The following is a 70,162-nucleotide window of genomic DNA, read 5'->3' on the forward strand; positions in this document are numbered from 1 at the left end:
GTGTTATCAGGGTGTAAGGACAGATAGGGTTCCAGAGCTGTGTCCATGTGGCTGGATTCTCGGGGTACATGGCTGAGGGCGATTCACCCTATTTACCAAAGGGACCTTCAAGTAAAAGAAATGCACAGAAAGAATCCAGTACGAGTCCAGTACGAGTCCAGTACGAGTGGAAATGCTGTAGTATCACGTGGCTGCTAGGCAATATATAAAGCACGCGGAGATGTCCAGTAGGTTTAGTTATTGGAAGACGTTTGATCTAGGTGACCTTGGCCATGGTATGATTGCTGGTGCCAGATGTGGTGGTTCCATCTAGCGAGAGGAAGTTCTGTGGCCTAAAACACCTTGGTAGTGATAGAGGTCAGAGGGGAACGGCTGGACTCCTTCAAGATGACAGAAAGGCGACAAATAACTACCTCATCTTTCTCCAATGAACTCCCTTTATCTGCAGACCTGGAGGCGGCCATTGCTGTCAGTCATGTGATATTTTGGGTGACTTTCCCACCTCAAACACCTTTGCCCCATGATATTATGGGGCAAAAAATAAAACAGGACAATATTTTTGAATATGTGTTTTAACCGGATGCTAGTAGTAAAATAATGCTGGAAATTCCTCGTTAAAGGAACAGTCAGGGTTTTATGTGGCCTCCTGCCTGCTGTGTATTTCAGCCACACCGGGCGAAAAATGCCTTCTTTGATGGGCCGGTTAGTGAAAGAACGCGATTCCAACAATGATCTCTACAGAAAGCAACTTGAACTGACCTTAATTCCTACCCAGAATGCTCTGCTGTGAGAGGGGGCAATGGGGCAGGAGACAGGGGAGAGGGAGGTAGGGTAAGGGGGGTGAAGAAAGATAAACAAGCAAAAAGGGAATGATCCCTAAGAAATTAGTGAAATACGCAGGATGGTAAGGAATTCACCAGCAGTGAAGAATTATTAGAACATGATGTCATAAACTAGTTTATTTTAATGAGAGGATGGTAGATAAGTGGAACAGCCTCCCAGCAGAAGTGGTAGATGTTAACACAGTGAGGGAATTTAAACATGCATGGGATAGGGATATGGATCCTGAGTCTATGATGACTGATTAAGGTTTGAGTCTTTATAGGAGAAACAGGCAGACTAGGTGGGCCGACGGGGTCTGATCTGTGATCAAATTCTATGTTTAAATCTACGCATTGAATCAGAGAAAGTGGATCCATGGCACTCCTATCATCCTCAGCAAGCCATGGACGGCTGAGCATGACAGATAAATGGATGAGTGTGATGGGAGTGAACACGGTGAGAGTTGGCGCTCAGTGCTATGTATGGCGGTGGCTTGTAAGGGAAGATATTACATTTTATTTATTAAGCACCAGCAAATTCCAAATAGATGAGGGAAGGAGAGATGAGGAGCGGGGCGGGGGGGGGGGAGCGGCAGCATTCATATGTAAACTTTGTCATGAAAAGCTTTCTAAAGGAGCTATGGAAACCTCTCCTCCATCAATGAGTCACTATCCTTTATCTAACCCGGGACCCCCCTCCCTGGGATATTGCCCCCCACACACACTAAAAGGTCTCCAGCTTCACAAAAGGGACCGGGCTGGGATCACAGCCACACTTTGGGGGCAGGGGTTAACCCCTGCACTGCCACAGCTCCAAACGTATCTAAGACAAAATATGAACTTCAGTCGGCCCCCGGTATCATATTTGAGTTCACCCCTATTATCATGAGAAATGGTTAAAGCCGGGGTATTAGGGGTAAAACCCTGGGGGGCTTCTACCCCTTACACACATCTATTAACAGTTGGAATATTAACCTTCATACTTTCTATAGCTTTATGTTCTAATTAACGATATACAGCTACAGTGATAATAATTAAATATTGGCCGTGATCCTCCTCTTTATATAATGTATATAATAAATAGTTTATTATATATTTATACGGGTGGCCTGATAATTTATCTCCTTGTGTAAGAGGTGAGAAGGATGGAAGAATGTTTTTTTAGTCCATCTGCTGCCAAGATGGTAAATCCAGCACTGAGGGGCCCCTCTCGCTCCTGCGCTAATGTAAACAATCCATATATACATCCAGGGACCCCAGACGCCGGGCCGTAAACGTTTTATCTCCTATTCAGACAGGTTACCTAAAGTAAACCCTCCAACATACACAGTGAGACTGTCAGTGGAACATCTAACATCAACTGCCAACAGTCCTAAAGTTGCCAGGACAGTCCCAAACACTTAAGTTGAGCGCTGCGCTAAGTGCACTAAACACTTTAGGACCCTTGAAGCACTTTTTATTTTTGAATGCACTAGCCACAGCCTTTTCGGCTCGGTGTATATATCCAATTTTATCACACCAGCCTAAAGGGCCGCGGCTTCTTCTGCGAATACTTTTTGTATATAGATTCAGCATGATTTTGCACAGTTTTTTTGTACCATGCACATGTTCCTTTTCAATTTCAGTGACTTGTTTTGTAATGTACTGCGACACGGCACAGGGCACAGACATACAGGACTGACCGGACGCATGCTGAGAATGCCATGGTGGAGCCGGGTCCCCTAAAAGGTCTCGGCTTTTCTGGTTGAAGGAGAGCTAGGGAGCTTGTAGTTACCGCCAAAAGCTCCAGTGCCCCCTCCAACCCCCCCATGTTTTAATAACCCTACCTATAACTCCGCCTATTACGCCATATAACCCCTCCTTATAACTCCTCCTATTACTCCATATAACCCCTCCTTATAACTCCTCCTACTACTCCATATAACCCCTCCTTATAACTCCTCCTATTACTCCATATAACCCAACATATAATGCCGCTTATTACTTCATATAACCCAACATATAACGCCTCTTATTACTTCATATAAACCAACAAATAACGCCTCTCATTACTCCATAAACTCCTCCTTTTACTCCATATAACCCAACATTTAATGCCTATTATAACTCTATACAACTCCTCCCATTATTCCATATAACTCCTCCCATTCCTCCGTATAACCCAACATTATTCCATATTATTCCATGTAACTTCCCCCATTCCTCCGTATAACCCAACATATAACTCCTCCCATTCCTCCGTATAACCCAACATATAACTCCTCCCATTCCTCCGTATAACCCAACATGTTACTCCTCTATTGCTCCATAAACATCTCCTATTACTCCATGTAACCCAACATATAACGCCTCTTATTACCCCATCTAACCCTACATATAACACTTCGTGTTACTCCATATAACCCTACATATAACGCCTATTATAACTCCATTTGACTGTTGCTGACCCTGAATGTTTCCTAAAGAGTTGAATATTTCCTCCCCGGCCCCTGCGTCCTGCGCACATAGGAGCGGGGGGGTGGGGGTAGTCAGCACACACCTAATCCGTTAATTAAACACGCATGATCTGTGAAGCGCAGAGAGGATCTTTGCTTTTGTCCTGGGATGACACGCATTGTGCCCTCCCGGCACACAGCCCTGTGCAGACCCCACACACAGCACTATCTGCGTATCGATCATTACTTTACAATAACAGAGATACTCGGCAGCGTTCTAAACCGCCGCATACGTTCAAAGTAAGAGTCCAGATCCTTCCGGTGACAGGTCTGTGATGGAGAACAGATCAAAGCTCTCCTTTCCAGAACACACAGCAGGCGCCCTGATCCAGGACTTTATATGGTGCTTAAATGTCTCAAGGTGTATTTATCTCCTGGGCCTTTACTCTAATGGCTGCCTCAGTCCTCGGCGTTCTTGACTTCTAAGTCTAACTCCAGAGCTCAGGCCTATAAATACTTCAGTCGACATTTTCCCAGGACCTAAAATTAACTCAGTGACATAGAGCTGCGACCACGGCCTGCAGTCCTCCGTGACCCAATCCGCCCAGGGACCCGAGCGCCAAGAAAGTAAATGTCACGTCCCAGCCGCCTGTTTCCGGGGTAACCAGACTGGGGTTAAAGACGTAGCCCCCTCCTGTCTGTGTCACCTCGCGGTGGGAGGGACAGACTCCGTGCCCCATAGCTCCCTCCTGTCTGTGTCGCCCTGCGGTGGGAGGGATAGACTCCGTGCCCCATAGCCCCCTCCTGTCTGTCACCCTGCGGTGGGAGGGGCAGACTCCGTGCCCCATAGCCCCCTCCTGTCTGTGTTGCCCCGCTGCGGGAGAGACAGACTCCGTGTCAGCCTGTTGCATTACACAAATAATATCACATATCTTTAAATCCTAGGAGGAAGCCATTTTGGTTTTCATCCCATTTGTCTCTTCTGGGGTTACCATGATCCTCATTCTAATTAAACAGCTAAAATGATCTTCATGGTCTCAATTATTCTCGTTACTGATCCAACCATTCCATTAATCAGTTATATTCTGAAGAATTGCGGTTTTCCATGGATGAGCTATGAGAGTCGGTGGCATATTGTGGCCTAGGCTGACTATGTGTAAGGCAGCAGGGGCAGAGGGGCTTCGTCACTGGGGCAGAAAACCCTATTGGGTGAGGGGATTTCTGGTGCTCTGCTTACTCAATGGGCCAATAGATGGGTGATCAGTAGATCCCTCGTGTGCTCTTACTTGCTATATGTTGATTGGGACTCTCATTCTGTAGGCGTGAGGGGAGGGCAGCTGGCGGAACCCAGGGCTAGGCTTAGGGCAGCGACCCCCATAAATACACCATTGATGTAAACGTGGAGGTCTGTAGCTCAGGAGGAGTAAGCGTGTAACTTGGAGCGAGCTCGTATCTCTTGGCGAGTAACCGTGTGCGTGCGACACTCACAGATTTGTGATTTGCATAGAGGGGACAGTAGGTCAGGTTCTCAGGGACTGCGTGTCTGGCTTCTCCATACAAATCAAAATGTTTCAAAAGACAAACAATGCTGATTAATCTTCCAGCAGCCCCTGGGGTCAGGAACACGATAACACACGCTATTTTATGTTTTGGAATATAGACCAAGGGAGTAGATTGTAAAACCTTCTTATAAACGTCGGCATAAATATCATCCATCTCTAGAAATGATGTAGCGTCTAGGCGGAGAATGTTCTCTGCGTATGAATGTATCGCGGTGTTCTACAGCCATAAACGTTACCTTTCCCTTTTTATGTTGCTGATTGGTGTTGATTGGCTCCGGCAGCCTTTGTAACGGTAAGGATGGGGAGCAGGAGGAGAATTTCATTACATGATTTTGCCATCGTGAATGTATTGAGGTGCACTTTAAATTACCAGTAACGAGAACAAAAATCTATAGGTAGTGCTTAAATAAATAAAATAATGAATTCATTTAGTTGTGCTGAAAGATGAGTGATGTTGACATTTTCCCTGTAAGTATTTTTTGTCGTATTGTATGTGGTTGGTGTGGCGCTGTAGACAGACAAAGCATTATTAGGTGGCTGACATTTGCGTGTTGGTGTCACATGGCATTTTGAGACGGTAATTTCCCACATGTAGATTCTAGCAGAATGTAAGTCCTGTGCGTGCCTCTTATACCTGCCTATAATCAGCCATTCACACTCCTCCGATGTACTAACAAGTCAGAGAAGAACTAGCACAGTCCACAATTCCTTTAAAGAGACACTCCATCCATCATATGCACTTTAATGCATACCCCAGCTGAGAGGTCCCTTTAAATTTTCATTTATGCATTTACCCCAGCGATCTTGCATGCAGGGGACGTGTTTGGCCGTACACATCTGACACGTGATATACTTGCTGGCCCGTGAACCTGTACAGAAAGCACTTCCATTGATTTCAGTGGGAGCACTTTCTTGCCACTGATTGGCTGCTTGATACAACACTTCATAAGGTAATTAATGTAATTATTTTTTTACAGCATTGATGAATGCACAACGTACGGCTGGAACACCGGTGTGTCACTTTAAGAACAAATTTTAGGGGAACATAGGCCACGTCAATCCTCATTTTTACTACACGTTCAAATGGAAATGAAACCAAACTTCAATTTGGGTAGTACATCTGTGATGTCATAAAAATCTTGTTGCATCACCTGGAAGCTCTCATTCTATTATTATTATTATTATTATCTTTTCTACTGCTCCCTAGGACGCTGGTTAATCAGAAGAAGGAAAAAAGGGGAGAAAACATTCTTCTTGACTTAAGGAGACTCCCAGTGGGTGTGGAGTGGGCAGGATTGGGGCAGGAAGTGGGCAGGGCCAAATGCCCCGAGAACTTATACAATGAGCAGGAGGCTCAGTAATCACCTCTGATTTCCAGAGCCTCCAGGCTGAATCTGGCGGGTTCCCGCACACACGCAACAGAATGCAGAGAATAGAACCCCATGTACTAAGCTGCATTGTGTTAGAATTGTGTCGATACATCTAAACTAAACATAATGTGCGTTACCAAAAAAAAAAGTCTTCTTTTCAAACACAATCTAAAATATTAATTGGTCACAAATATCCTTCATGCACAAGAAATACAGGTTTTTATTCTGTCGGGCACCAGAGATTATCACCCTGCCCTCCCACATCAAAGAAACCTCATTAAGGGCATTTATATCGTCTCATGTCATGTACATGGGGTGAAGCTAACCCAATTTCCTCTTTCATCTACGGTGAGAGCGTTTTTCGTATATTAATCCTCTATGAGTGGGTGGGGGGACTTTAAAGGCACAAGTGATAACCACAATTATATCACCCAACGCAGTTAAATACAAGCAAGCTCATCTATACAGAACAAACCTATGTGGGTATGAGGGGAGCAGCCATCTTTGCATCTTGTTCTCGGGATCTGCATGGTTATTGCTCCCTATTAAGTGTTCTCTTCCCTATAATTACAGGGATACTGCAGCCATGATATGGATTTTGCCCCCCCTCGAGATGTGAGACCCCCATGTGCATGCGCAGAAAATGATCCAATTGGTTTCAATGGGAGAGCTTTCCTGAAACTGTGGTGAGAATCATCGAACCACGAAGGAGAAGGGAAGAGCATTATTCAGACTTAATCATGTTTTAAATAATATTAAAGAATGTATAATAAAATACTCAAAGTACTTTAAGATACATTCTTTTTTTTGGGACATGAAACGATCCCTTTAAGTTGCGGCATGTTGGGGTCTTGATGACAGCAGATTGAATAGGGAGCTTAATGTTGATTGATTGGTTGATTTTAATATGAACTCCGTGGTTTCAAAGAAGGATTGGACACTTTGTCAGACCTCTTAATGGTGGTTAATAGAGCCTGAATGCCCCTGGACACTCAGTAGTTGCCCGATAGCAATTTTTCAAGTCAAGAAGAATTTTTTCCCCCATTTTCCTTCTTCTGGTTAGCTAGCCTCAAACAGAGCATGTCAGAAACTATACAGTTTTGCGGTTTAGAAACCTCTATTATTGTTCTTTTATCGTTATTGTCTTTTTGTAGCGTTATACGTTCTTTCGAGTGGCTGGCGGGACTGCTTGGACTTCTGTTCCCCCAGATACAAAGTCAGCGATTCATCTTCTTGCCCTGTCTGTGATGGTCCATGAGTCACAGCGCTGGGAGGCTCAGTCTGTCAATCCGCTTTTTTCAGCCCGTTTTTGCCAGATCTGGTGTATCTCTATGTTTAATATCATTGGCCTCTGTTTTGCTCAGTTCTGCCAGACACCTCTCAGGATCCCTAGATGCGTTTTTTTTTAGTAACCGTTATCTCTGCATGAATAGTCCTGAGTTATTTTTCAGTTCAGCCTGACTTTTGATTTCAGGAAAGGTTGTGCGAGTTTTACAAGAGTTTTTTTTTAACGTTAAACCATTTCCATGAGTGGGAGAGCTCAGACTAGCTTTTTAACTCGTGTTTTAGAGAGTTGGCCCATTATACAAAAATGTTGACAAGTCTACATTATTGATCAACCTTGATAATCTCCTAATAGGTTCATTCAACCCCCCCCATCTGCTCTGTTTTGTCTCATAATGATCTTATCACCATCCTGACTTCCATTATTATTTTTATATTGAGAAGCCCCGTCCTTTCAGTTACCTCTTCTCAACTTCTTCTTGTTGATCCAGTAAGAAACCACATCGTTAGGTGTTATTTTGGAGCCATAAAGAAGCAGAAATGGAAATTCCTTTAATGTGGTTTTTTTTTTAGCCTTCTTCTGGGTCAACAGTTGGGTTGAACTTGTGTTTTTTTTTTTAACCTTAATTATTATTACTATGTAATGTCTCCTAATTAGCACCAAACCAACTTCAGTGAACCCCTTTCTTGCCTCACATCCCTCTTATATACATCAGTGTATCAGGCACCATTCTGCCCATATATCTGCCCGTTTTTACTGATGAAAAGACTCTTGGTCTAGTCTTATATTCAGAATAGCATATGCCTATATACCCTTTCCCCACCTCTCAACTAGCCCCCATTCCACAATAGACCATTTCCCCACCCTTCATCCATCACTAGACCCTTTTCCACATTCTCCTAGTAATGAACCCATTTTTGCACCACTTATCCTGCGTTCTTCTACATGTAGACCCTTCCTCCACTTTCCACCCATCCTGCTTCCATGAATGGACCCTTTTCCACCTCTCATCACCCTTCATCTGTCAACGGGTCTTATTATCCAACTCTCACTCTACTCTCCCTATCCTTACTCTATTTTCTATCCAACTCTCGCTTCTTCTGTCACCACCATTGACTTTATCTTCCTGTCCACAATACCCCAGTAATAAGGATCCTACATAAGAGCCGCGTTCCTTCCATTACTCAGACTTAGCAGCCGCCCCAAACAATGGATCCAACCTCTCTACCAAGCCCTCAGAATGTAAAACAAACCACTGAAATCAAATATTTTCGTGCTCGTTTGACTGTGGTTGTTCTGTTAGTCGCTATATCTATCCCTTCCAACATTAAGACATTACGTGGTTTTTAACCCAACTTATTGCCGTTTTTGGTATCCAATGTTGCTTCCTCTTCAAGAAAATGAATCCATTTGACATAAAAGAACGCTGGTGGCTTAAAAGTAAATGCTTCCCTTAATTATATTACCGTACCAAATGAAACGTGTATCAATAAAGGATAAAAAAAAGTCTATTGCTTAACAAACCTTAAAACTTACAGTAAATCTCTATTTTAGAGAACTGAAATCTTATGTTTTGGGCTGAGTTGGACCTTGAATCAAATCAGACCAAATCGAATCAGTAGGTTCTGTTCTGAGACCCATCGGACGCATGCAAATCATAGTCAATGGAGCCATGGTCATGAGCCACATGGCATACTATAATCATGATTTACATTAAATGGTAAACAAGATCAGAAGAATACTATGAATGGGATCATATTTTATACTGTTCCATAGTTACTAAGCAACCTTATTCTAGAATCTGTGCATCCATACGAAACGCGAAGTCATAACGTGGTCTTTCCATCAAGAGTTTCATGCATGAAGGAGTTTCCTTAAACGCTAATAAACCATCTGGAGCTCACCAGATATCATATTTACCGGGAACAACATTCCAACGGTAACCTTCACTGAAAGGTAAATGTCCCTTTCTTTGAAGCAGTAAATAATTCAGCCCTTGAGCGGCTAAGCCAACAACATAATGAGGACCATCTGTAGATAGATCCAACCAAATATCTCGTAATGTATTCCACCTGCCAGGGAGTCGTTCTAATAAATATATCAAGATATGACCATAAACCCCAAGCTTATAATTAGATTCTTGAATAGGGCTGGACAAAAGTTCAAGAAGCGATCCCACGGGAATTAATGCGGAACAATCGCTTTTTCTCTGCTTCTATTCCAACTCCCACAGGAGCCTCGGTGGGCGCAAAAGCGAGTGTAAAAATGACACATCGCGTGCGTCGTGATGTCACAAGCAATACATATGTCACTGGGAAGAGCAGCAGATGGAGACCACGAGGGTCAATCAATTGAAGAGTCAACCTAGACCAGGGCCGTCCAATGGTGCTGCTGCAGGACTACATCTCCTATAATGCTCTTTCAGCTAAGGGGCTGGCTGAGGAGTATGGGGGATGTAGTCCGGCAGCAGCTGGAGGGCCGCACGTTGGACGCCCCTGACCTAGACTCTTCAAGACAAAACATAAGCATGTGACAGCCACGGTAATAATTATCAGCTGGGCCTGACTAGGGGTGGAGAGCAGCCTTGGCACTTTAAGGCCAGTGGTTGCTATACGTCGGTCATGTGGCCACCAACTGGAGTATCGCATTAACCTGGCCCCCTCGTCTCTCTCTTTTCTCTGTTTGCTTCTAAGTCTTCTAACTTTTATACTTTTTAATGCCAATATTGTCTTGAGTCCCAAATTTTGTCTGACCCTCACCCCGAAGCCTGAGGTTAATCTAGTTGTATCCTCAGTCTTCTCTTGCATGCCCTCCTCCTCGCGTTGTCATTATCTCTGTCCCCACCGTCCCATCTCCTATGTTCCTTCTTCACATGATGTGTTCTTCCTGTCATTCTTTTCCTTTCGTCGTCGTCCCTGTTATTATTTCTCGGCTAATCCCCGTTTTCATCCCGGAGGCTTAGCCCGCGTACACATGTCCTTCTACAGATCACGCTCGTGTTTAGACTCAACAATAGGCAAGTTCTCATTGAGAAGTTTTATTATCACACATCAATAGTTCAGGAATTAGTTCGTACGAAGCCTCGTTTTTCATGTTTCTTTCTTTCAAAAGAAATTACAGGCTTGATAAAAAGCTCTCAGGCCGGACCTCACCAAGTCGCCTTTGATACACAAGTGTTTAGAATTCAAACATAACATCCCTTTAAACCTCTTGTTCTTTGTCTTCTGCACCTCATTCATGTACCGAGCCTTTGAAAACATGTAAACATCACTTTCATGGGGCTGCCGGTGAACTTTTACTCGTATTAAGTGGGATTTCGAAATGTTATTTTAACCCCTTCAGCATGTCGCTGTCAGAAGGTCACTGTGTTCAGGGCGGGCTTTATGGTGGGGGTAAAAGGGGCAGCTGTTCCGGGTAACAAGTGACGTGTTCTAGATCATAGATCTCACCAAAGTAGGCCTACTCTGTGGGGGCATCTGGCACCCTAGGCAATTGTATGCCTCCCAACTGTCCCGCTTTGTGCGTGATAGTCACGATTTTGCTACTTTATCCTGCTGTCCCACCGAGCTCTACCTCCGTCCCGGGTTTTCTAGTCCGTGAAGCAAGTTACTGTCTTTAGGGCCGCTGTGCTACACAGTGGGACTGACCCTTTAATCCACTAAGCATGTCACTGTCATTAGGCCACTTTGCTTTTCCACGGAACGTCCTGTTGGATTATTTGGACATGTCACAGCTGTCATTGAGTCACTTTGCTGCTACGTGACACGGATCCTTCGGCCCGTTGCACGCGTCACTATCATTAGGTCGGCGCAGGACTTTGTTATCAGTCGGGAAGTAGAAGGGTCTGACATGGTCCGACCGCATCCTGGAATTGTTAAGGGAATGGGCTGTGTCGGCTTCCTAAACCCAAACAAACCCAGGGACCCTTAGAAGGATGAAGACACGCTATTAGGATTAACCCTGTACAGCCTGCAGGCTGATACAGATACTAACTGACGTCCTAACATCATACCCCCCCCCCAACATTAGGTGCTGAAATTGGGACAGGGGGGGATCAAAGCAGAACGGTGGGGCAGCAGCGGAAAATCAGGACTGTTGGGAGGTGTGTAAGATGCACAATGGTGCTTGCTACAAGACATAGAAAGGAGAGGGACTCCTGGCCTGCAGAGCTAACACTCTACTTTACAAAAGCAACGCATAAAATGCAGAGATGAATGCGCGATACAAAGTGGCTCTGAGTTCCAGATACGACAGGCAGAGATAACATGCGTCTATCTGCTTGTTTGAGGGTCCTGGATCTGGGCATCTGGAATGATATCGCCGGAGCCTCGTTTGGCTCCCATCAGGTTATCTGCTGCTGGTGAATGGGGCTTATTGTGCTCTCCCGTGTTCTGTTTAAATCATCCCTTTCAAAGGGTCTGGAAGAAGAAGGAAGCTGTGGGCTTTTGGGGGTGATAATATATATACAGTATATAATATATAATATATATATATATACCGATGATACATCTGCATTCGGCACATTAGGCTGTCATTTGCTCAGCCCTGTTTCCTTGCGCAGTTACATATAGGAAGGGTGTGTAGGTGTTGCAACCATATGAGATTCATCTGGTTATTAAACGTATTATTATAACCCATCTCGGTCTGCGGTGCCTTCGTTACACATTGAAAGGGCGAAATAAACTTATCACAACGTATCACGACTGGCATTCGATTTCGTTCTTTAAAGTATCACTATGTATGGGATTTCTAAGGGTTTGGATAATTCAATCAATCGCTTGCGCCTTTAAAGAGTTCCTGGCCAAGGTACCAATGAGAATGATGAAAAGCCCCCAAAAATATACAATACTAAAATTCAATTTTTATTACAATCCGAGCAAAACAATATTGAGGGTTTCATTTTTTCCATTCAAGTATTTGGAAGTTTTTCTAAAAAAAAAATTGGTAAATGTGTGGCAGTCACCATGGCAACCAATGCCCCACGCGTACCAGTTTGCACCATAATTGGACTTCATGCCAAGTTCTTGGTTGGTCGCTTATATTATTATAGTACTAGGTCACTCAGTATAAACGTGTCTCTTGGGCTAGATATGGAAAGGGGAAATAGAGACACGCTATACTCCCTATAAACTTCCCCTGGATACCATTGTGAGTTTATGTACATAATCCGGATTACATATATATATATATAAAAAATGATTCTGGTGCAAAACTTGAAAGCCGGGTCCTGCTGATTGGCCGGTCACTTGGTTTCTATGGTGATAAGACCATGTCTCCGCTTTGCACTAAATGTATTCTTCTACGTGTTCTCCGTATACAGAGCGTAAATGCGGAAGTCCTTTTGACCTTTGCAGCACACACCCAGGGTCCTCTTACAATTATGGAAGTTAAGTGGAAATAATGACAATATTGCACAAAACCTTCAAGACACACTTGTGCAGAAAGATGAATATTGTCAGATAATACGCTGATAACACAAATATGGCGCTACAGCCACAACTCCTAATACAGTTAAATCCTAATTCTAATTAAAACGGGAATTCTTAATTGCCATGTGATCTAGAAACGTGAACTGATAGGCTGCTGCCATGGAAACTGAAACAGTCTCTGTGTGTTGATTTTATGTGAATATATAAAAATAAAATAAAACAGATATTTATGTTTTTTGTTACTTCATATGGTTCAAGATATATTACACAATTTGATCTAGCGTGTTACAGTATTGCATGTAATACAAGATCAATATCCATTTAGCCGTTTGGGGGGGGGGAATTATTTTTGTGTAACGCAATTCTCCATTTTTAGAACATAAAAGCAGTTTGCGTATAAAAAGGAATTAATTAATTGCTAAATGAGTGTATTATTGGGATGGCGTATGAAATTCCACTTTGCTAATGTCCGTCTTACAATTAAATAATACTACTCATACTAATAATTTTAATAATAATACTACAAATAATAATAATACTACTAACAATAATAATAACACTAATGCTACTACTACTAATAATAATATACAAAAAATACACCAAGTAAAAAGTGATTTTCATTTTAAAAAAATGGTCGCTTTAGCAGTTCCTGGAATACGTTGATTAACATTCCACTGGTTGCTATGGCAATAAGACCGAGCTTCAAAATACGCACCAGAATCACTTTTTTAAAATAAAGCATTTAGCTCCTAGTAAAATAAGTGTAAAAAAAAGAAATAATACTGAGTGTGTGTTTGAAACGTAACAAAATGTTTCCTTTTTGCCCTAAACTATGTAAATGATGCTTGCATGTTATATGTATTATACGTAGAAGTAACGTACAGAGAGGGTGGTAGATAAATGGAACCGCCTCCGATCAGAAGTGGCATTTAAACATGTATAGGACAGGCACATGGCTCTTGAATCTAAGGAATCTTTCAATCTCTTTTATAAGCGGAATAGGAGATGTGGCACACGTGACAGAAGATCTCAAGCTGCAGACATGAACGGCGGACGCCGGGAGCAAGAAATGCCATGTAAAATATTATCACACGGCAACACTACGGCTACTGCACTCCCGAGGGTATTTAGACATACCACAACTACCCCACCCTGTGTGCAAAAACAGATGCAGATGATCGGCACGTGGCTCAGGAGCCGAGGGGTTATATTTAAATCCCCCTGCCTTAAAAATAACACCGGAATGTGAATATTTAACCTATAAGAATATATTTATTATATATATTTATTATATATATATATTGCATGTGAGATCCCCGTATAGTTTTTTCTAGAGCCTATTGTCACATCGGTCACAAAGGCTAACGATTCATTGTGAAATATTCCCAGAATGCCTCGGGTTGTGAATTCCCAGCTGTGACTGTCAGCTGTCCGGGACAACTTCTTATCCCGGGACAGATATACTGCGCTGACAGGTCTACCCGCTGCTTTCGGCTTTAGAAGTCCCCCCCCCCAAAAAAAAATAACCCAACCTTATTGTAGGGACAGCTGGCGCTGACCATGGCTTTCAAGAGATAAAGGCGCGGAAATGATTGGCATGCGGCCGGTAAAATAAACAATACCATGAAAGCTGGAGTTCAAGGCAAGAATTCAGTGATATTATTTCCATTAAATTCCTAAGAGGGATCAATTTACTAAAGGGTGAGATAACTATTGCTGGTTGGATCACTGTACAAACAGAAGGGTTTTTAAGCACCTATGAGCTGACCTCAAGTTCAGAGGTTCCATCACCAGCAGTCAAAATTCTATGACCCGCCAATATGGTCAGAAGATGCGAGGCTAGATGTCCATAGGGCCAGGCCTAGACTCGGTAGAATCGACTTGGTTGTGGGGTACAATGTGGGAAGCTGGGCGATGAGTCGGTTCCTCAAGAGTTTGAAGAACATCAGATGTAGTGATCAATACAAAGAGCAGCTTTTGGTCCAAAGGCTTCTTCTGCCGGAGGCTTCTAGTTCACCATCATGGAACCTTTGGCTTATGTCTGCTCTGGCATCGACCTTGCAAAACTGGGCATAAGCCTGAAGCAGCAACCATCTACCCCCCAAAACGCGCCAGCTTGAAACTAGAGGTGGTCATTTCGGTATAGATTTAACTTTGGACATCTAAGGTTTAAGCGAGTCTCTACACGACGTACCCGGATTCCTTCATACCTGTGGAACATTCAATGGGTTTAGGGATAGGAATCGGTTCTTGGTGGTAATTTAATGTTGGATCCCAATAATTAGGATTAGGAGATTGGAAAATTCCGTCAACTGTTCGTTGGCATTTGCCCAAGGTGCTTAAAGGCAGTCTTAAGCACGTAGATACTTTCCATGTTCTTTAATGTGAACCTTCAACCAGGTCCATCGCCATAAGGTACTGGGCCAGGCCTCGCCTTCACCCAGTTCTTCTACCTTGAGTGAAAGATATGCATCAGGATATGGATCTGCTGTTCCATTTACAATAATCGTTACAAAAAAGGGATGAAACTGCCCAACTGCTGATTTCTTTTTTAGGAATAACAGTTTTAGACGGGATTATAGAGGTTTGGCTGCGTCCGCACTGTCTTGTCTTGCAGGGATCGATGGGGAATCCAAAGATTCTTGTAAGCAAGAGAACTACCGTGTCCTTTCAAGGTCTTTGAAGATCCGCGTGATATATTTGTTCAGCTTTCCATCTCGCTGGCGGATTTAATTTATTTCTCAATATTCCCTATTCTTTCCCTGACCTTATAAGGACCATTTTTTTAAATTTTGTGTAAATAACAAAAAAAACCCAATACAAATCACAGGGAAGGTGAAGGCGTTGACTCTGCAAGGAAGCAGGAAAAGATCTGGCATGACAGGGGGGCTAACAAGGACAGATCCACCCCAAAAAGGGTTAATTTACTCCTTAAGACAATAGCTTTGTGGGGGGTTCCTTACAAATTGCTGGGGGGCATGTAATTCCAGTGCAAATCAATTTGTGGGAGAAAGAGATCACAATGGATAACAATTGCTAGGGGACGGAAAAACCGCTATGAATGGGTAATTCAGTCTCATGCGTTTTGGGTTTATTTTGAATACACGACACAGACCCCTGGCTGGCAATCAGGGCCATTTTAACATTAGAATAAATAAGCCCATCTTATTTAACCCTGGGCGGGGCAAGGAAAGAATTGGGAGCTTTAGTGCAAATTTGTGTGGTTATAGGAGAAAAAAAAGGAAAAAATCTTTAAAAAGCAACATTATAGATCATTGCTCTGATCCCAGATCCCCGGCTCATCCACCTAACGAGGGCCGTTACGGCCACGCATGTTATGGCCGATATGTCTGCAGCTTTAACTTAAAGGGACACTCCATGCAGCCTCACCAGGGAAGAATGTCTATTTAAATACTTTGTAAGTAGTTAAACATGCATTCTTCAACATGTTCATTTACTTACCTTTCGTAGAAGCTGCAGCTCCAGGGCTGCAGCAGAATACCACACAGATATTTAACGATGCATCGTATGCATTACATTTGCTTTTGCTAAAAGCAGGTTGGATTTTAGTACCCTGTAGCCCGTGGAGGGTCCAGCCGCAGGGGCCCTTTGGTTGTGGCACCTGTTTCTGCGGATAAAGGGCCCCGTGGCATTACGGTGACATACATTAACCCCTGTGAGCTACAGACAGCACAAGGCTTGTGGCCGCTATATAAATCATAGCCTGGGGGTATAGAAAAACCTATCATCGCCAGGAGAGCCCGAGGCCGTCTTATGGGGTCCGTGCGTTCTCCTATTTACTATAATAGGCGTATTTACATTCAAAACAAACTTGGTCCTCATTAGCATTTTAATGACTAAAGGTAAGGAACCGTTCCATTTAACTTGAAATGAAGCCGCCGTATGCATTCAGAATAAGGGACTGTGAGCTGCTGGTATGCATGCGCACCCACGCATATGCAAAATGCTCACCTGAGCACTCTAGAACCCTCCATCGACACCCGGAACCCATAATGTGACAGATAGAAAGGTCTGGGGGTCTCGATAGTAGAACATTCTATTCTATTATGACTGTTCCGTGTGTCGATTCCGTGTATTTACACCAAGGAGCGCTTTAAATCTGTGAGTCCGATCTCTCCCCCCGCAGTGGAAATTCGCTACATTTACAGAATCCTCACCCTTTGCTCCAAATAACTGAATATTCCTTGAGAGGACGAGGGAATCGTATTTCATGGTATTACGTGATATTAAATTTTGTCCAAAGGGAAAACGTGAACTTAAAGCAGACCTCGTTCAGAAAAAAAAGGAAAAGTTTTCATTTCTTAGTAGATCTTAAAGAGGAACTCCCGGCATTTTAATCCTAGCATCAGAATAAACATTTTACGCTTTCATAAATATTGTGCTGAATATCAGCCGTTAGTATGGGGTCTGCCATATATATCTGCCTAATGAAAGTCTATGGAGGATCGGACTTCATTAGCATTGCCATAAAGCAGCAGCTCAGTTTGGTGTCTGAGGTGGGAAAGTCACCCAAAATATCACACGACTGACAGCAATGGCCGCCTCCAGGTCTGCAGATAAAGGGAGTTTATTGGGACAAAAGGAGCTAAAAGGAGAAAACTTTATTGATGTCGGGTTTTTTAAGGGCAGAGATGCTGGGTTCTGACCTTAAAACGGCAGTTCATGCGCGGAAACCTCCAATGTGGCTGAATTAAAACAATTCTACCAAGAAGAGCGGCCGGAATCCCTCCGCAGAGATCTAAAAGACTCATTGCCGGTTATCACAAATGGTTAATGGAAGTTGTTGCCGCCAAGGGGGGCACAACCGCTTAATAGCTTTAGGGGGCAATAACGTTTTCCCGTGGAAATGATCATTTAAAAGCTGCATTTTGGGTTTACTAGGGTTGTCTTATATTAAAATTAGTTGGACGATCGAAACATTTAAGTGACAAATGAACAAAATCAGAAGAAAATCAGGACGATGGGGAAAAAAAATCACAGCATTGTAGACCCTATTTCAATGTGTAGACACCGTTCCTGAATCTAAGGGTAGTAGATAAGTGGATCAGCCTCCCAGCAGAAGTGGTAGATCTTAATACAGTGAGGGGATTTAAACATGCATGGGATAGACATACGGCTCCTGAATCTAAGACGAGACCAACGACTGATTAAGGTCTTTACAGCGGGAGAAACGGGCGACTAGACGGGTCTGATCTGCCGTAATATATAAAAGCAGAGGATACTCTTTTAAATGAGAATAAAATAAGTTAACTGAAACGTGAAACTTTTAACTCATTGAGTGTCACAAGGATGTGATGGAGATTGCTGACTTCCCTGGTACTGAAACAGTTAATGCTTTCCTTAAGACCCCAATATTGCAAGCTTGCGGGACTCGAGTGATGAATACAGCATGTCATCCGTAACCTAACCCCCCCCCATTCCCGACACGGAGCCCGGTATATACTTTATAAACTTCTGAACCATTATTTCCTTCTGCGCTGACAAAAACCTATATTTAAATGCGTCCCGTGGCTAAAGGGAGGAATTTCTGGGATGAAAACCCCATAATTTAGGACCTGGCCTCAAATATGGAATTTCGGGGAACTTTTTTCCATCCGAAAGAGCTGACTTTGAGGCTTTTAAATAAACGTCATCCAGCGAAGGTCCTGTGTGAGCGGAACGTCCTGCGGTAGTCGGTAAGATAAGGACCGCTTCCAGCTATTGTCTCCGGGGGGGGCTCAGATTCAGCGAGACTTTACAGCGAGCGGCGAGAGGCACGGCTTCCATGAGCCGTCCCAATAAATACATCAGACCGCTACGTCGGGCCAAGAGGGGCCGCGGTCTTTATTTGAGGTCTCGGATAATAAACGTTGTGACCCGGCATCCATCATTCATACGAAACACATTTACTTTACAGCAATTTAAAGGGACCCCCCCACCCCCCCGCTGCCCCAGGAAGCCTCCTCAGCAAGGAACGCATATGGAAGCGCCCCATGACCTCTGTCGCCCCGGAGAGCAGCTTGGGATGCCGGGTGCTAAGGGGGTCTTCTATAGGGGGGTCCGTAGGGATGCTGAAGTTACCAAGAAGGAGAGGAGGCGCGGAAGCCATGCCGAGGAGCGATCTGGAAGGAGATTAGCCGGACCCAGGGGATGTGTATAACAGCAGCTCATAAAGATAAGGGGATGGATAGTTGGATAGCGAGAACCTCACAAGAGGAGAAGAAGAGTGAAGGAGCATGGGAACGGGCGGAAAGGGGCAATCCGGGGTAAGTAGGAACCCTACACCACCACACATTGTCACCAGGAGTGAGGGGTATGAGCGAGGTGAAGGCCACCATAAGAGACAGCGGGGGGTGGAGGACTGAGGTCCAATCATATTCTTGATGAGCAGTTGAAAGACTTTACGTATCACTGGGCAGTGTCTGTGAGGTCACCTAGGACTGCACTCGGTGGAACACAAAGATGGGGGATTTGGGACCCCTGTATCATTACATGCATACATACTGAGCATACCTCTGGTGCTGTCCTAACAAAAGGCCACCAGAAAACACATAAGGAGCCCAGAAAGGATCCAGTCATGGTACAAACACTGCTTACATTGTCTAGGACGTTAGACATCCCCACTAGCTACACGAGGGATACAAACAAAAAGTGCCCGTCACCCTTTGCCAGCTCTGCCCTGTTAGAAGCAGACAACTCCAGATCTGCCCCATACCGGCCCCTCCGCTGACCAATTTTTGTGAATACTTGGAGCAGCCAATCACGTGCAGGGACGCTCTCCCACCAGAACCAATGGATGTCTTTTTTTTCAGGTTTAAAGCTTTTGGAAAGTACTTTCGCACGTATTATTTCATTACAGGTCTGCCGGTGTAATATTTAACAGGTGAATCCGGACTGGGTTGTTGGCGACCCCCAAAACTTCTGATGCGCGTCCCCCCGGTCGGGACAAACTGTCCTCACCAAGCTGCAGTTTCCATAGTTCAAAACACACGTAAGCATTCTACATTCTAGCGCTGCTACACTAACCCCGGGCGTCTCTCCAAATTCAGTTCCTACAGCCACGGATCTGTCTGTCTTGATTTCTGATGATATCGCGTTGATATATTTTCTATAAAATTAGCCGGGCAAACCGCCAAACTCCAGCAAGACGGAGGGCTTGGCAGTTACACTTTGGGACCAAAAAAAATATTTCTTTGTGGTCATCTATAACGGCAAAGTGTCTATCCTTCATAAAATTCTTGAAGGATTGTGGAGCGTCATTCTAGTTCCTCGCTTTGTTAATGCAAAAGAATGAAAGAAAACCATATTATAGTCAGAGCCAAACTGTGTCTCTCGGGGGGGGGGGGGGGGGGAGATATTTCCAAGAACAAAAATTACAGCCAGCTTCTCTCCATCCAGGGCTTGTTCTGAACATTTTCATCACCCTGCACCCCACGAAACACTATGACAGAGCGCCCCCTGCTGATGCTTCAGATTAATACACGATACGGACAAAAGTATTGGGACACCTGACCATTACACCCACATGAGCTTTGATGACATCACATTCTAAATACATTAATATGTTGTTGGTCCCCCCTTTGCAGATATAACGGCTTCCACTCTACTGGGAAGGACTTCCACAAGACTTCTGTGGGAATTTTTGCCCGTTCACCCAGAAGAACTTGACCGGCCGCACAGAGCCCTGACCTCAACCCCATCCAGCACCTTTGGGATGAACTGGAACGGAAATTGCAGGCCGGGCGTCTCGCCCAACATCAGTGCCTGACCTCAAACATGCTCTACTGGATGAATATGATGGTGTTATATATGATGGTGTTATATATGGGGTGTGCACGATATAGTTTCCCCCCGCCGCTTCACTTGGAGTCTCCCAGGTATGGTGATATTGGGGAGTTAAAATGTTAACTTTCTTCCAGACTCCCTCTTTAGTGAATAGACCCCAAAGGAATAATGCCTTTACATACATACTCGCACAAACACAGACACTCATGCACCCCATTGTTAGTCTACACCCGGTGAGATTGTACGGCGAGGTAGTGACCGGCGGAAGGAGGTTTCTTAATTGGTTTGTTGATTGGTTTGGCTTGAAGTCGGTTTTTGGAAGCATCAGAGACTAGGGGAGAGAGTTATAAGGAGGGGGGACGTATTCCGTATGAAGAGGACAGACCTTGAGGGAAGCGAAGTTCCCCTGGTGACCCGAGTGACCGTTAGGTATGTACTCGGAACATAAATCAGGTGATCATCACACCTGGGAACTGTCTGCTTTTACCCGGAGACTCTGGGAGAGGGCTGCTTCTCCGGGCGGACATGTGAATCCTGCGGGTCGTGGGGTCCCACTTCCCACCCATTTCCCCCTTAAATGGGTGGGTGTCCCGCGAACGTCCTCCGCCATCAGCAGGAAGTCCTGGTCGCATCCCGCAAGTGGGGCTCCGTGTAAATTCCAGAGCCTAAAACTTCCCAGGTACGGTGATCACGTCGGGCCACTTTTCCAGGACACATGAATATTTCACGTTTCTGACCCGTACCCATAATTCTTCACCCTAATTCCATCATGAACTCTCAGGGTTTTTGCCCCAGTCTCGGGCTGAAGGGGCAGTCTCCTATTTCCTATTCTCCCCACTGTGATCATATAGAACTTCCAGTTGGCGCTTTCACTAGCAATATGCTATGTCTGATATGCCTGCTTGAATTCAGGTGACTCATTTAGGTGTATCTCTATCTAATGACAAGTCAAGGTTTCCATGAAGACAGGTATTGGAGCCATTTGGTTAACATTTGGCGGGTTACTGGAGCCCGAGCTTCGGGGTGGACTATTAAAGAGTTAAGAATTGAAGCTCATTCAGAAAAGCCCCGGTGGTCTTAGAAACGTGACTGTTTAATAATATTCGGGCTCACGAACCGGTAATGACGTTATTTTACGGCACCAGCCAGGCAAATACATTATAACGGAAGCAGCCTCCTCCTAAATGACATATTACACGATGCCTCAAAAGTGTCCATATTTAGTTGTGCTATTCCCTCTTTAAGACCAAAATCCCTCTGTCCCTCTTTCCTAGGGGGTCACAGTGTATGGGGGTATCCCCAGAAACATGCTGCTAAAAGGAGCCATTTTGCTGGAGCCTTCTCCTCAGTACTTGTGTGAGTCCTTGGTCTCCTTACATTTGTTAATTCTCCGCCTCAGCTGCCATGTGTTTTATCTCTAATGCTTAGTGCTCTGTCCTGGTTCTAAACACCAGAGTTGCAATACTGCGAGCTAAAAGTCAATAATTTTTGTCGCACTCAGCGGACAGCACTGGCTCTGGCGTTAGGAGCTCTGCTGAGAAGTGACAGGATATTGTGTCTTGACGTCACGCTGTCGCCTTGTCTGTGGCGGAGGGCGGGGAGGAACCGGCAGGTTCGGGTACCGTGACTTCCGGTATGGGTTTGGTCCTGGAAGATGAGGTGAGACTCCGAGTACACCTGCCCGGGCTGCGTCCTTCCTGGGGTCTGTGGAGGTATTTACAGGGCACGGGGGCGGAGGTCTGTGTGTTGTTATTGGTGGGGCTTCTGATGGATAGAAAGGTGGGACTGGGTGGGGGGTTAACTTTCTTTATTGGCTGTAAAGGGACCACTAAACCTGTCAGGGTTTGCCCCTCAGTCACAGGGTTTTTACACCAATCTCAGGGTGAAGGGGCAGATTCTGGGGGTCACACAGTCTGACTCCTCCATGTGTTCATTATAATTTAATAAGAAAAAGCGCAGGCAAACATATTATTATATCTGTATATATTATATATAATGCGATATCTCGCTTTGTATTTACAGCGGAGAAGCGCGTACCGCTCGCTGTGATCTGATAAGATTCCGTCTGGGCCGGTTATGGAGCGGAGCCTAACCTGGTAACCCGAAGAGGATCGGAGGTGAGATCTTTGGGGGGGACCGATTCCAATCCGTAAAGTTTGGCGGTTGCCCGGACGACGCTAAGGCTAACTCAGCGAAACGCGTCAGCCGGTGAGATTGCCCGAACCTCAGGGCCACGGGTTCAAGTCCCGGCAGGGTCACCTCAGCCCTTCGTCCTTCCGAGGTCGACAAATGAGTGCCGTTGACTGGGTAATAATAAATCTGTTATTCTCCCGCCGCTTCGGTTAATACCCAGCGGGTGTATAAAGGTGCTATATAAATACTGGTTTAATGTTATCACTTGTTTTGGGTACGAAGGCACCTTTGTTTAACGTTACTTAGGGTGACGGGTGAGCTATTAGAATAAAATGACTTGTCTGGGTTGGCGGGGTCAGAGCTGTATGTTTCTCTTTGGGGCCTGGTAGTGAATAGAAACTAGTCTGGTGGTGTAATTCAATACTGAGAAGGTGGTAGATAAGTAGAACAGCTTCCCAGCAGAAGTGGTATTTTAAACAGTTAAGCAAATGAAACATGCCTGTATCTAAGGTTAAGGTTTGAGTGTTTATATCTGGAAAACGGGCGACTAGACGGGAGAATGGGTCTGATCTGCCATTTTATTTTATGGAAATTTTATGTTCCTATGAGAATTCAGTTATTTTGTGCAGGTCGCATATCATTCTTGTATTATCTTTCTCCAGCCTGACGCGGATCCCACCGTCTCTCTGCTCGGAAGGCCCCCGCGTTTCGATGAATTCTGTTTCTCCCGCGGCCATTCAGTATGGGAGCCCGGAGGGGTCGCGACGGGCCGACGGACGCAGGAACCTGACGAAACGTAACGATCAGACCAAGATGGGCTACCAGGCAGCCGGCCGGGAGAGCGATACTGACGAGGTGGATAAGATCAAGAGCAAATTACTCACGGCCTGGAACAATGTCAAATACGGTAATTATTTCATCTCAAAAATGTTTTAGGGCAGGAAGACGCTTTTTATTTTTTTTATTTTTTTACCCCGTTCTTGGACGTAATCTCCCTTTGATCCTAAACTAATAATTATTTTATATTAAACGTCTACCTTTCATGATGAGGTGAGGCGCTGCAGGGCAGGGAACGCGAATGGTTCGGTCGGCCCTGAGCTGCCGGAGAGGTAGTTTGACTCTATCCTCAGGGGGCAAATCTTTTTTCCTTTGTTTTTAGGCTGGACGGTAAAAATGAAAACTAATTTTAGCACCGCATCGCCCCTCTACTTGCTCGGAGTACCCTACAACTTCAGACTGGATGGTGAGTATCCGAGGAAGACATCGCGGTCGCCTGTACGATGAGGAAGTTACGGGCTCATCCCGCTGTTTCTTTTTTTGCAACTGGAGCGTACTTTTGGTTTCTTTGGTTTATTTAGGCTTTTTTGTTCCACTTACGGTTGTGTAACCGAGCCGCTTCCTCCTTTCATGAACTCAAAATAATAACAAAATAACATTTTAATAATTTAATATTTTATTATTATTACTTGATTTAATATTGAATTTATTTTATTTTTATAAAAAAAAAAAATACAAAGCTGTGATAACTGGTGTTACAAGTAAGGTTTTCCCTTAATTATTATTTTTAATAATAATTATTAATGAACTAAAAATTGTAATTTAATATTTTATTATTATTACTTGATTTAATATTGAATTTATTTTATTTTTGTAAAAAAAAATACAAAGCTGTGATAACTGGTGTTACAAGTAAGGATTTCCCTTAATTATTATTATTTTTAATAATAATTATTAATGAACTAAAAATTGTAATTTAATTTATTATTATTACTTGATTTAATATTTAATTTTATTTTTATAAAAAAGATACAAAGCTGTGGTAACTGGTGTTACAAGTTAAATTATTATTATTTATTTTACTAATTATTTATGAACTCAAAATAACAAAATGCAATTTTAATAATTTAATATTATGAACAATAATTTTATTATTATGCCCACTTTTGCATGGAGCAGACAGGATTATACACAGAGAGGCTATTGTTTCATGCAAACCGGTATAACAAGATTTGGATAGGATATAATTTTATTTTAATTAGGATGAAAGGTGTAATTATTGAAAACACAAGAAATCTTTAGAGAAAAGTGCAGTCTAAAACATATAATTTAATGCAAACTGATCCACGTTTAGTCTAGTAACAGAGATGACCGGCGTAATAAGTCATCTTGATGGTGCGCCTTTATACTTAATGCGTGTCGATGTTGTCTTTTGGTGTGAGAGTAAAATTCGACAGCATTTTAATTTAAAACGGGACTTTCCTTTATGGGGGGCGGCCTATGCCACCTTCAAGTAACGGCAAGCAAAAAAACCCCATTCTAGCAGTGTTTTGAAGAAAAATACATTTGTCACCGTGTATGGAGGTCGATGATGATGATGATGATCCTAACCATTAGACTACCGATGGTATCTTCTACATTGCCTCGTCCTGCTCCTACCCCGTCTGGGCAAGCAGCCAGGACCTTGAAAAAGATGTTCTTCCTCCCTACTTCTGATAATGAACGCGATACAGAGCTTTATTGTCCAAATACTCAGGAGAAAGCAAACTTATTTTCTCGGCAGAAGCAACACGGAAGACCTTGGTGGATTCCCTTTAAAAAAGGCTTTTTAAAGGGAATCCGTCAACTAAACGATGCTAGGAGTGCAAAAGATACCGGTATATATCGCATGGTGGACAATGTTACCCTATGAACATTTAGGACAGACATTATTCACCTACTCTCTTGAGTCTTGCACCAGTTTTTTTTTTTTAAACTTATTTAAATAAATATTAAGACCGTATAAAATGCACCTAAGATTCTGCTGATCTCCTCGCTTCAGTTCTTCGGTTCTCCCGATGTCTCTTCCTCGGAGCTGTGGTTATAATGGCAGAATTAAGTATGTCACTTCTTCCCGTTACAGAGGACATAGAGCGTTTCCAGAACGACTTTGTGTCTCGGGTCTGGCTGACGTATAGAAGAGACTTTCCTGCGCTGGAGGGGACACCGCTTACCACAGACTGCGGCTGGGGGTGCATGATTAGGAGCGCGCAGATGCTGCTAGCCCAAGGCCTGCTGGTCCATCTTCTGTCAAGAGGTTAGCATGGATCCCAGAAAAAAGTGTCCTTCCGTATAGTTAATTTGGGGGTGTTTTTTTCTCATTTTGTATCTATAGTTTCAGCACCCATGCCGATCAGACTGTCTTTGTAGCTCAGTGAGTCACACAACCAAATCCACGCAATATAATGTGGATAAAACCTTTCATGGCTTGAGAATGATGAATAACATCTTGTTTTGGAATTTAAACATTCTTCATCTTTCCTCCATGCTTTACGTATTAAGATCCCTGAATCTTTTCTGATAATATTTATTCTGTAAACCGTTTTAGTAGTTGTTACATTGCCAGCCACTAGGGCCTTAAAAATAATTATTACCAAATTCCTGCGTTATCTTGTTGCCAACAGTGCAATGCCCCCAATGCTATATCACGCCTTATGATTTTAATGTCCCAAATGCATTTTATTACATTTATCAACGTTAAACTGCAGCTTTCACATTCTCAGCCATCTTTCTAATTTATTAAAATCTTTAGCCTTCTTCCACTAGAAATGTCCAGAACCCTGGGAATCTTTGTAATATTGTTATTAAAGGCTTTAAAATGATGGCCCCCGGTACAGATCCCTGAAGAACCCCACAAGTAACAAGTCCTTCCTCCAAATATACTCCATTAACTCCAACCTTCTGCCTCCTCACCTAGACGTGATGTACAATAATGTCCTTTCTTTCTTCTTCAGAATGGTTTTGGCCCGGCTCGTTATACACTCAGTTAGTAGACATGGAACCCATCCGATCGTCCTCCAACACTCTCCACTTCGGCCCTGCTTCCTTAATGAAATACCCTCAGGACCGAGCTCCTTCTCCCCGGAGCGCTGTGCCTCACCGGCGCCACCTACAGAACCCCCATCAAGAGCAGATCCACAGAGACATCCTACGCTGGCTGTCCGACCACCCTAGCGCTCCGTTTGGGTTGCACCGCATGGTGTCGTTAGGGGGCAGCTTTGGCAAAAAGGCAGGAGACTGGTATGGTCCCAGTATCGTGGCGCACATTTTGCGGTGAGCAATAGATACAATCCTCTCTAACAAGCAACAAGATTTATGTCAGGGGTGTCCAACCTGCGGCCCTCCAGCTACTGCAGAACTACATCTCCCATCCTCCTCAGCCAGCCCCTTACCTGAAAGAGCATTATGGGAGATGTAGTCCTGCAGCAGCTGGAGGGCCGTAGGTTGGACACCCCTGTTATATGTATGTTCAAGATAATGTTATTAAATTCAATGTGTTTATTGTGCTAAAAATGCATGTAAATATCTGCTTGAGCGATCTGTTCATACATGCTTCCTGATGATGTCACAGCTTAGTTAAAAAATGGATAAGGTGCGTTAGCCCTAGAGAAATGGACACTGTTGTTGAAGGTGATTCAATTGGGCCAACAAAAGAAAAGCTACATAATGTTGAATAAGCTTTGGATGTTTCCATCTGAAGAAGAGACTTCTGAGCTCCTGAAAGTTTATGCAACTTTACTTCCTTTTTTTTTTTTATGTTGACCCAACGAAAGATATCGACTTTGTTCAAAGTTAGAAGTCGGTGCCGGAGGTCGTTTATTGTAATGACTGAGAACGCACCTGTTTGATTTTATTTATTATAACATACGAATTTCCTGTATGTCCGGATGATTTATTCAAAAGAGCAGCGGGCAACCTCTTCCTGGTAGTCTGGCTCATATCGTGGATTTAACTGTTTGGAACTTGTTTAACAACTGGTGCGTGACTCGGGCTTAGCAATCCCAGGGGAAGTAATTAGATGTGTGATAAATTACACAATGATTGATGAGTGGCCATCCACCACTGGCAGCAGTCCAAGAGCTAAGCTGTATTATGACATCATCACACCTGGCAGTGTCATTCTCTGGATAGCTGGCATTTTCAGATTTCGATCCTCTCTTCCAGGAAAGCTTTAGAGAGATCGCCTCAACTCCCAGAGCTGTCTGTCTACGTGTCTCAGGACTGCACAGGTACGAGAGTGAAACCGGCGCGGTCTCATTCATGTACCGCATGAACGTGGCGGCCAAACGGAGGAATAACCGCGATGTCTGCTTTTTTTATATTCAGCCGAGTTTTTGGGATTTAAAAAAAATCTCCCGTTCTTAAAGCTATATGGAATCTTACGCCTGATTTCAAAATACAATGGCCCATTCTGTTACATTATATGATGCCTGTATCTAGGCTACCATTGAAAAGTTTGAGGTCGCTTAGCTGTTTTCATTGAAAACAAGGACATTACTGACTGTAACATAATTGGAAAGGGGATTGCCACTGATCAGTTGGCCTTTAAACCCCTTCAGTCCCCTTACGACGTACATGTATGTCCTAAATCCTGTGGCCCATTAGGACACGCAGGTACTTTGTTGCAGCGGCAGGCACCTTTTCAACAGCCTGGACTGTCGGCATCGCTGATCGCGTGTGAACCGCCCTAATTCCCCTGAACAAAACCATGTATAATTTGTGGGGGTTCATCCAATATGGAAATGGGGACCACGGTTTAACAAACATATGGTAAAAATGACACAGTTACTCTGTGCTGACCCCGCTGCCATTTCTCATCCAGTGTACAGAGGAGATGTGGAGCAGCTGCTGGGGGGAGTGGATCCTGCATCCGACACCTGCAGTGCTGGGAGGGCAGTTATTATTCTGGTGCCCGTGCGTCTTGGAGGAGAAACATTCAATCCGGTGTATAAACACTGCGTCAAGGTAAGAACCGCACTTACCCAAACGGGGGCTATTACATCGTAGTGAGTGAATGACGTGATTCAGGAGCAGGGAGTCTGTCCTTCCCACCGCAGGGCGACACAGACAGGAGGGGGACTATGGGGCACGGAGTCTGTCCCTCCCACCGCAGGGCGACACAGACAGGAGGGGGAATATGGGGCAAGGAGTCTGTCCCTCCCACCGCAGGGTGACACAGACAGGAGGGGGACTATGGGGCACGGAGTCTGTCCCTCCCACCGCAGGGTGACACAGACAGGAGGGGGGCTATGGGGCACAGAGTCTGTCCCTCCCACCTCAGGGTGACACAGACAGGAGGGGGCTATGGAGCACAGAGTCTGTCCCTCCCACCACAGGGTGACAGACAGAAGGATATGTAGGACTGTGTCTCCCGGTCTGTGCGGTCGCATTACTTCTAACCTTTCTATCATTGTGTTTAGGAGTTCCTGCGCATGCCGTTTTGTTTGGGCATTATCGGTGGGAAACCCAAACATTCTCTGTATTTCATTGGTTACCAAGGTTAGTATGGATGTGAAATGAATCCTTATTATTATATGGCGCATGCTGCATGTTATCGGTGCGTTGAGAACCTCTTTGAAACAGGTGGGTTTATTCACTAAGGGGAGAGTTCATAATGAATAGTGAAGTGAGGGAGTCGAAGCCACGTCTGTCCCTTTAGTGAAGTAACCAATGATTCATAAGAGCTCTGCCTTTCCAGATAATCATTTGTTGTACCTGGACCCTCATTACTGTCAGCCGTACGTCGATACCGGCAAGGAGGAATTTCCTCTCGAGGTAAACTTCTGTTACGGGGAGTCCTGGGTGTCCTGTGGTCGGCGTCCGGCCAGCTGTCCTGTTTTAACACATGTCCTGTTTTTTATCCAGTCCTTCCACTGTAATTCCCCTCGCAAAATGTCCATCACCAGAATGGATCCCAGCTGCACCTTTGCTTTCTACGCCCGAAACCAGAGCGCGTTCTGTGCCCTCTGTGACCATCTAAAGGAGGTAAATCCTACAATCACCGAGCGTTCATTCAGAAGGCTTCCGTCTCCTCGGACGTCTCACCCGTCTCCTCTCCTCCGCAGGTGCTGAGCTCCCCGTCGGCGGAGGAGAAATATCCCGTGTTCAGCATTTCGGACGGACAGGCTCAGGAATACGGCGGTACGGACCGGCCGCAGGGCTCCCGCGCACCACCCCGCGGACCGCCTCGCACCAACAGGACGGGAATGGCCAAGAGGCCCAGCTCAGATGAGTTTGAGTTCCTGTAAGCGGGGGTTGTCTCTCTGTGCCGGACGGACTCGCGGTATAACCCGTCCAAAGCACTATTTCTGTTACTTGAAACAGTGTGGGGCCCAATCGAGAAGGACATTGGTGTCTAGAAGTCCAGGCTTTAAAGAGTTAACCGCTATAAAATAAGAAGTATAGCGTTGGACCGTGTTAGCCATAGAAAGAGACAAAGCGAACTTGGTAAAGATCCCTTTTATTGGCTGACGAGAAAATCAAGGTCTCTTCTTCAGGTATCAAGTGCCTGAAGAAACTACCTAGATAGCCTTCAGAGCTTGCACTCCGTTATACGTCAGCTACCCAATAAAGGTATCATCTTTACCGAATTTGCTTCCTCTCTTTAAAATAAAAACCAGCTTCAGAGGAGTAAAGCGTATTTGGGTTTCTCCTTAAATACAGTGACATCTTATATAAAAAGTTTAGAGCTTCGGTTACCTCCCTGTCGGGGATTAGTCCCAGCCGTCGCATTACAATTGCCGAGGGAGTTTTTTTTAGTACAGAAAAGGGTTAATTTGCCCCATGAAACCCATTAGACTTGGTTCAATAAATGTATTTAAGGAGGAAACAAATACCAGCTGCGTTCTTCTATTTACTGATGAACCAACAAGAGACTTTTCAGCTTTTGGCTCTGAACCGTATACTCAGTTTTGTGTTTATGGTGGTCCCGCAGGACCTGCGTCCCACCCTGGAGGACGAGTCCGGCGGAGACGTCTAGCGCAGCATAGATACCCTTCGTGTGAATGAGTTGTTTGAAAAGCAGGTCTCTGATTGCCCCGACTGGCGAAACCAGGGAGCTTATGGCCGTTAACAAGGGAGAGGGGCTGCCTAGCGGACCTAGGCCAGTATATGCCATTGGGAGGTGATCAAAGTCACCAGCAGCTTATCCAATCGCCTGGCTTACCCGGTGCGGAAAGCAAAAGCCTACCGATGGGGTATTATTTGTATTTAATGCTAATAACCTTATTTTAGTTCCTTTTCAGATTCAGGGCACCCTTTTAACATATAACGGTACAGTCACTAAATGCAGAGAAGGCCTCCTCCGTTCCCCAGAACACATCCAATTGGCTTTTCTATTTATATATATTTTTTTTTATTCTTGAATATAATAAAAATGACAGATGAGGGCTCAGGAATGGCAGCTAGAGCTCCACGTGATGGGAGTCACCCTTTGACTTTGTACTCATTGACAGCAGGGGGCGCTATTCTCGCATGTATTGAGTATAACGGAGCCCCCTCTGCTGCTGTCGAAGCTCTGAATACAATACACTGGAATACATGTCTGTCTGTCTGTTTTAAATCAGGAGAAAACAGTAACGAAATCTGTATATTCGGAAAATGTTTTATTTATGTAAGGAAATAAACCTTTTTAAACCGGCGGTTTGTTAAAATGTTCCCTGTGTATATCTGGGCGCATCCTGAATGGTGAATACAAAGATAGCAGTGGTTACTAGGCCCTTCGCAGAGTCCGCGTGTCCCGCAGCGCTTAGTCCTCCTTGGCGCTCTGGTTCTTGCTCTGCTTCTCTCTCATCTTCCTCCTTTCTCTTCCCAGCTGTCTGTATCGCAGCCGCTTGGGGTTCAGGCCGTAGGCGCGCAGCCTCTGTCCGCTGAACTCCCGGCCTCCGAGCCTCACCTTGCTGCCCAACAACCTCCCTCCCTTCCTTGACACTTTCCGCCTCTTTTCTTTTGGGGATCGGGTAGCCCCGGCTTCCTTGGGCTCTGTCTGTCTGTCCTTCTCTGGTAACTGTCTCTTTACGCCCTGCTTTGTAGTATCTGGCTCCAGGGCAGGGGCCACCACCGGCCCCGAGTTCTGCACCTTGTCTGCTGTAACCCCGTGGCCCTCGGCCGGTGTTCTGCTCTGCGCTTGGCTCTCGGCGCCCTCTGAGGGAGGATTCTTCGCAGACTCCTCGTTGTGTAGCGCGCTGTTTCCGGTTTCTTTCTCGCTTGCTTCGCTCTCCCCCGGTTGCTGATTCTTTAGTTTTTCTCTGCGTTTCTTTCCTACTTTGGGCTTTGAGGATGTTGCCGATTCAGGTGTTTCCTCGCTGAAATAAATGTGTAACGTTTAGGGTCCAGAATGAATACATTTATTTATATAGTGCTAACAGATGATGTGGCGCTGTTACGATGGGGAAAAGGTTTGACACTTTAAAATGATTAGAGATCAAAACCTATATATAGACAGTGCAGGTGGGTAACCTGTATAACGTAAAATAACTCACCTCTGAGTCAGAGATTTGAGGATCTGCTGCTTCTTCCACATGTTCTGGGCTTTCTGGGTGTAAATGTTCTGATCGTGGCTCTCCTCCTTCTCTGACCTGAGACATAGAGAAGCGCATCTGTCACCGGCCCCAAAGTATCGCAACCCGGCTGCCGGCAGAGCCGCTCACGAGGCCGCCCGAATATCAAAAACAAACCGTGAGTGCTCACCTGTACATGCAGGTCTTCCTTAGGGAACACCAGCGGTTCAGCTCCTTGTCATCGGCTGCCAGGACCTGAAGGGAGGGCAGAAAGAAGAAATAAATGCGAATGCCAGACGAATTGTATAGCCTCATAATGTGAACGTCCCTACTGGATACAGATCCTGCTGACTGACGGGAGTCGGCAGCACCTGCTGTCGGGATTGTTGTTATTCACGTCTACACATCGCTGTGTCGAAGGATTACAACCAAACAGGTGAGCGGTTGTTGTGATGTATGGAGGAGCGTGGATATATCACCCTGATCCACGGTATATATACCACCACCCACGCATAACTAAGCCGTACGTACCTCCTCGGTGGTCAGTCCAAAGTCGCAGGGCAACACCTGACGGTATTTAAATCGGCACGGCAGATCATCAATAATATCCTCGTAATCCAGCCGATAATACTCGTCCAGATACTGCTGGAATGTTTTATCATCTGCAAAAAGGGACGTCATCAAACTTACTGCGCGCTTATCCCATGAAACCCTTCAGAGAAGATTCAGGGCATTTAAAAGTGATCCGCGCATGGCGTTAACCACAGCGGAGGCGATATCTTTAAAATAGAGCATTTAGCCCAAGAACACCCCCCTATGGGTTACCTTTTGGCGGTGAATATATATATACGCATACTGGACTTTTCAGATAGATGGACCATCAGCCAAGGCCAATTTCAGGGGGTGGAAACTACCACAGTCCTGACAACTCACGCTTTAGTGAATAGACCCCTGGAGGAGTAAATGCCAGGTAGTCGTTTGAAGACCATCTCACCTGGGTTGAAGACTGGTTTTTCTTTGCTCACGACTTCTGCAAATCTGGATTTCCTCTTCTTCTTCCCGCCTTTCTCCATCTCCATGCGGAGTTTCTTCCGCTCCTTGCGTGACGGTTGGTGAGGGGCGTTGGGGTCATAGTCGGCATCCATCTGGTGGAAGATGGTGATCACAACTTAGCGTGGAACACTGGTCTGCTAAATGTTATTATTAACTTCTATGTTGGCCTATGTGCCAACATTCATTTCTAAAAGATAATAAACAGAACGCAGAGGGAGTGGGGTGACGAGGGGAAAGGAGCCGTACCACAAAGTCAGGGTCTTCACAGTGAATCTGGAGGTCTTCCTCTCCCCCCCACTCCTGGCTGTTTGTGGCATCTTCTTCTTCCGCTCCTGTCCAGGTGTCCCAGTTCCAATCATCTGTGACACGGGAGAAAAGGTAAATGAGCCCAAATATAAGAAAGAGAGGAGCAAACAGACCGGGGAGGGCAGCAGACGATGGGTATGGAAACGCTCACCTTCCAATCCTTCTTCATCCTCAAAATGTGGTTTCTGTTCCTCTTCTAACCCATAGTAGTCATCCCCAAAGCATTTCTATCCAACAGAAGATGGTAGTTGAGAAGACTGTAGTCAGTACGGTGCTCACCCAAACCTACTGCCCAAATACCAGCTGGTACAACCCATCCTCACCGCCATGATCTGGTCATGCTTCTCGGGGTCAAAGTCCTCCAGGAGGTCTTCTTCGCTCACACCCAACGCTCGTTCTCCGGTCAACTCCCGGAGCTTCTCCAGTCTGTCCCACACCTCCTTCCTTTTTAAGTTCTTCAGCTGCTTCAGCTCCTCTTGTTTCTTCTCTTTTTCCTGAAGTTGAGATAAAGTAAGAGCTTAGTCCCGATATCCTTCATGTTGGAGCTATGCTGGCATCACAACCATTCCATTCATATAAATATGTACATCTTCACTAAGAGATTAATAACAGTGACTGAACTTGGTACGCATGCGGCCCTATCGGCCACCGGCCTGCCAGGCATTTGCCAAGTGTGCCAGAGGCATGGGGTAGGCATAAGGCTATCCTGACTCTATCACAAAATCAAGGACCAAGTAAGTTCTACGGGATAAGGAGGGCAGAGACATGGACTGAACTAAATTCCAAATGCCAGATGTTTCTACAAAAATGTGATGTCAGAATAACAGTTTGTGACATAATTCACTGCCTTTCCCTGTTCCTACCTTCTTCTTTCTCTCTTTTGTCTCCTCTCTCTTCTTCTTCCTGCGGTCATCCTTCTGTCTCACGGACTGTGCGATGGTCCTGGGGAAAGTTTTTATCTGGAGGAAAGGCAGACGTGTCAATCATATGAAGATACATACTGGGGGGGGGGTGTTAGGCACTGGGGCTGAAAAACGTAAATCCCCTTAAAAGACATATTATACCCCAAAATAAAAGAAAGAAAGGCGTGAGACAAACAGCACTAGATAGCCGTGCGCGGCGCGCATAAAAAGGGCCGTCGGGGGGGGGTCGTGTACGCACCAAATCCGAATCCGGCTCTTCAAAACGAAAGTTGTATTTTCTCTCGAAATCTTCCTGTTTCTTTAGGAAAAGTTCCCCCTCATCCTCAGAATCGGAAACATGCGGAGCTTCCTCCAGAGCAGGAGCGCTGAGCGAGCGACGGAACTCGGTGTTATTACAGAAACAACTACTCGCCATCACTATACAGAGCAGGGAGATGCTTCTCTTCTCTAGTGCTGGGGGAGATCGGGCGATACCCGGCTGTATTTTAGTGTCATTTATGGTTAGTGGTTCGTTTTGTGGGGGATATCCCAGTGTCTCTTAGTTTCTATGTGTTACATTAAGTTCTTATAGGAAGCGTACATACGGCACCTGTCGGCTAGGTAGGATAGAGGGTAGGGGGTAGGATAGAGGGTAGGGGGTAGTGGAGCTCCTACGAGCATTTACATCCTTTGACAATATTGGTTGGGGGAAGTTGCTTCCTGACCCTCAGATTTTGTATTGTTCATGATAAATGCTCAGTATCACTATACAGCGCAACATTTTCATTATGGATGTATCGCTCACCATTCGTCCTCTTCGTCGGAATCCTCTTCTATATACTCCTTATTCAGGATATAATCCCGCAGGAATTTCTCCCCTTCGTCCAGAGCCGGATTAGACCAGTAATCTTTAAGGTAATTCTGTGTTCAGAGAACAGCGATGTCATTCCATTGCCGATCCTGAACGGACCCTTACACCATAACACGGAAACCCCCGAAACGCATCAAACTACCCCAATGCAGCCTCTACACCCCGGCGGTGCCCTGCTGAGCTCTCTCCACGAACCCTGCAGTCACCGGACTCACCAACTCCTTGACGTCTTCTTTGTCTTCTAAGTCCTTCTGACCTTTTAACCACGCGAGATATTCTTCCTCCTCTTGTTCCTGTGAAACGTAATTAAGACGTATTAAGATAACCCCATGAACCGGGCGGAATGCCGTGTGTCACTCGCACGCGGCTTACCTGCTCCTTCTTGCTTTTAAGGCGCTTTGTTAGCAGGTTTGCTGTGCTCTCCTCGTTTTCATCACCATCGCTCTCCTCGACAAACTGGCGAAAGCTGCAAATCACGAATCAAAACCAAACCGTTATCTTTGCGACTCTGACCCTCCGTCTACTAGAGATGTACTCGTCCAGGTCATACTGGACATCCGGGCAAATGCCCTGTGGCCCGATGCCAAGCGGCGCTTGGTCAGTTACCACTCCACCGCAGATCCACCTCTCGCATCATTTATCTGCCTCCGGCCCATTTAATGCCCAGTCCGGCCCACAGTTCAATCCGCATTGTTTGTTAGCTGTAATGTTCCGAGGGCATCAGATGCCGTGCCCGTGACTCTCACCTCTCTTTGATCTGTTTTTGTTCCTCCAGGTACGTTGGAGAACGAGCTCTCTGTGGGAGAGAAAAAAAAATGGTTTTAATTACTATTTAGAAAAAAAAAACATTCTGCCGGTCAATAAATACGAATGGGGAGGACAAACAGGTTGACATACAGTGAGAAGTCACAACGGGTCGTGGTAACAACTGCAGTCTCAAAACCTGTCCTCAAGTCACACGAAGAGTCAAGGACTCAGGAACTACCTTCTCGATGTCCTGCACAACTCGAGTGCTTTAAGCGAGGTTCTGATCTAGACATCAGATCATGGTGCCCCCCCGTGGGGCTGACCCTCTAAACGGGTCACTGCCGTTAGGTTTTGTTCTAATAACTCATCTCTTTCCAATACGATTTACCTGATCGTTTATGAAGTTGTCCTCTTCATCTGACTCTTCTTCATCCTCATATTTACTTTAAAAAAAAAAAAAAAGGAAATCATGTTTTTTCCACTTCTGGGTCAATTATATGAGACAAAATAAAATTTAGAAAGTATCCAGATCTTTACTTTTTTTTTAAAATGTAGCAACAAAACCCAACCCAAATCTGTCCAGATCAACAGCAGATGGTGGGCTGCTCTACTCCACCATCACAGCACTGAGGCTCCTGACTCGTGCAGCCGTGGAAGGTGAGTATGGGACACCCCAGAGGTGGCAGTGAGGTTTGGTACCCAGGAAAAGGGAATTTGGAAACCACCGCAGCCCGGAAGCACCAACCGCCTGCAAAACCACAGCCACCGGAATCATGCCATGAAGAACCAATTGGAGTGGGGCCTGGAATCTGGTATAATAGGGGACGAGGTGTAGGAGACACGTGACTACCGGTTTTGGTGGGTTGCCCAGAGGAGGACAACCGGTGGATAATTCTAGAGTCTCGGGGAGGAGTAAAGGAAGCATATAAATGGAGAAGCCTCCAGCCAACTCTACGGCACGGTTGAGCGCCGACTGTTCTTGGTGCGTTCGCCAGACCCTCCATCGCTTGCTTTGTACTCCTTACCCTCCTTTTTCGAGGATAACTTTCCGCTCGTAGTCTTTCAGGTACATCGGCTTCTCTTTGGAGGATTTACCCTGTTTGACAGCCGGTGAGCCTAGAAAACAACAACAGGCAATGACTTCATACTGCGACGGCCAACACAGGGCTTATTAACCGCGTTTGGTTTATGCAGACGATAAACTGCGGGCCGGTTAGAGGAGATCGGCGGTCTTCCCAGTTTTATACGTTGGTTGGCTGGTCAGATACCACAAGCCAAAAATCTTACTTTTTACAAAAGTACTGATTTCTGTAACTATTTCTACCTACTTTGATTATTTATGATGCCAAATCTCACCTTCTTCGGTGTAAAAGGTAACATCCTCCTGGTATATTTTGGGATCCTTCTTCTTGAGCAGAGAAAGAGTTCGATAGAAGTCTTTATCCAACGCGGGGTCAATCGTCTAAAGAAAAAGCAGCAGATGTTACCTTCAACTATCTGTACATGCAGGAAAGAGGGCATGGATTCAACACGGGGTGACAGACAGGAGGGGGCTATGGGGCACGGAGTCTGTCCCCCCCACCGCAGGGTGACAGACAGGAGGGGGCTATGGGGCACGGAGTCTGCCCCTCCCACCGCAGGGTGACACAGACAGGAGGGGGCTATGGGGCACGGAGTCTGTCCCTCCCACCGCAGGGTGACAGACAGGAGGGGGCTATGGGGCACGGAGTCTGCCCCTCCCACCGCAGGGTGACAGACAGGAAGGGGCTATGGGGCACGGAGTCTGCCCCTCCCACCGCAGGGTGACACAGTCTGTCAGATCCGTTATACTTACTGGCTCTTCCTCGTCTGACTCTGAGCTCGAGTTATCGCTGTTATCTTCTGTGTCTCCATAACGATCTTTAACTAGAAGGACAAACAAGACAAGAACTCAGCGATAATTCCAGTTAAACTCAGACGTTCTAAACAACCAGAAAACAACCCATTCCTTGACCCAGGAGCAGGCGTTTCTTCGCTCGCCCAACGCGGGCGCTCTACATACTCCGACCTGCAGCGTGGGGGCGTCACAGCTCCTCGCCCGTGGGGTTACCCGATGGCTACTTGAGCCATTCAGTGATAATTTATACATATCGGGCCTTCGTTACAATCCCGGTATCCCCGCAGGGTACAGTCTGATGCAGTCGTTTACAGAAGTCCTCTGGCCAGCAGAATATGACGGCATTTTGTATTTATTAAACCCCCCGCTCCGCTCACTTGGGCAGGATGAGGAATCTGTTTTGTGGCCCCGCAGTGAGCATGCAGTATATAGCGTTCTCTACTGACAGCTGGTGCTGGTCATCAACATTTCCAGCAGGACAAGCAAGCCTTTTATGTGTTGAATATATTGTGCTGCCCTGCAGTATGTGGGATGTATAACCAAGCAATGTCTCCCCACACAGAGCAAGCAGCGGTGTCCAGAAATACCAGCGGGGCCACCCTGTGAAGCCGACATTCACTTTAATGCGCATGACACCCGTTAAGTGTATAAGCCTCTACTGGGAGGCTGTTCCATTTAACTACCACTCTCCCTGTGAAAGAGGGCTAACATATTCCAGAGAGCTGTACAATGTCTCGATTGGGATGCACGTGTGACTATGTGCAATCACTTAATAATATATCCCCCGGGGCTCACAGGGTATTCATTCACTGACACGGTTATAATGTTTACATCCGGTCGGTATTTGGCTAAACCGATCTATAGTCACTGTAAATAAGGTGAGTAATACGTGTTTCGGATTATTGTCTTTATTGACTGTGCGTATTATTAACATAACGTTATTTAGGGGGAGCTGAGGAAAGCCCTGGACCGGAGTAACGGCTGGGACTGGTGTTTCAAGCCAAAAAGGTTATGTAGGAGGTCCCCGGGGCCAAACCGGGCCCTTGGGAGATGACTCACGCCGCTGCAGCTCCTCCTTCTCCCGGTACCGATCGTAGCGTTCAGCGAACTTGCGATTTATCTTGAGTTCAGCCATGCTGCTGGTGACCCGGAAACACGTTGGTGATGAGACCACGCCTACTTCCAAGCCATGCGTTCCAACGCTCCCAGCCAGCCAATCCTGAGAGAGCTCTGAGAAACTTACCACGGCTACACTTCCGCTTCCTGCGTTCCAAAAGATAGCAAATCAAAGAAAAGGAAGGCGTGGTTTATTTCTGATATGAGCGCACGCTATTGGAGGATTTCAGAAAGCTCTATTTAAAGGGAACCCGGAGGATCGTTATGATGAAAGTAGTGCCCAACTAATAAAAGTTATTGTGTTTTTACCGCTACAGACTAGTCATTAGTGGTTATTCATTCTGGCAGCCAAGTCCATGTTGTAACTTTTTACACGTGTCTGGTGATTGATGTTTTAATGCACAACCTTCTTTACGCCAAAGAGAGGGTAGTAGATAAGAAGAACAGCTTCCCAGCAAAAGTGGTAGATGCTAATACAGTAAGGGGGTTTAAACATGCATGGGACAGGCATATGGCTCCTGAATCTAAGGCGAGACCAACGACTGATTAAGGTCTTTCTATTCTCCAAAGCCTGGTCAGGACACCGCTGGTCTCTATGACCTTGGAAGAGTGAAAAAGCCTATACCCTGCAAGGGGCAGAAAGGACTGCTGGGGGTATTACTGCATGTTTGTGTGTAGTAAACACCGCTACTACTTATGGCTGGCATGCTGATTTTTAAGGGGTAATTGGTAAGGACGCGTTTAATATGTGCCATACGTGGCTAATCGGATATTAACCGAATTTTGTTCTCGAGCCATAAAGAGTATTATTATCAGAGGAAACTCGGGGATTAAGACCGGAATCTCAGGCAAGAATTCCGGGATTAGAAGGAAAGCAGAATTAAAATAGATTACAGAATTTAAGCGCTACTTACTCCGTGTTCTGTAGTTTTCTTGTTCCTGTTGGAAAAACACAGCAAGTCCACGGGGCCACCACCCCGACATATTCTACTCATATAGCAGGAATAAGTCAATCCTGGGGCCACCGCGGACGAAGGTGGAACGAATATGTCTCAGAGCCTCCTCCCCATAATTTTAGGGTGATCAGTGTAGGGTTCCCCTCGTATTTGGGAAGATTTACCCTGTGAGTCAGTTGGGTTTTTTTTTTTTAACCACTGGTGGCCACGGATCTGGACCCAACATTCCCATTTTGTAGTCTCTATGGCTTGGGGGTCAGGTGTTGCCTGACACCAGACTGTTTGTAGTTCTGGGCTTCATCCTTCGAGGTTGGAGGCAGATCACAGCTAGGTCGGTGGGGCTCACAGGGTGTAAAAACGCTCTGAAAGCAGCAGTTCCTCAACATTCGGTAATCGTTACAACACAACCGGCAGACCCCATGACCAGCCAGGTCCAACATTATAGGTGATGCCCCGCTGATTCCCCCCAGTACAGCCATTTGGGTCCCAAGAGGAATATTGATTGTGAAGTCCCCCTTCTATATGACTCGACCACCAGAACGAATTACTAGTAAGCCTTGAAGCTCAGCTTGTTGTTGGGTGCTTGGTCTTTGGGGTAACATCGGGGCTCAATCTGAGGGTGACCACCAGCAGCAGAGAGCTGGACTCGCCGCTGGTCCCCATCACACAGATAAACTGGGCAATTGAAAATACACATTTGGGGCTCGACCAGGCGGACCTCTGCTAAGCGGCACGCTAGAGTCTTGCTGGGGGATCTCTGATAACGTTTGCCTGGCCTCTTCTGAAACGAGACTTACGGGGGGATGCATTCCCAGCAGAATCTATGGCGTGTATTCTCCTGCTCCCTGCGAGGGCACCGACCTTCACAGCAAAGCAATACTGCTTATAAATGTCAGATAACAGCGTGATGGTGAACCAGGGCAATAGTAAATTTATGGAATCAAAGCGCCTGGTAGTACTTTCCGAAGACCCCAATCTGCCCCTGTCCCACCTGCTGTAAGACCTCAAACCTTACACGTTCCTCCCTCGTCAGATTCAGGCTGCCGATTCCATGCATGCTTACATACCCTCACTGTATTACCACGTCTGCTGGGAGCTAATCCACATACCCACCACCCACTCATGTCCTAGCATCTGCCCTTCCTACCACAAGGTGACACAGACAGGAGGGGGCTATGGGGCACGGAGTCTGTCCCTCCCACCGCAGGGTGACAGACAGGAGGGGGCTATGGGGCACGGAGTCTGTCCCTCCCACCGCAGGGTGACACAGACAGGAGGGGGCTATGGGGCACGGAGTCTGTCCCTCCCACCGCAGGGTGACACAGACAGGAGGGGGCTATGGGGCACGGAGTCTGTCCCTCCCACCGCAGGGTGACAGACAGGAGGGGGCTGCCCGATCTGGTACTTGAAACAAAGATAATATTCAGGCCCTTTAATCAAATCCAGAAATCCACACCAATGCATCGGTTTTATTCGTTTTTATTAACCCATTGTTTATTCATTTTAAAAACGGCAGATAAATGTTGACTCTTACAAGTTAAACTGACACCTATAAATTAAACATCAATTCATAACAATAAAATAAGCAAATATTCAAGTTCACAAATATTAATTTAAGTTAAAAAAAAAACAAACAGTTAATGCAAACGGTTCCTTCAAATATTCAATAAATATAATTAAAATCAAGCAAAAAAAAAGAAAACTATAGAAAAAATGTCAATCAATTTTGGAAATTCATTCGTATCCATAAAAACAAAACAGAGATCATTGCGGTTTGTATCAATTGTGCAGTCGGCAGGACGCGTCTCTAAGGCACGTATACATTTGTTAAAATATCAGTTGGCATGGCATATAGACATCAGACCACGATCGCCTCTAGAACTGGCTCTAGAACCGGCTCTAGAACTGACCAAACTGAACCCAGAAGGAGCTCTTGGCCGTTTTAACCCTGCAGGGGTCAGAAGCGGTTTCTATCCCGGAGGATGTCTACAAGCGACCTACGATACGACGCGCTGCGGCTCGGGTCACTAGAGAAAGAATGTTAAATACCGGGACCTGGCATTTAAATGGATATGAAGACATTTCTATGCATAGCGTTAGAGGACTATTTTACTTCAAGGTTAGCAGACGGCGATATCGTTTGAGACGTAAAGTCCGGTCTTTACAGTATTTCTTCAGGTCTGAAGAAGGACGGCGTCTGCTCCATACGTAGCAAAGACTGGAGTCGAGATCCAAGCGGCTTATGAAGGAGCCTCTAAAGGCTAATTGAATGAGGGAGAAGAAAGGGTTGGATGATATTTAACGGCCGAAGGAATACGTTGGAGTCGGATGGGGGGGTGAGAACGGTTTCTATACATACTGCAGAGTGTCCTGGGCGCCACTAACGCCAACAGGGATTAATGCGATAGAGGTGAGCGTGCGCGAGTGTATGCCTCGGGTTGCTAGCGGCCTTCCACAAGAATATGACTGTGAAAGCTACTATTACCGGGTTTTAAAAAAAGGCAGTCCAGTAAATAATCAGCCTTTTCTGAGAATAAAGAACAGTAACTCCTAAAATGTCTATGGATAAAAATCCCGGTTGACTATTGAACACATACGTGTGTATTATAAATATAATACATATAACATGCACCCCCCCCCCCACCGGGACTTAGCGGCTCTATGCAGAGTACTGCAAAGACGTCTGTGGCACCCATGGAGTTACAACACGGCACTTTTACAGAACCGCCCCGGATCCTCGCTCCCCGGGTCTGGAGATAGCGCAGCCATCCCACGCGCACTCCGGGCCATTGTTGAGCGATGTGTGGCCGCCACGTCAGGGGATTTACCGACCGGCCGAGTGGGAGACAGATTGGCAAACAATGACTTTCCTATCTGCCCACTGCCGGCGGGCAAATGAGAACGGAGCACATTGCAAAGGGAGCGGGGGCCGCAGGGACAGGCAGCGGAAGCGTAAAGATACATTATCTCTATAATGTGGCTACAATTAGTAACATCTATAGGGAATCGCTGCCTTCTATGTGTTTATATTACAGAATATAGTACGTTATATAGGATGCTTTTGTTCACAGCGCTGTAGTGATTATAATTATCACTAGTAATGCGGGAGGATGGGGGAGGGTAATTGTAGACGTACAAATAATTAAACATGACCTGAGTATTAGCAGAACCGTACAATACACATACACATTTTATACATACACACAGCAACGGCCCACGACCCATTGCTTTCAGCCCTCAGTTTGTCTGGGGGGTAAGTTCTGTCGGGTGCAAGCTACCCCGGCCCCACTTAAAGCCCACTTCTAAAACGGAATTCCCTATAATACAAGCCGCAGTACCGGCCCGACGTGGCAAACAAAATGCACCTCGAAAACGGACACATTGCACAATACAGAGATAAGCACTGCTTAATACAGAGATAAGCACTGCTTCAGGTCGCGGTACAGCGTACCGTACCAATTGTTCCTCTGACGCATTACCAAGACTTTGGGTCTCTACGTACTTAGTTCCAAGAGGGCTGCCAGGCGAGGATCCAAGATGGCGGCCAACTGCGGGGGAGTGTGCCCCTCCCGGTCCGAATGTGCCAGGTTGGAGCGCGAAGCGAGGTAAGCGATGACGGGGACGTGGCCCTCGCGGACTGCTAGGTGAATAGGAAGGGAACCAGAGGCATCAGGAATATTGAGGTCAGCGCCATACTGAACCAAGACCTGGAGGGTGTCCAAGAAGCCGGATCGAGCCGCGTCGTGAGCCGGCGTCGTGCCGTACGAGTCCTGAATATTGGGCGAGGCGCCCTGTTTCAGGAGCTCAGCTGCCACCGGCGTGCTGCCGAACATCATGACCTGCCGGGAGAGACGGTGAGAGTGAATGGATAGACACGGCGGCTGCGCATGTCTCGTACTTTGGAACTTTGCATTCAACAATGAAAACGGCAGACATGGAAAGACTAACTCAAGTAGGTTAATCCATGCTTAAGACGCTCAGCTAAGCCCAAAGCAGCATGGCGACCCTGTGCCAGCCCTGTATAAAGCATACTTAAATTAGGGAGCTTCTGAATGTCACCTCATTCAACTATACATGATGCAGGGCCAGCGTGCGTTGCGGAAAAATGTACTAGGGATTTCTCCTGAAAAGGTAACATAACCGGGAGACGCAGAAAGCACAAAGAAATAAAAGATGCTGCAAACAGGGAGAGAAACTATTAAAGGGGAATTTCCACTGTACATTTATTACCGCCATCACATTGCCTTGTCCAGATGGAGGTTACTGAGGGACAGCTTGTCTTTTGCATGTCATTAACGTATTTTGATATTTTATTTTTTTTATCAGATAGGGTTTTTTCTTTTCAAATAGTTTATCAGCCAATTGTATGACTTCTCACTCTGTTATCTGCACCCAATCTACCAACACCCTGACTCTGCCTGTGGGAAACAATAGAATGGCTCAGTCTTAATCACACACCCAGACACTCTGATTAATGAAAATCTATGGAGGATCGGACTTCATTAGCATTGCCATAAAGCATCAGCTCAGCGCGGTGTCGGAGGTGGGAAAGTCACCCAAAATATCACATGACTGACAACAATGGCCACCTCCAGGCCTGCAGATAAAAGGGAGTTTATTGGGGCAAAACGAGGTAAAACACTTTTCTTCCATGAGGCTTTTAAAGTACACGTAGACATTTCTAATTAACCCCTGAGTTCTGGGTGTGGATGCGATTGTCTGCTAATTGCACACACACCCATAGTGCGCAGGGAGTGTCACGACAATGGATTTAACCGTCGCATCAAACAATGGGAGCGCCTCAGCCCGAGGGATGCGGCTTCTGTTGGGTCAGAACAAATAGGATGATGGACGGTGTTTCTCAATACACAAGCGCTATTCTGCTTTACAGAATAAACGTCGATTGTCCTAGTTAAACTATGCAAAATGGGACAAGAAAGAATTGCAATACGACGCCAGCTTTTGGAATAGCCGTGTATGTGGGCAGGCAATTTATATTCGTGCAGAAAATGACAGAATAGGGCTGCATGAAGATAACATCGGTTTGCATTTTATTGGTATGATCTAAAATTGGCGGTTTTTCCCACCTGTAGGGCAGTCTTTCCGAAGCAGTTCAGACAATCCGGGTGGATCCGGTCCTGATGAAGGAGCCTCTTCACCTCCGGGACGTCTCCCTGAGCTGCGGCCCTCGTCAGGCGGTCTCCGGCACCGGTCTCTTGCAGCAACATGGGGGACAGCGGGAGAGAGGGAGCTGTGGGAGAGAGGGAGCTGTGAGAGAGAGAACGAGATTACATTACTATACTAAAGCAACGCGGCGTATTTCAGACATGTCCTGGGGAGATAAGCTGAAGGCCAGATCAACGCTACTGTGTTGTACAATGTGAATGAATGTAGCAATGTTGGTGCAGGAAGCGCGTATTGGTTTCAGAGTAGCGATAAACACCGGTAATACGGTATTTTCTCAACCTCAAATAGCCAAGAACAGCTTTATGGACCTCTCACGGACCAACATAAACATGGCCAACGGAGAATACAGACCGTGCCTTTGTACTACGCGCAGCGATAGAATAACATTTGATCCATACTTGGTGGTAGCCTAGATCCTTGTATATGTATACACTACATCAAACACCTCGATGTCAACACAGAGCCCAGCACGCTTCGGCGTGCATGTAACCCACTGATGTCTAATCTTAACCCTCTAATGACACAGTTAAAGCGAGATCATTCTTACATTCTAAGCACAAGCATGCTGTATAGATCAAAAGTTTTTTTATAAACACTCCTTTTAGAGGCGAGTATTGAGGATTTCCTATTATTGCTATGGATACGTGTAACATTACTGTATATTTTTTTTAATCATACATGTTTGCATGGCACGTGCTTGGCTAGCGAAGCGCCTCCGTGAGGGCGGTCACACTTCTACTCATAGAGCGCAAGCACCTGCGGATTTGTTTCCCTTTTTACGTTTAAGGAAAGCGTTGCACGCGGATGTTTCTTAGAGAGTTACCGGCATCCTAGACATGGTCTAAGTGCCCCCACGTTCTTCTTGATGAAGATGATGTGGAAGGACGCAGACTATGAGATCTATTCAGTAAAAGGTTGAAGGTCGATCCCAAGTGAGATTCTGCTGAAGGAAGAGCTTGGCCGGCCCCGTATAATGTATAGTTAAGTCCCTGGTATTTCTCGCTCATTAAATTACGTGTTATTTCTCGCTGGAGAAACCTGCCGGTGTTGGCCCATTCATAACGAAAGTAAAGCAAGGGAGCTAAAACCACAACTCTCCTGCTTTAGTGAATAAGCCCCCACGTGCTTCAAGGGGTCACGTCTCGATCGGTGCAGAATCATTCTTGGGGACACTGTTTTTGGAAAATTAAATAATAATAATAGTATTAAGATTGTTCCTGTTGGATTAATTGGCGGGGTGAAAGGTTACTGACCGGCGGTGCAGGCTGATGAGCATTGTAGTTTAGAGACCCTTAGTTGAGATATTAAATCTTGTGCTAATAAAAAAAATTAACCAGGAGTCTAATCAGTTCCCCCAAAAAGCCATAAATACACCGTGGGGCATATTTGAGGAATTTAATAACTCTACGGTAAGAAGCGGGATTAAATTCCTCAAATACGCCCCCCGTGAGACGTTTCTCGCTGCATTAGCGCATCACGCAAGCCGCATCACAGCCATTTCATCGTGACCCCACATGACCCGCATACTGCAGGGCAGCCCTTTGCATGAACTGATCACCCTGATTTCCATTACGATGTCACATTCAGCAGCATCACAGCCATTTTTATTGTGAGATCCCCTTATGCTGGGGTTGCTATGGTAACGAATCAGATTTCCTTTCTTATAAATATAGAACATGTATATAAAGAGATCCTTTTGGGCCCTGACTTTATAATTGATTCCGCTGTGTGTGTGTAAAATAACACACGGTAAAGTACCTTGGCCGGTGAAGGTGTCAAACACACAACACGACACACAGGAATGTCACACAGATGGGACCGTGTAAATAACATCGACCCTGCTGAATACACAGCTGCACTGAGCTAGACTGTGTGTTTATTTATGTGCGGTTTTGACAGGCGGAGCAGACAGGGACAGGTGCATCCTACACACAGACGATGCTTCGCCCTCTCATGCGGCTCGCTCGCTGAACGCCGTGTCTCCGCTCACCTCTTTATATAGTCTTGGCTTTCCCGCCTCCAGATAGAGCTGCCGTCCGCGAGACCCTCTCTGCCCAGCTGCAGCAAACCAACGACCGCACCTCCGTCTCGCGACTCCCCGGCTCGCGCTGCCTATGCTCGAATCGCTCTGCCTGTCTCTGACGTCACTGGGCACGTGGTACGCGAGTGTTTTTTTCAAAAATGCAACTGTGTAGTCCCGAGCCCACTCCCCCTCCCCTAGCTCCTTCCCGTCAGGGTCTCCGCCCGGTTGTCAGACTCGGACCAATAGGAATAAAGGTGTGGCAGACGGCTCGCCGTTGCTGGGGGTAAACTCGGGGTTAAAGCGAAGAGTACTTACTTTGCTGTTACGACTCATTGGCCCATTTTTAACCAATCGGGAGAAAAAAAACACATGGGCGGAGACTCTGGAGCTTTTTTAAAAAAAGGAGAGGGCGGGCATGAGGTCGGTGCTGTGTTTCTGCGAGGGGAAGGGGGTCAAGTTGGTGTCACGGTAAACCGTGACCTTAGCTTCACCTCAGGCGACCCGCCCTAATGGTATTTAAAGAGAATATAGAGCAACGTTTTTCTGCATCCAAACGTTCTTTTATGACATAGCTTCGTGTTTTACCGAACGGTATCGTCCTGTATAGGATCAGCAAATTGACCGGGTTTAGAATTCCTATCTCCCAGGCCGCATAAAGTGAAAAGGGCATAGTAACCTGAGTGCCAGGGGCCCAGACACATTTTACCTCAATGGGAAGCCTGGCCAGATTTGATAGTTTTGCTATAGGGTAGGGAGGCCTATGTATTTTTATTCAGGACGTGTTATTTTTACGACTATTTATAGAGTTACATAGCACCGTCATATTCCGTAGCTCTGTACAATCAAGCTGTTCGTAGATACCTAGTTTAAAGCAAACAGTGCATCATATAACAAGTTATAACGCCTCTTGTTGTGAGCAGGGCCCTCGTTACCTCATGTATTGCTTCGTCTTAGTCCGCCAGTTCTAGTACGCTGCAGAAATTGTTGGCGACATATAAATAAAAGATAATAAATTACCATAACAATTATATTATTTCCCTATTTTTTCTTTGTGTGCAAAGCCAAATTAAAGTAACTGAAACTATTTATATTTCTGAAAACTAGACTTGGGCGCTAGTGTTCGTTTTCGGGGAAGAAAAATTCATTGCATTCTAGGGTTTTTTGTTTTCGGAAATTCCATTTGTCCGTCCAGTTGTCATGGAAACAAGAAACAAACTCGTAGAAGAAGTTGGAATTAAAATGTCGAGATTCTCCTCCTTTTAGTGTAATAAAAATGGTGCCCGCAATGAACGAATGGACAAAGATTTCTGTATTGCACACATTCGTTTTTCATTTCTTTTGTCCAATATGCGGTCGTTAGTTATTCCAACAAACGGCCGAAATGGTAAAATTTGGCATGAAAACGCACTTTTTAATGAAAACGAATGCGCAAGTCTACTGAAAACCCATCCACACAAATGTATCTAATACAAACTAAGCGTGACAAACTAAATAAATGTATGTAAGAGTGTTTAGAGATTTAAATAAGAAATATTGTAAAAACAGTCTTTGTAAAATCTTAATGTGAAAACTTGAATTGTTAAAAAAAAACATAATATTTTTAATGTGAAACAATGATTGTCTTGGATCCCCTTTGAGTCACTGTACGTGCCACTGACCGGGCCACTTGCCTGACTTTGTGGCTTAGCTGATAGTTGCCAGCCCTTCTCTGGCATCCATGGAATGCCTGAGTGAGCATTAGGATCTTGTTGGATACATAATCCAACTAATGCTGCCATTTATGCCAATTAACAGCGAGACAGTCCCTACATTAGGAAGTCTGTCCAATGTCCTCACTACATCCACGCAGAGATAGTTCTCCTGTCCCATCTTAGAGCTGATCTGTGAGTAGCCAGACAAAAGTAGCTGATCACAGAGCACTGCAAGAAGCCAGGCTTTCCTTCAGCTTCATGCAGATAGATTGTATAGTGTAGTGTTCACATATTGCTAACTAGCAGATGTAAAGTGCTGCCCCCTGCAGCATGTGACATGTATAAACTCATGGAAGGGAACTTACTCATTTATACATCCAGTGTTGTATTTCACCTTAGGTGCTGCCCATAGATCTGATTCAGGGCAGTGCCCCCAGCTACCTCCTTCACAGCCTCTGTGCCTGTTACGTAGCACTGGTATATGACATCATATGTCTGCGCTCTGAGACTTAAAGATGTATAAATCAGCCAGTTGGGTAGATCAGACATATATATATATAAAATATATATCTTGTGTATTTTGTATCTTGCATGTAAAATGCATCTTCGTCATCCAAATTCCAAATGCCTTTTCCAGTTACCTAAATAGCCATCAATAAGTCAAACAAATCACGTAAATGTCTTGGTAAAGCCCCAACGCATTTGCAAGGGGAAACCCCACAAACATTTTTAAAGGGACCACGCAGCTATCATAATCATTGAAGTTCATTTGAATGTTGGGGTGTCCCTTTTAAGTTGCTGATAGTTGTTAAATGGCACAGGTAACCTTTGTAAGCGTGGGTAGGAGAATGGAAATAGCCCCGAGACAGGAAATTTGCTAACAAAAAGTTGTGACAGTGACAGATCCCAAGCGCTGGCGCCGACTCAAGGTATGTATATAACGTGCAGGGACGTGCGTTCAGCCAAACACATCTCCCGAATGGAAGATAAAAGATGCAGGGGAAGGGGCAGAATTCCTCCATGGATTTTCAAGGGGGCCACAAAATGTAAAGGGATGACATAGCTATCATATACATTTAGGTTGATAGGATGGCTGCAGTGTCCCTTTAATCAATGTGGCTCGTCCTCTTATATTATCACAAGAACTGAAGGAACACCGAATTAAACAAGATTTGAATGAAGAAAAAAAAACAGCAACACACAAAAGAATCAGTACAATGAAGGCACTGTCTCAAAATACATATATTAGTGCATACAGCAAATTTTGAATAACATTTCTTTATATTCTTAATATATAATCTCTCTTTGCAGTGCTGTAACAGCCTACAGACACGGTCCTTTCCAGGAAAAGTTGATGTAAGCCGAAAACGATGTAAGTCGAGTCTGATGTTTACACATATTTAAACTGGTTTATGTTTCTGAGCTACAGACTGATGCCAATTTCCTTCTGGAAATGGCCAGGGCATACAGTGTTTGATCAGATACGCATCTTAACTGTATAAAGGATATGCCATCCACTGAACAATACAGTATATGGTTATCTAAAGCTCTAAACATGGCAGGGGTGGCTTTAACAGAGCACGGCCATAACAAACACAGCGCGGAACACCGGGCAGAGTTCCTTTTACTGGCCAAAAAACACGAAAAGGAACTTGAGATCAGGGTCTAGAATGGAGGTATGATGTAAGCATGCCGTAAAGTTGATGTCAAATGAGGAATGCCTGTCACACCTTGTATTTTGGGGAGGAAGATCATATTACAAGTTACCGTAACGGAATGCAGCACGTCATCTGATGGATACTGAGAATGTAGGGATTTTTTTTTTGCGCCACTAAGAGGTAGCAGAAAAGACCATTCATATCATATTCCTATCAACAGAGTTTGTCGGTGAATTGTTAGAAACAATGGGTTTGTATTACTGGCAAAAATGTGTTCTGTGGATGACAGCCTCCGGTTGACATTATTATTTGAGGTACATTACATAAAGCAATACTTCCACAGGGTGCAGCTGGAAAACCTGGAGATCAAACCAGCGATGCATTTGATACAGGGCATCATCACCTAGTCCAACAATGCAAAACATGGCAGAAGACAAGACGAAGGGGGAATAAAACTAAATAGCACACAGCACAGCACCATAATACTGTTCCTTATGGCTGGCTATTTGTATGAAGAAATCTATATTTTTGGTACGTTTCTATTTTAGAGTAAGATTACTAGGGGGTTTCACAAAACAACAAAAACATTCTGCTTCAGGGTTCCTTTAGTTTGTCCGGATCTGGTAATCTGAGGAGTAAAAGATGGCATTGAAGCGTTAGTGTACGGTCTGATATATAGGTACTTCTCATGCAAATCTGTGTTGAAGGGAGCTTGAAACGGGCGCGTAGGGCGTCTGCTATGAAGAATTCCAACCAAATGTAAAGATTAAAGAAATTCTGGCCTAGGGGGGCAGATCCGACGGCAGCATCCTCTCTGCTGGCAGAAAACAGGGGCAGATCAGCCTGTTCCCTCGTGAGGACCCTCAGAGTTCTACTACTCAATGGGCAGCACAGACGCCATTGTTTCGTCCTTCTGAGGCCAAGTACCAGCTCATGATGTCTTACTCCTGCACTCGGCGGAAAGGACTGTGGCCGTGAAGGAGGTTGGAAACGAAGACTCGGGTCAAGCCTAGGGCAGCCCCCAACTAAAATATATCCCGACGCCAGCATGCCGCTTTCTTGATCGCAGAGGGGATGCATAGCAATATCCTAAATGACCTGAGCTCATTTTGGGAAATGCTATATATTATAGCTGGATCCCCGCCTCGATGATTGGTAATAATAATAATAATAATAATAATAAAAAAAGATCTGGAAACATTGGAAACACTGTTTCTAGTAATGTTCAATTCCCAATACCCTTTTGAAGAAAAAATTATTTCATCGTGTAAAATGCTTTGTTGTTAAAACAAAAGCGGGCCCGATAGGTTGTTACAATAGAAACAGATCTGCGCACGTTTATTTAATTTACTAGAAAGTGTAATTAATTATTAACATAAAACTTTCAGGAGGGTGTAAAGGTTGCATTGTCTCGTCATCTCGTAATCCAAAATCACACCTGACATTTGTAGCACTTTCGCCGGGTCTCTCTTTGGATAATCGCCTCGCATCCCCCATCCGACAGCCCACCGGATTACCTTTATGGATGTGTCAGAGCAGGGCCGGCCCTAGGCTTTCTAGCTTCTTAGGGGAACTATGTTTCTGAAACCCCGTCCTGTAGGCTAACACAGGAGAGGACCTCATGGTGGTGGCCCGTACCAGCTCAGCTCTCCTGGTAATCGCCTAACTTGCCTATATGGTAGTGCTGGCCCTGCGGCTGTCATCTTACCTCCGCTCTGAGTTATGTATCTGACCCATGGTAGCGCCGTGTACCCGCTTTTCTCAATAATCTTCATATACCGGACCTTCAAGATGCAAATTAAATCAATGAATAAATCAAGCCATACAAGTATTATATATTAAACACGCCATCGCCGTTGGACACGGCAGCTTTATCCCACTAAACGTGGCGCCCCACTTACCTGAATCCCAGACACTGTGAAATAGGGGATTTCAAACTTCACGTTGATTGGGGGTCTTCCTTCCACCTCTTCAGTCTCCACGCTGGGTAAGCCGAAATGGGCCCTCATCAGGTACTCCTTGCCACCCTGGTAACCATCCCAAAAACAGAAAAGTTAGTAACCTTTCCACCATTCACCGGCTACTCTCCCTGATATCGTAATATAATACCAGGCCATTATCCCCGCTATCGCTCAAGCGGAATGCGGGAAGAAGACATTGCGGAATCCCGCTGATGTCAGTGGGCGGTCCTGCAGTTGTTGGAAGGGAAGTGGGCGGGGAGTGGGGGCGTGGCACAACGCCGCTATAGCGACCCAGAGTTTCCCTGTAGTGACCCGGAGACACAGGGATTCACTCGGAGTCTCTGGGCAAAATCCGGAGAGTTCCCAGATATGCCAACAAGTAATCTTACAATTCCCATAGAGTACGAAATCCTTCCCAAAAACGCTGGGAGCTTAATAAAGAACACTAAAAAGGAATACCTACAGGTCAGAAGAAAGCGAACGATTAAATTAAAGCAACCATCTCACATATACGGGAGCGGCCTTTTCTCACCGGGAAGGATTTGATAGTCCAGATCACAACGTTTTTCTCCGGCACATATTTGGCGCTCCCCACGCTGGTTTTAAATTTCGGAGAATCGGCATCACTAGGAACAGGAACTGCAATCTCCACATTATTTGCCACAGACTGTTTCTTAAACTGACCCTTTGCCTAAAAACCAAGGGATGAGAAGAAATTATATTGTTAAAACATGATTCACCCTGCAGTGGGAGGGACAGACTCCGTGCCCCATAGCCCCCTCCTGTCTGTGTCACCCTGCGGTGGGAGGGACAGACCCCGTGCCCCATAGCCCCCTCCTGTCTGTGTCACCCTGCAGTGGAAGGGACAGACTTCGTGCCCCATAGCCCCCTCCTGTCTGTGTCACCCTGCGGTGGGAGGGACAGACTCCGTGCCCCATAGCCCCCTCCTGTCTGTGTCACCCTGCGGTGGGAAGGACAGACTCCGTGCCCCATTATTGTTAGAATAATATTCTGGGTTCCTCAAAGTTTTACCTTCACCATAATTTCTAGACGACTGTGGCTGAATTTCTCAATCACTGATTCAATCCAGATCAATGGTTTCACCTACAAACATAACATGCAAACAACAAACTGATCAATGATTACATCATATGAACCACACGACAGACACAGGTTTCTATAGAAACCGAGTAATTAAATGCTTAAATGTCATGTAACAATGTATTTTATTGTCAAGAAGGTGGCGAATAAGTGGAATAGTCTTCCAGCAGAAGTGGTAGATGTTAATCCAGTGATGGAATTTCAACATGCATGGGATAGGCATATGGCTGCTGAAGATGGGCCAGCTGTTATCATTCCGTGTGTTGGGTCTTATGTGCAGATCCTCGCTCCTATCTTTTTAAAATGAATTGAGACAGCGGCATAACTCTTTGGGATGTCTGATTAGGCCTCAAGTTCCAGGTTCTCCTGGGTCTCTGCTCTACTCTGTTACTTCTGATCAGGGGAAGGTATCCACAGTATGTTATTTCTAGTTAAAAGTTGGGTACCTGTGTGCTCAGCCTGTAGGCCATCAGCTCAAAGTCCCCGTCGGGAGGGATAAAAGAAATTGTGCGATCATTTTCAAAACGGGAAAGACGGACACACTGGTGAAATTTCACATCTTCAAGCTCTACTGTCTTGTTCTTGTTACCTGTAAATTAAATGGGGAAGAATCTCTCAAACACATTGTGGGACAACAGGGCTGACAATGTTTTAGGTCCAGTATCACCCCTGCCCCCCCTGCTATAATGGTTTATTATGGTGCAAGGTGCCCATCTAAGCATGTAGAGAAGTACACCAATGTGGGACAGTGAGGGCAGCAGGACCCCTCTAGAGGCTGATGAGGCTGCAGGCAGGGAGGCTGCAAGTGGTAACCAGTGAGGAAGCAGGGGGTAACCAGTGAGGAAGCAGGGGGTAACCAGTGAGGAAGCAGGGAGGCTGCAGGCGGTAACCAGTGAGGAAGCAGGGAGGCTGCAGGGGGTAACCAGTGAGGAAGCAGGGAGGCTGCAGGGGGTAACCAGTGAGGAAGCAGGGAGGCTGCAGGCCGTAACTAGCGAGGAAGCAGGGAGGAAGGGAGGCTGCAGGTGGCAACCAGTGAGGAAGCAGGGAGGCTGCAGGGGGTAACTAGCGGGGAGGCAGGGAGGCAGGGAGGCTGCAGGTGGCAACCAGTGAGGAAGCAGGGAGGCTGCAGGGGGTAACTAGTGAGGAGGCAGGGAGGCTTCTGATGCTCAGTACTCACGTCCTGTCAACTCAAATAAGACTCGGTCGTTAAGTCCTAGACGTAGCTCCGGCATTCCCGAGAGGAAGACCTTCAGCTTCACGGTGCCCACGATCTCACTGAGCAGCACACTGCCATTCGTGTTCACCTGAGATACACAATACATTTCTGAAAAGCTTTGAAGGGAACACATAATCTGGCTGAGAATTCCGATTTAGGATGCCTTCATGTTTCTTTAGCTGCTCAACTTTTGACCTTTATAAAGCTGCATGCAGCACTATACACATCATTCCCAGCACTGCCGGATGTCCAAACCTTCCTCAGAAATAATTAATCGTATAAAATGTTGTCTCATTTATAATTTTTCTGCTAAAGCTCAATTGTTATGTGACAAAACTGAGCGGTAGAGCTGACACTCACCAGCAGGTTTACAGACTCAATCACATCTATGAAGACCTCATTCTTCTTGTATTTCAAGCCTTCAGACCTCCACGACACGGCATTAGTCACTGTAGTGGGGACACGCGACTTGGCCGTCTCCAGCTTGTTCCCTTGCTGTGTGATATACCTAGATTGCATGCATATAATCATATTTTATATCAATGAAGGAAGATCACCTAATGGGGAGGCGACACAGAATGCATTCAATCATCGTTTCCTACTAACCTGTTAACTAAAAATAAAATATCTCAACTTCCTCTCTGCTAAAAACAGATAAATCCCATTCATGGACCTGCTTCTCCAAAGGCTCTATTCAAAAGGCAATGTGTCAGGGGATCACGTATGGTGGGATTTATCCACTCAACGGTGTGTTGCTTTAAACTGGCACCATACTTATTAATTTATTAAAACCACCTATAGCTTGTAATTGGTTCGGCTGTATTTACTTAAACTTAGTTAAAATTTAGTATTTAGGGTAAACTTAATAGGCAACATAAAAATGGGGAGAGATGACTTTAAGTGGAGGAATTAAAATCTAGGTTTTTTTAGTGTGCCGAACTGTAAAAAATTGTAAAGTAAGGGAAAAGCGACAGGTACAAAATTAAAAATAAAAAAAAATCATACGTAGCACCATAGGGGAAAGCATTAATTGTTCCATGATCAACCATCAAGGAATGTTGTTAATATGTATAAAATATATACACATTCCACTGAATCAGTTTTCACTGCCATTGAGAGGGCTGCATGGAGGCAGCAGACCTCGTTGGGTATTAGTGGCAGTATTAATACTCACTCCTGCAGAATTTTGCTTTCGGTAGTTTGGGGGAATCCAAAATCCATAATCTCGTCCAGCAGCTCGTACACAATGACAAAGTTATCCCGTATACTCTCCTCCTCCAGCTCTTTGAAGTACTCTGTGAATACCTGTTGGAGGACGCCAAGGAGAGGTTTAGAGAAGACCAGACCTGTGCGGGGAGAGGAAGCGGCACTGGGGTGTGTGGGGTGGATAGCACTCACTGGACACAAGGTAGCAGGGGGCAGTTTGTGTGCCTAGAAAGGTCCAGCAATCAACTGAAGGCCCAAAATGAACCCCCAGAAGCTGCCTATATGGTGGCTCCATCACTGAATCCAAATTGTTTATAGCGTTTTTCCACTTTCTCCTCTCGGTTTTAACCCCAAGTCCTCCCAACCGTTTCCTACAGAACCGCTTTCCTAAATCCCCTCCTTTGATATTTTATCTCCTTCCGTGATTCATCTTTCTATCTCTCATGTGCTTTCTTTCCTCGCTCTTTTTTCTTCATCCCTGTTAATTTAAAACTTCTTCTCTCCCTTGTTTTTCTCTCTCCCTCCTCCCTACTTCCCAGAGCTCCCTACCCCTCCTTGATCCCTCCTCCACCACCTCCTCTCCCTCTCCCTCTCTCTCTCTCTCCCTCTCTCTCTCAACAAAAGGGCCGCTAAGGTACTCAACCCTACTCTACATGTGACTCTGTGAACACTGGACGACAGAAAGACATCACACAATCATTTGAAAGATCTTTGCTGAGACTAGTACGGCAACATCCACGTCTTCGTCAAAATCTGATATGAATGGATGCTTCCAAAGAACTTCCTCAGAGGGTATGGCGGTTTGGCATTTATGGGGAACTGGTCTAGACCACAAACCAGTTTGTAGTAAAAGCCTGGTTGCAGTGTTCCTGATTTCATGAGTGTAAATTCTAGTGGGAGGTAAAGATTCAAGGCGGGGGGGGTAAAGGTTTGAGACACAAAATTAATAAAGGAATGAATGAACAAAATTAAAAAAGGAATGAATGAACAAAATAAATAAAGGAATGTCCAACCGACAGGCTCCTTACAGCCATGATTACTACGTTACATGGTGGAAATGAGACCAGAGTCACTATAGATATTTTCCAGAGAAAGAATAAGTGTGTGAGTGAAATGGGGAGATGGGTGGGAAGCTGAAAAGAGGAGTGAGTTGGACAGCGGGAATGGAGCTCAGACAGAAAAATCTAAAGTACATGAGAACGGAGAGCGGAAGATAAAGCATCTTTCACTTAATGTGTAGCGCAACCTTATCTCACTTCAGTTCCCCCGATTGCTTTCATTTTACCTATCCATTTCCAGGTCTTCCACTCTCCGTTCCCGACAGAGGGGTGCGGGGCTATTGTATTGGATCACAACTTGGTCAACGTTTCACAATGGACTATAACCCCTTCCTTCCTCAGCAGTAGTGAGGGGTTATATATATAAAGTGGGGGTTTGGTACAATATTTACTTACCTCTACCATTTTGTACAGGAAGGAGTAGACCAGTGATGCGTTGGCATTTTTATTGCTTAATGCAACCACTGAGAGCAAAAAGTTAAAGAATGAAACTTGGGTACCCAGAAGATGTAAAGAAGTGTATATGAACGCCACTTACCGTAGGCGCAATTGGGTGGTTAGTTTTTTTCAGCATTTCAAAAGAGTAGGACTAAAAATGACCAAAATCTTCCATTATTCACATATATCGTATAATAAATGAGGAGTATAAATCATAGATTTGGTCAGGTACAAGTGAAAGAAAACTGATAACTGAACCAGGACTTGGGACTTTTCGTGGAAATCGTGGCGCCTGACGGGTATATGTAAAGGATACGGTACAGGTTGCTGTGTTTGATCCACATGAAGTGTACTTTCCCGTGTGTCAGAAGGGGCGACACGGTTCCTTCCTCCTCCTGCTGCACCACCAGTGGCATGAAGTGGTCTATCTCGGCCATATTAATGTCTCCCTTGTAATTCCTGCAAATGAGGGGCTGCGCGGGAAAAGAGAAAGAGATAAGTGTGCTATATGTAAGAGCATGAATACAGAGAGAGGCAATCAGTTTAATAAAAACAGATTAAAGCCATTTAACAGGACACTTATCCACTATCATGTTGCGATATACTTATGCCGGGATATGATGTCATATCGCAGCGCTCAGCTTTATTGCATCGTTAGACTTCTATCGACTCGGCTCAGTGTGAGGAGACCCTCTGATGATCGTAACCGGCCCCCCATTGTCTAACACAGTGAGATAGTGGGGCAGCTTCATAGAGGTTAACGTCATAGTGGGTGAATTTAAGCATGCATGGGATAGGGGAAAGTCTACAATGATAATAGGGCCCCCTTGTTGCCAGTTCCTACTGTCTTTCAGGTCAGGAGCTCTTCGTTTGGCCAAATAAGATGGGTGTAAATTGGTTATAAAAGCCTAGGAAGGCATTTTTGGGAAAATGGTAAATTGATCCTACAATGGGTCTCATTCACTAAGATTCAACATTAAGCCTCTATGTGCCACTGGTACTGGGGGGGGGGTTGCTTCCACGCTGCAAATATTGTCCTTTTCGAGTAAAATGTGTGGAAAACTTTCGTGTGGAAATACTGAGCCCATTGATTGCAGAGGAAATTGATGGGAACTGCTTTTAGAAGCGTGCTTAGTACATCCCTTCCACACTGAAAGATACCGCTTAATATAAGATTTTTTTGTATGCCAGTGCAATGTAATTATTATTATGAATATTCTTGTCTTTTACATAAAATTTCCCGCGGCCTCCATTTACCCTGCAAAGTAACACCAGAACTTCTTGGTCTCTTCCCTTCTGTGTCTAGTATTATTAGCCATAGGCTAGCGAGCCAGTGCTGTGGCCGGGTCGTATCGGGGGTCCAATCCTACCCAGTCACCCTATCACAGACACAGCACTTCATTGGCTCCCAAATAAAAGATGAACTCCTTTATCAGGGAGTCGGGAACTGGCACATTTCAGCTGCTTGTTATTACATCCCATTCCGTGTTCAGTAAATAAACCCTACATATATAACTGGTGCAGACTGGTCGTCTGGCACACCCGGCAGATGCCCTGTGGGCCGGCGGCCAGTAGAGCCTCATACTTACCCATACTGGCACTCAGTAGAGGCAGATCGGATCTTGCAGTGAGTATAAAAACGTAATGTGCAGCCACACGTATCCAGCTGGTGGCAGCATGTATGTCATTTTGTAGCCCTGCAGCAAATCCTGACCTTTCACGAAAAATTCCCTTAACTAATAGGCTTTTTTAAGTCTTAGATGTAATGTAAGAAAGTTTTACTTTACTAATAAAGTGGCAGACAAGTGGAACAACCTCCCAGCAGAAGTGGTAGAGGCCAATACAGTAATGGAATTTAAACATGCGTGGGATAGGCATACGGCTTCTGAATCTAAGACGAGACCAACGACTGATTAAGGTCTTTACAGCAGGAGAAACGGGCGGCTAGGCGGCCGAACGGGTCTGATCTGCCGTCCCGCTCTATGTTTTTCATGACTGTTACTATAAAGCAAGCACTCACCTTCCCCTTCAGATCCAGGACAAACACCGCGGAAGCTGACATTATTCTGCGATTTTATTCTCTGATACAGAATCGTCTCCTTTTTAGAGTTAATTGTTATCTCCTCTTCAAAGTTCAGGGGAACTTTAGTCCCAGTTCTCAGATTTGGACTACAGACAGAATATTATATTTTTTGCTTTTTTGTTTTTGCACGATTTTCACTTCCTGCATGGAATTAATTGCCGAACGTTCGTCTCCTTTTCCTTCTTCCTGTCTTTACCTGCCCCCTACGTCACCAGGTACAACCAGTTTCCAGGTGTACAATTCTCTTAAAGGGGAACCGCTGAGAAAAAAAACTCTCATTGCTGCGCTGCTTGCCGAGGCCGTCGCTTGTAGACACTTCCCCTTTAAATGCCAGGGTGGGGTATCGAGTTCCAGGCAGTAGAGGGGGGGGGAGGGCAGACTGACACTTCTGGTTTTACAGCCCCTGCACCGTCATTCACCTACACCTGCCAATAAAGACTAGAAAGCACCAGGAACACGGCAAACCATTAGCACATTGGATCCTCGATTCCGCGCCGAGGAGCGTAGAACCAGATACAGCACAATGTTTGTAATGAGATTTTTGTTCGTGGTACTGTAGCCGCGTGACAACACGGAAAACTTTTCTTTTGATTTACAACACGAAGTTGCCCCAACGTACCGAGTTTTCACATAAATTTTTTTTTATTTATTTTTCAATAAATCAGAGTGTTTGGGTTTGGATGCCATAACAGTTGAATGGATGAGGCAATGGTTGAGTGACAGGAGGCAGACGGTTGTAGTTAATTGTTTATATTCAGAGGAAGGACTTTTTTTACTAGTGGGGAACCTCAGGGATCAGTACCGTGACCGTACGTTTTAATATTTTTATTAGTGATAGTCATACCCGGAGCCTTCCCTTGCGGGACGCGGCCAGGACTGCTGGCGTCAGTGGGCGGTCCTTCTGGCGTCAGTGGGCGGGCATTCCCTGCCTGACGGCAACGGGAAACACCCCCATTTAAAGGAAAAATGGGCAGGGGGCGGGGCGTGTCAAGACTCCGCTCCCGCGACCCGGAGGATTTGGGTCTTGACCCGGAGAACCGGAGAAGCAGTGCTCACCCGGCAATCTCCGGGTCAAACCCGGGGAGTTCCCAGGTATGGTGATATTACAAAAGGTCTAAAAGGTAAGGTATGTCTTTTTGCAGATGATACAAGGCTCTGTAACAGGGTAGAAAAAGTTAAATAGCTAATGATTTAGGTAAATTAGAAGAATGGCTGTGAGCATGGCAGCCGCAGTTTAACGTTGATAAATGTAAAATAATGCACTTGGGCCAAAAATTCGAACATAAATAAATAATTATATCTATATTATATTAGGGACACTGTCAGTGACAAAAGAAGAGAGGAATTTAGGAGTAATTATTTCTCAGGAATTAAAGCATTGGAAAAAGCAAGCAGGTTGCTGGAAGGTGATTCTGCCACTTTACAGATCTCTGGTCAGACCTCACCTAGAGTGTTGGCTACAGTTCTGGAGACCTCATTTCCAGAAGCATATGGACACACTGGAGAGAGTTCAAATGAGGTGAATGGTTTGTAGGATAAAAATAATCAGGACAGACTAAAGGATCACAATATGTATGGCTTGGGGGGAAGGAGAGAGAGGGGAGATGTGATAGGGATAGGCATACGGCTCCTGAATTGAAGATGAGACAAAGGACTTATTAAGGTTTGTCTTCACGGCAGGGAAAATGGGCAAAATGGTTCTGATCTGCCGTCAAATCCTATGCTTCTGTGTTCCAGTTAATACTGTGGGTTTATTTTTGTTGGTGCAATAAAAAAAAAATTATGCTAAATATGATAAGTTGCGCTGGAAAACAAAGGAAATCAGCTGTGCCCATGGAATTGTGAGGTCATCAGAATGATGTCATAGTATACTATGGCCTACTAAGCAGAAGAGTATTCACTCCAGGATAACTGGAGTCAGGTGAAGATCACCTACGCTAATTTAGCAAATGCTTTTAGAAATCATTATAACGGCAAGGCACAGTGTATATTCCTGGTATATTACAATTATTCCTTATCACTAGCAAAATGTATTTCTTTTATTATATGTCTGTTATGCAAATTTCTTCTTTTACTTGTTACAATAAACACATGTCGTGTGTTTTATTAACATTATGTTTATAATGTAATTTAAATATTTTTGTGAATAGACAGTTTTTTTTAGCCAAAATTCTGAAAAGTTTACTTTAAAATTATCTAAAGACATTAAAGCAGCAAATGTCTATGCTGTTCACATCATAGTGACACCTTCAAATGTCTGCTTGGTGTATGTGAGACCACTGAAATCGCCAATTATGGGTATTTCAAAAGAAATTGATCGTTTATATAAATGTCACGTTCAGCATACCAGAGGAGACGCTGGTGCTGGGTAGGACACCGTGTCCCAGAGGTCTCAGGGGAGTTCTTTGCCCACGGCCGCTCCAACCCAAAAGGCTCCACCTGAAGAGGAACCGGTTGGAAAGGCGGTGGGATTTTCAGGACTGGAGACAAACTCTAAGAGTGCACAAGCAGGATAGTGAAGACAAGCTGAAGTCAGGGAGCCGGGGGTTCGGGGTAGTTGATATATCAAAGCCGAGGTCATGAAGCCAGAGTTCAGGGTAGTAGAGATACCAGAGCCTGGGTCAGGGAGCCAGAAAACAGAATAGTCAAGGTCAAGGAGAGCGTGGGACCCTTTGGTGGAAGCGGCTGGAGGAGAATCCTTTGAGCGTCATGGGACACCAGATGGTGGACATCCCCAACGGAGGGTCAGGACCTCGGACCTCATGGCACCGGCAGAAGGCCTACCCTGATCACCACACTAATCAATGCAATATCCCTCAGCAGGAACATTGGTGCTTCCTATACAACGACTTTTTCACAATCATGCAATCTCACATGAAAGTATGGAAATTGTGATACCGATGCGTGTCCACCAGGGGGCAGTGTTAAACTTTATCTGGTCAGTAGTTTACCATAAACTCCCCACCACTTGTAAATGCCCTTTTTTATGTATTCTGCGCTGCTGTGTTCCTCCACGTGGACAAGCTGACATCTTCAATGGGCAATGGCTGTTGGGTAAATGTAGGGGTAAATGTCTCTATGGTGGCTCAGGTTACCGTGATAAGGATAAAGTATATACGGTGGTATCGAGGTAAGAAGAAGATAGAGCATTTAGTCAAATGGGGTATCTTATATGTTTTATTGGTCCAATAAAAGGTATCACCTTCCACTAAAGACTCCATTGTGTTGTTGTTCTTCAGAGGTCTGAAGTTTTTGGTTCAGCTGTATTTAGAACAGTTATTTTTAATGTGTTAGGATCCACTCAACACCTAAAAACTACGAAAGGCCATTAAGGGTGAAGTAGGGGATGTAAACAATTTTAGAGCGAGAATTCCACATCAAACCTGACATCCAAAATTATAAACCAATGAAAAAGCAGGGGCTGTAGGAAGGAAGAAAAACCAATGAGGAGCAAGCGTTCAGCAACCGATGAGAACAGGGCATAAAAGAGTCAATAGGTGAATAAGGGGTGTGGATTGGAAGCCGTCTAAGTATAAAGGGACATTGTTCAGGCCAGGGCCGGTATTAGACTAAATGGTTATGGTGCTCCAGACAAGACGGAGACTCGTGCTCGAGATGAGTAGTTCCGCCGTGTAGAACTGTAGACCTTCCTTGCCAAGAATGCACTAGGCAACCAAGTAATTATAGCTCTCGTGCACCTCGGTCACTTGCTGAGACACAGAGTGAGAAATAGACCGAGGTTTATTGAACGGGACACTCGTATTTATACACACAGAACTGGGTGAAATACAATACCCTCCACTCCCCTGACCCACCCAGGGTAACCATTCCGGCCATCTGCCTGCTGCCCTTCCCCCGGCACAGGAAACAGGGTGCCCCCGGTCACGTCTTATGAGGCGACCCCAAACCCTGTGTATCCCCGGATGCCTCTCATAATCGCCCCAAAAGAGCAAACTGATAGGAGGCTTTAGGGAGTGGGGGGGGGGGCGCAACAACCACTCAAAGTTTTAACCGACCACAGCAGATTCCCAATCCTCCTGAGAGCTCCAGGGGAATCTTTCGGTCAGGTGTAAGTTGCGGCGTTTTGCAATTCCTGAAGCCGCCAGCAGGTGGAGGGGAGAGGGCAATAGGGATACAGGCCGGGCATTGAAAATAAACGTGGGGAGAATTAACGAACATAAAATCGCCTGTGCTTCTGATGCTTAAGGAGAATATATAGGTCCACTTTATCAGGCAATTTTCAATTTTGCCGATTATGTTGACGCCCGCCATGTAATGTTCCTCTAAGAATTTATACTAATCATCAAACGATCATTGCTTGCTCTTTCTGACACTCAACCCATAAACTCAGTATTCTTTACCGGACCTCAGACACCCGGTGTATCCCGTCTATATTGTGTGAACATTGCAACTGGCGCTCCAATGGCTAAAAAGTCCTATTCTTGTGATTTTCCTGATGGCTGCTGCCTGTCTTTTTATTATTTATTTTTAGTTTTGTAATTCCAATACATTCTTCCATAGCAGCATAATTAAACCTTGCCACAACTTCTCCAAGACGCTCACACACAAAGTGCCCATTGTGAGGAGGCCATTTATAGGTTTCATAAGACGAGTCAAAGCAATGACTGTTCCTTCCAACAGTGACCAAAAGGTGTATTCCCCTGACAATTCACAAGTCTGAGATGCACAGGAATATAGGGACAAGGCCGTGTGCAACAAGCAGCCATTTTTTAAGCAAGTGCCTTCAGGCAGAGATCCATAATTGAGCATTTTTTAATACTCTTAATGCCCTTCATTTCATTAGCTTGAATCCACATTCCTCTAAAGGGGATTACACCCCCCCCACACACTATGATTGGGGTCTGTGTCTCCTTTAAGATGTATATGCACGTTATTAAACCGCCGTCAGAGGATGGGGAGTCAATTATTGGTTACTAGGATGTCCGAAGCAACGTTTAGTATATTTTATTTTTTAATCTTTAATGTAACGGAGGAGTAAAGGGGGAGTTTACAGGCGAGTTAACATAGAACTCACATGCCCTCGCCTGTAACTCACAAAATTATCAGGCAAAGTGCACACGACTTAAGTAGAGGAGAAAGTCATAACAGAAAAACAGGAGTTGAAACACGAAATGTTTCAGGTAGCATTACATAGCTTGTTCTTTTTCTGTGACAATCAGAGTAATTTTTTGGACCATTTATATAGGTTCATTTAGTGTATATAACTGTAAAATATAGGATTTGTGATTTTAGTGGTAATAAAATGTGTATTGATAAACATTCATATACAGAGATACAAAAAAAAGATGGTTTATTATTTACGATCACTTCAGTACATAGCTTGGAGACAAGTCTAGTCACATTTATAGTAGCTCTCTTATATTTGGTGTTTCTATAAACCTTTCAGACCGCGTTATGCTTATATACACATACGAAACAGGTGTACATGCAAATATAAAAACAAAAGAAACAATGCAAAAATAATTATAATCATAGAATTTAAAAAAAAAAGGCAGCTAATCCAGTTAAAGGCTCAAAAGCATAGTCATAAATACGTTTAGTGCCCAGGCCTATTCGATGACCCCCCTAAAAAAAAAAAAAAAAAGTTTATATAAAAAAAGGGGGGTCTAATGTATGCATTTTTTGTGTACAGCATCTCAAACACTTAAATAATGTACACTTCGCATACATGTAAAGCATTGTTACTATACATGAGGCATATGTACACACATTTATAAGCATTGTACATGTATAAAAGCACTTTTGTAATCCAAGTACATTAAACAAACAAGTCCATAAACCTATAATACACTCAGAACGCAGGAAACCGTACGCACGACTGTCAGTCCTCCTCCTCTGTAGTGATGGGCAGCCACATTGGATAGCACGAGGCTTATTATTCAGCTTGTTTTGTATTCTTTTTCTTGAGGAGTTTCTGGAGATTCGGGGACATGAAGTACGGTCTCTCCGTCGATCCGTCATTCCTTTCCAGATCTTCCACTGTACAAGAGATAGAGGGGCGGCGGGAGAGGAAGGATGTGGGAGTTGGCAGGGTGGGATGGCAGATTCAGAATACAGCGTGAGAGATAAGAAAACGGGGGGGGGATAGAGGGACACAAAGTCAGTTGTATGTTTAGGAACAGGTCATGCAGTAGTTAAAAACAAGGCACTAGGTGTTGGCAGGTTACATAGACAATGTTTTTAGATATATATGCATGAAAAGGGTCCGTGAAGAACTCTAATTCAGTGTAGGAGACACCCCATAGTGTTCGCCCCTGAATTGTGAGGCCAGGTGGCCATATTTAGAGTCTGTATTTCCCACACATACTGCTTTTCTCCATTTACAGAGGCATAGAGAAGGGATCAGTCATTTGGGGAGAGCGTTATATATACGGTTTCTTAAGTCGCGACAGCAAAGGGTGTGCTGCTGCCCAAACCCACTGCGCCTTTATCAGGTCTGGCTCTCGCTGGATTTTAAGGACTCTGCGCCTTTTTTGAGGAAGATCTGGCTGAGTTCGGGCGACATATAATATGGCCGTTCCAAGGAACCATCATTCCTCTCCAAATCTTCACCTGGTTGATCATCGGGACCCCCGAGGACGTGCATTGAAAAGGGGCAGATAAGGTAAAAGGGAGGAGTAGGCAAGCAAAAGAGATGATGAGAAGCGTGTGTAGTAGAAAGGGGAGGGAGACCAGAAAAGGAGGACACAGAGAAAAGACGGAATGGAGGCAGGCAGACAGAGAGAGCGAGAGAGCCCAAGGCAGAGAGAGAGAGCGAGCACGAGGCAGACAGAGAGAGAGAGAGAGAGCGAGCGAGCGGCAGACAGACAGAGAGCGAGCGCAAGGCAGAGAGAGAGCGCGAGCGTATGACAGGCAGAGAGAGAGCGAGAAGAGAGATGGAGCAGAAAGCACACGACGGGTGTAAAAGATAAGGACAGAAAGAAGGGAACAGCGTTCCAGACATTGAAAAGACAGACAAGGAGTTTCCGGGATTGGGGTGGGGATGAAGGAGAAATGGAAAAGGAAAAAATAAGATTAGTAAAGGAGAGGCCATCACCGTATTAAAACAGTCCGAAACAGAAAGGTTAATCCGCAAGCTTTTCAGGCCACAAAGCCAAGTTATCATCCCACCCTCACAATCCACAGGATCGCCCGCCGATTTTTATTTTACGGGTAAGTCTTAGAAATACTTACAGAAGCACAAGAAGAGCGTGTCCACGCACATCCCGTACACGCTGAAAAATCCATGCGCGATCAGGTAAGATCCGACAACGACGGTCTGCAGACAAAGCAGGACACATTTAAATCTCATATTTATATTACATAGAAGGGGCGAAGTCCTGTGGCAACGCACCTTAATGGAGATTATATATATATATATACATACATACATACACACACACACACATATATATATACATACATACATATACATACTATTTAATAAGTCACAAAAAAGTAAATGAAAAGAAAATTAAATCTAAAGCTTTACCTTCTCTCTGGTTTATTCTATAGAAACATTAACATTTCAGAAAACTCTTTGAGCTGTCAGCAGGCTGACATTTAAATATAAATATAATATAATATAAAAATATTCTCACCAGGATGGGGACCCAGTAGTAGTTGAGGGCAGGAGCCGTGTCCTGTACAATACGGATCCGGTGGGTAAAGAAGAAGAAAGCGAGGATGCCTGTGGGGAGGAAAAAAAGAAAAAAAATAAATAATAATAATGGAACAGTGAAACAGACTTGATGATAAGTCCTGCTAACGTATACGTACCCACACAGCCTACGACCAGAAGTTTTCCTAGGAAAAGCAAGAAGTCTGTGACTTTATCTAGGACGGCAACACTGCAGAGAGAAGAGACACGCAGGAGGTTGATGGCGGTTTGTATGTTTCAGCACCTTCGCGATGTGGATACGATTATATGATGTCATAGCCGTGATGCCACCACTCACCGAATAATGTTCCTCATGAGCAGGAAAAAGGCATTCCGAGCGGACGTGCAGAAATTGGTGCCGTATATCGCTATCTGTCAACAACACAGGGGTATTAACTACGGTATTACCCCGATACATCCACAAACATCAAGCCATAGCGAGCTTCTTTATACGGCTTAACTGTTTGCCCCTTATGAATTTTAAGCTTCACCACTAGGCAGCTGTAACACTTTCCCAACACAATTGTGAATTAGTTGTATGCTTTTATATAGTATATGCACATAAACACATTAAAAAGCAGCAGGGGGCTCACATCTTTGTGTGAATAAAAAATTTATATAGCCGTATTTTTTTTTTTTTTATAGGGAAACCCAGCCATGGACATTTATTATATTGTGTTGGGGCGAGTGCCTAGTATACCATTTGTATGTAGAGTGCCAGCGACATGAAACATCCCACCTATGTCCCGACCCGTGTTGTATTCGTCATAGCGGCTCTCACCATAATATACGCGTTCCGATTGAGAAACTTTATAAACTTCTCCAAGCACCAGAAGCAGCATTTCAAACAGCACAAGAAGAACCGCGCGACTTTATTCTCTGATCCTGGGGGGAGGAAAAATAGGACGAGAGAAATATGCATTTAACAATGTTAATTCGCATGCCCCATAGCCCCCTCCTGTCTGTGTCACCCTGCGGTGGGAGGGACAGACTCCGTGCCCCATAGCCCCCTCCTGTCTGTGTCACCCTGCAGGCGGAGGGACAGACTCCGTGCCCCATAGCCCCTCCTGTCTGTGTCACCCTGCGGTGGGAGGGACAGACTCCGTGCCCCATAGCCCCTCCTGTCTGTGTCACACCTGACATGTTCTCCTGCTCAGGCATCATAAAACGCGTGTGCATTTTGATCAGGAAGTGTAGCGGTCTTACCTTTGAGTTTATGATCCAGATACTCCAACATAATTCTGATTAATTGCACGATGGCAAGAATGAGAGATCCAAATGCCAGAGAACCCGTGTGATACCTGCAACATGCGCCAACGGAAAACAGCATGAACCGATCGCCTTTATTTTACGGCACCGACACCACGCGCACGCCATCAGTCAAGGAGCTCACCTCAGCGCCCGGCCCAGGGATGAGAAGATGGGGAACGCCGGCATGTCATCTGGCTTCTTGAAGGCCCAATAATAGGAAGCAAACGCCCCAGCCAGAGTCACCTGCCCCAACGCGATAACAAAGTTGGCCAACCATAGGAACATGAAGGCGTTGTAGATCTGAAACCCTATAAGGTACTTGTGGTAATAGGTCTCCCCGCCGTAGAATGCAAACTGGCACCGGGCATCACGGCACGCTTGGGTGATATTGGTAGAGTTGAAGGTCTAGGGGGGAAAAAAATGGTTTATACCGAGAAGAAAAATGTTCCAAAAACAATACTACATGTAAAGCAAAATATTTCTCCATGTATTGGGCATATATGTTCCACACTACGCAAAAAACACTGGGTCTTAGCGGAAACATCCCATTGTTTAGAACTTACAACTAATACTTGGCCAAAAAGTTTGGGTGAATTGGTTTGAAAGTAAATCACTATGAAAGCTCAGAGGAGAACGGCTACCCAAAGGGTTCATTGGGCAGAGGGAACAGTTGGGACGTACAAGCTCGCTCTTGTCCATAGCATAGGTTAAGGTTTCATGTAATGTATGGAAATACTTTCTTTATGCTGTCCTTTTGATGAGTATATGTTGTAAGTGATCATAAATACAAACGTTGGTTCAGGGACTCACCTCTGGGTCGCAGGTGGCGCCAGCATACTCACATTGGGTATCATTAAACACTTTATAGACGGCTTGGTTGGAAGTGGACAGAAAGCTGAAGCGGCATCATTAAGGAATAGTAACTAGAGGAGTCTCCCGCCATTACGATATGCCATAGGACTGTAGAGTTTGCACATTAAGGGGAGATGCTGTGGGTGACAACATTCCCAGGTAGCCAACTCCGAAACCTGCGGTACACACTGCGCATGCCCTGGGGCCGACGCTGGCCTTTAAGTACGCATGTTACGCGAGTGGAAGCCCCGAGGGGTGACTTTCCACATGTCATGGAGGTGGCATTAAGTGGTACAAAAGGATGAAGCTGAAGCACAGGGTTTCCTCATAAGATATAAGGATGTTTACTCAGAGGTCTATCACTGGGTGTCAGCAGATGGCAAAAAGGGGCAGACACTTTGGGTTTGTTAGGCGGTGGAGAGATTTCTGGTGTGTTTTAGAGTGAATTCGGCTGGTATGAGAGGACCTGGGTGTGGAGATATGAGGAGGAGAAGCAGCGGTGGGATGAGAGTGCTGTATACGAGTTAATGGTTGTAGAAGGGTGAGGGAACCCGAAGTGCTCGGTGTTCCGCGGACGGCTGGTATAAGGATACACGGCAGTGATGGCCCAGTAGGCGATACAGAGACACACAAGCAGGAATGTGAATAGAGGGAACACCATGGAGGACATGACATGTCCTACTGCCCTGAGGAGAGAGGAGGGAAAAGTTACCAACAGATGGACAGTCATGGAAAGACGAATGGTGAGAAGAGCTTCTTCAAGTCACAGCTGCACTGCTCATCAGGAAGGACTCACTATACAGGCCCAGCTCCAAT

The 70,162-nt window shown here is 45.2% G+C and overlaps 5 protein-coding genes across 10 annotated transcripts in view; 1 reads left to right on the top strand and 4 right to left on the bottom strand.

Moving 5' to 3' along the window:
* The first annotated feature begins 22,238 nt into the window (after window positions 1–22,238).
* Window positions 22,239–30,189, top strand: ATG4D (autophagy related 4D cysteine peptidase). 3 transcript variants are annotated; one of them, XM_053464850.1, is made up of 12 exons: window positions 22,239–22,346; window positions 22,710–22,895; window positions 23,483–23,727; window positions 23,980–24,063; window positions 25,720–25,893; window positions 26,591–26,909; window positions 27,801–27,865; window positions 28,459–28,601; window positions 29,057–29,135; window positions 29,335–29,411; window positions 29,502–29,621; window positions 29,702–30,189. In XM_053464850.1, exons 3-12 carry the CDS (start codon window positions 23,532–23,534, stop codon window positions 29,882–29,884), a joined length of 1,440 nt encoding a protein of 479 aa, XP_053320825.1. In that variant the 5' UTR covers window positions 22,239–22,346; window positions 22,710–22,895; window positions 23,483–23,531; the 3' UTR covers window positions 29,885–30,189. The 3 variants fall into 3 exon arrangements, with proteins under 3 accessions (XP_053320825.1, XP_053320823.1, XP_053320824.1); XM_053464848.1 differs by having other exon boundaries at window positions 22,710–22,804; XM_053464849.1 differs by having other exon boundaries at window positions 22,327–22,399; window positions 22,710–22,804.
* Window positions 30,190–31,223: 1,034 nt separating this feature from the next.
* KRI1 (KRI1 homolog) lies at window positions 31,224–39,053 on the bottom strand. Its single transcript, XM_053464835.1, has 19 exons — window positions 38,949–39,053; window positions 37,848–37,918; window positions 37,370–37,475; window positions 37,039–37,129; window positions 36,402–36,456; window positions 36,013–36,062; window positions 35,639–35,732; window positions 35,482–35,559; window positions 35,201–35,316; window positions 34,655–34,781; window positions 34,357–34,452; window positions 33,817–33,987; window positions 33,645–33,720; window positions 33,434–33,546; window positions 33,129–33,279; window positions 32,666–32,796; window positions 32,325–32,389; window positions 32,117–32,212; window positions 31,224–31,939 (listed from the first exon to the last, which is right to left on the bottom strand). The coding sequence occupies exons 1-19, from the start codon at window positions 39,022–39,024 to the stop codon at window positions 31,384–31,386; spliced, it is 2,319 nt and encodes a 772-aa protein (XP_053320810.1). The 5' UTR covers window positions 39,025–39,053; the 3' UTR covers window positions 31,224–31,383.
* A 4,106-nt stretch (window positions 39,054–43,159) lies between these two features.
* Window positions 43,160–47,266, bottom strand: CDKN2D (cyclin dependent kinase inhibitor 2D). Its single transcript, XM_053464867.1, has 3 exons — window positions 47,139–47,266; window positions 45,049–45,212; window positions 43,160–43,800 (listed from the first exon to the last, which is right to left on the bottom strand). Exons 2-3 carry the CDS (start codon window positions 45,187–45,189, stop codon window positions 43,456–43,458), a joined length of 486 nt encoding a protein of 161 aa, XP_053320842.1. The 5' UTR covers window positions 45,190–45,212; window positions 47,139–47,266; the 3' UTR covers window positions 43,160–43,455.
* A 2,820-nt stretch (window positions 47,267–50,086) lies between these two features.
* Window positions 50,087–59,890, bottom strand: AP1M2 (adaptor related protein complex 1 subunit mu 2). Its single transcript, XM_053464851.1, has 12 exons — window positions 59,521–59,890; window positions 57,817–57,973; window positions 57,459–57,526; window positions 55,973–56,103; window positions 55,159–55,306; window positions 54,760–54,886; window positions 54,029–54,171; window positions 53,514–53,585; window positions 53,014–53,172; window positions 52,422–52,547; window positions 52,229–52,304; window positions 50,087–51,148 (listed from the first exon to the last, which is right to left on the bottom strand). Exons 1-12 carry the CDS (start codon window positions 59,560–59,562, stop codon window positions 51,126–51,128), a joined length of 1,272 nt encoding a protein of 423 aa, XP_053320826.1. The 5' UTR covers window positions 59,563–59,890; the 3' UTR covers window positions 50,087–51,125.
* Window positions 59,891–64,877: 4,987 nt separating this feature from the next.
* Window positions 64,878–70,162, bottom strand: part of SLC44A2 (solute carrier family 44 member 2) — a 22,915-nt gene continuing 17,630 nt past the window's right edge. For 2 of the 4 annotated variants that reach the window (XM_053464838.1, XM_053464839.1), the window contains exons 13-22: window positions 69,940–70,032; window positions 69,305–69,389; window positions 68,637–68,899; window positions 68,450–68,544; window positions 68,025–68,128; window positions 67,542–67,615; window positions 67,363–67,433; window positions 67,185–67,273; window positions 66,778–66,862; window positions 64,878–65,583 (exon numbers count right to left, since the gene is read on the bottom strand). In XM_053464838.1, the coding sequence (XP_053320813.1) occupies window positions 65,480–65,583; window positions 66,778–66,862; window positions 67,185–67,273; window positions 67,363–67,433; window positions 67,542–67,615; window positions 68,025–68,128; window positions 68,450–68,544; window positions 68,637–68,899; window positions 69,305–69,389; window positions 69,940–70,032 (1,063 nt within the window). In that variant the 3' untranslated portion in view covers window positions 64,878–65,479. The other 2 variants (XM_053464836.1, XM_053464837.1) reach the window with 1 other exon arrangement.

This window comes from Spea bombifrons, chromosome 4, assembly GCF_027358695.1.
Source record: "Spea bombifrons isolate aSpeBom1 chromosome 4, aSpeBom1.2.pri, whole genome shotgun sequence".
Classification (NCBI taxonomy): Eukaryota; Metazoa; Chordata; class Amphibia; order Anura; family Pelobatidae; genus Spea; species Spea bombifrons.

What these genes read in the sequence shown, in the direction of transcription:
- ATG4D (XM_053464850.1), top strand. Translation starts at nt 23,532, where the DNA reads ATGAATTCTGTTTCTCCCGCGGCCATTCAGTATGGGAGCCCGGAGGGG. An exon ending in ATCGTGGCGCACATTTTGCG is followed by an intron (nt 26,910 to 27,800) that starts GTGAGCAATAGA and finishes CCTCTCTTCCAG; the next exon opens with GAAAGCTTTAGAGAGATCGC. An exon ending in GTATTTCATTGGTTACCAAG is followed by an intron (nt 29,136 to 29,334) that starts GTTAGTATGGAT and finishes CTGCCTTTCCAG; the next exon opens with ATAATCATTTGTTGTACCTG.
- KRI1 (XM_053464835.1), bottom strand. Translation starts at nt 39,024, where the DNA reads ATGGCTGAACTCAAGATAAATCGCAAGTTCGCTGAACGCTACGATCGG. An exon ending in AGTCAGACGAGGAAGAGCCA is followed by an intron (nt 37,476 to 37,847) that starts GTAAGTATAACG and finishes CTTTTTCTTTAG; the next exon opens with ACGATTGACCCCGCGTTGGA. An exon ending in GGATGAAGAAGGATTGGAAG is followed by an intron (nt 33,547 to 33,644) that starts GTGAGCGTTTCC and finishes CCCGTGTCACAG; the next exon opens with ATGATTGGAACTGGGACACC.
- CDKN2D (XM_053464867.1), bottom strand. Translation starts at nt 45,189, where the DNA reads ATGTTGCTGCAAGAGACCGGTGCCGGAGACCGCCTGACGAGGGCCGCA. An exon ending in TCGGAAAGACTGCCCTACAG is followed by an intron (nt 43,801 to 45,048) that starts GTGGGAAAAACC and finishes CTCTCCCGGCAG; the next exon opens with GTCATGATGTTCGGCAGCAC.
- AP1M2 (XM_053464851.1), bottom strand. Translation starts at nt 59,562, where the DNA reads ATGTCAGCTTCCGCGGTGTTTGTCCTGGATCTGAAGGGGAAG. An exon ending in TCCTGGATCTGAAGGGGAAG is followed by an intron (nt 57,974 to 59,520) that starts GTGAGTGCTTGC and finishes TTTCCCGCGCAG; the next exon opens with CCCCTCATTTGCAGGAATTA. An exon ending in CTTATTTGAGTTGACAGGAC is followed by an intron (nt 54,172 to 54,759) that starts GTGAGTACTGAG and finishes TTTAATTTACAG; the next exon opens with GTAACAAGAACAAGACAGTA.